Source organism: Populus alba, chromosome 4 (assembly GCF_005239225.2).
Source record: "Populus alba chromosome 4, ASM523922v2, whole genome shotgun sequence".
Taxonomy (NCBI): domain Eukaryota; kingdom Viridiplantae; phylum Streptophyta; class Magnoliopsida; order Malpighiales; family Salicaceae; genus Populus; species Populus alba.
In genome coordinates this window covers 15,009,246-15,077,874 of record NC_133287.1, presented here as the reverse complement: position 1 = coordinate 15,077,874, position 68,629 = coordinate 15,009,246, and the positions used below count along the sequence as shown (strand labels likewise).

At 33.7% G+C, this 68,629-nt stretch overlaps 12 protein-coding genes across 20 annotated transcripts; 6 read left to right on the top strand and 6 right to left on the bottom strand.

The window, feature by feature from the left end:
- Positions 1 to 2,681: 2,681 nt before the first annotated feature.
- LOC118050772 (4,5-DOPA dioxygenase extradiol) lies at positions 2,682 to 5,775 on the top strand. Its single transcript, XM_035061226.2, has 3 exons — positions 2,682 to 3,014; positions 4,119 to 4,489; positions 5,352 to 5,775. Exons 1-3 carry the CDS (start codon positions 2,790 to 2,792, stop codon positions 5,542 to 5,544), a joined length of 789 nt encoding a protein of 262 aa, XP_034917117.1. The 5' UTR covers positions 2,682 to 2,789; the 3' UTR covers positions 5,545 to 5,775.
- Positions 5,776 to 9,966: 4,191 nt separating this feature from the next.
- LOC118050770 (zinc-finger homeodomain protein 3) lies at positions 9,967 to 11,905 on the top strand. The gene has a single exon (XM_035061223.2). It carries the CDS (start codon positions 10,819 to 10,821, stop codon positions 11,623 to 11,625), a length of 807 nt encoding a protein of 268 aa, XP_034917114.1. The 5' UTR covers positions 9,967 to 10,818; the 3' UTR covers positions 11,626 to 11,905.
- Positions 11,906 to 14,401: 2,496 nt separating this feature from the next.
- Positions 14,402 to 18,610, bottom strand: LOC118050771 (uncharacterized). 2 transcript variants are annotated; one of them, XM_035061225.2, is made up of 6 exons: positions 18,343 to 18,608; positions 17,452 to 17,505; positions 16,660 to 16,733; positions 15,748 to 15,865; positions 15,572 to 15,630; positions 14,402 to 14,831 (listed from the first exon to the last, which is right to left on the bottom strand). In XM_035061225.2, exons 1-6 carry the CDS (start codon positions 18,490 to 18,492, stop codon positions 14,753 to 14,755), a joined length of 534 nt encoding a protein of 177 aa, XP_034917116.1. In that variant the 5' UTR covers positions 18,493 to 18,608; the 3' UTR covers positions 14,402 to 14,752. The 2 variants fall into 2 exon arrangements, with proteins under 2 accessions (XP_034917116.1, XP_073264931.1); XM_073408830.1 differs by lacking the exon at positions 17,452 to 17,505 and having other exon boundaries at positions 18,343 to 18,610.
- Positions 18,611 to 25,975: 7,365 nt separating this feature from the next.
- LOC118050825 (uncharacterized) lies at positions 25,976 to 26,955 on the top strand. The gene is made up of 2 exons (XM_073408911.1): positions 25,976 to 26,811; positions 26,943 to 26,955. Exons 1-2 carry the CDS (start codon positions 25,976 to 25,978, stop codon positions 26,953 to 26,955), a joined length of 849 nt encoding a protein of 282 aa, XP_073265012.1.
- Positions 26,956 to 27,715: 760 nt separating this feature from the next.
- On the top strand, positions 27,716 to 29,153 carry LOC140955541 (uncharacterized). The gene is made up of 3 exons (XM_073408910.1): positions 27,716 to 28,078; positions 28,165 to 28,293; positions 29,070 to 29,153. Exons 1-3 carry the CDS (start codon positions 27,716 to 27,718, stop codon positions 29,151 to 29,153), a joined length of 576 nt encoding a protein of 191 aa, XP_073265011.1.
- Positions 29,154 to 31,006: 1,853 nt separating this feature from the next.
- On the top strand, positions 31,007 to 32,806 carry LOC118050768 (putative F-box protein At4g17565). Its single transcript, XM_035061221.2, has one exon. It carries the CDS (start codon positions 31,007 to 31,009, stop codon positions 32,396 to 32,398), a length of 1,392 nt encoding a protein of 463 aa, XP_034917112.1. The 3' UTR covers positions 32,399 to 32,806.
- A 43-nt stretch (positions 32,807 to 32,849) lies between these two features.
- Positions 32,850 to 34,460, bottom strand: LOC118050769 (peroxidase 47). The gene is made up of 4 exons (XM_035061222.2): positions 34,136 to 34,460; positions 33,748 to 33,936; positions 33,478 to 33,640; positions 32,850 to 33,391 (listed from the first exon to the last, which is right to left on the bottom strand). Exons 1-4 carry the CDS (start codon positions 34,349 to 34,351, stop codon positions 33,009 to 33,011), a joined length of 951 nt encoding a protein of 316 aa, XP_034917113.1. The 5' UTR covers positions 34,352 to 34,460; the 3' UTR covers positions 32,850 to 33,008.
- Positions 34,461 to 36,331: 1,871 nt separating this feature from the next.
- On the bottom strand, positions 36,332 to 42,090 carry LOC118050767 (PHD finger protein At1g33420). 2 transcript variants are annotated; one of them, XM_035061219.2, is made up of 5 exons: positions 41,395 to 42,090; positions 40,126 to 40,252; positions 39,388 to 39,603; positions 37,854 to 38,471; positions 36,332 to 37,399 (listed from the first exon to the last, which is right to left on the bottom strand). In XM_035061219.2, the coding sequence occupies exons 1-5, from the start codon at positions 41,741 to 41,743 to the stop codon at positions 36,661 to 36,663; spliced, it is 2,049 nt and encodes a 682-aa protein (XP_034917110.1). In that variant the 5' UTR covers positions 41,744 to 42,090; the 3' UTR covers positions 36,332 to 36,660. The 2 variants fall into 2 exon arrangements, with proteins under 2 accessions (XP_034917110.1, XP_034917111.1); XM_035061220.2 differs by lacking the exon at positions 41,395 to 42,090 and adding an exon at positions 40,395 to 40,730.
- Positions 42,091 to 47,088: 4,998 nt separating this feature from the next.
- On the bottom strand, positions 47,089 to 53,539 carry LOC118050766 (uncharacterized). Its single transcript, XM_035061218.2, has 12 exons — positions 53,165 to 53,539; positions 51,290 to 51,436; positions 51,022 to 51,136; positions 50,821 to 50,912; positions 50,357 to 50,460; positions 50,033 to 50,070; positions 49,266 to 49,501; positions 48,723 to 48,816; positions 48,415 to 48,605; positions 47,782 to 48,001; positions 47,478 to 47,645; positions 47,089 to 47,383 (listed from the first exon to the last, which is right to left on the bottom strand). Exons 1-12 carry the CDS (start codon positions 53,387 to 53,389, stop codon positions 47,235 to 47,237), a joined length of 1,779 nt encoding a protein of 592 aa, XP_034917109.1. The 5' UTR covers positions 53,390 to 53,539; the 3' UTR covers positions 47,089 to 47,234.
- Positions 53,540 to 54,793: 1,254 nt separating this feature from the next.
- On the bottom strand, positions 54,794 to 57,969 carry LOC118050764 (E3 ubiquitin-protein ligase makorin). The gene is made up of 5 exons (XM_035061215.2): positions 57,803 to 57,969; positions 57,186 to 57,282; positions 56,428 to 57,071; positions 56,036 to 56,105; positions 54,794 to 55,433 (listed from the first exon to the last, which is right to left on the bottom strand). Exons 1-5 carry the CDS (start codon positions 57,811 to 57,813, stop codon positions 55,098 to 55,100), a joined length of 1,158 nt encoding a protein of 385 aa, XP_034917106.1. The 5' UTR covers positions 57,814 to 57,969; the 3' UTR covers positions 54,794 to 55,097.
- A 163-nt stretch (positions 57,970 to 58,132) lies between these two features.
- LOC118050763 (putative pentatricopeptide repeat-containing protein At5g08490) lies at positions 58,133 to 67,129 on the top strand. 7 transcript variants are annotated; one of them, XM_035061210.2, is made up of 7 exons: positions 58,133 to 61,294; positions 61,703 to 61,800; positions 63,510 to 63,563; positions 64,953 to 65,115; positions 65,212 to 65,381; positions 66,045 to 66,185; positions 66,644 to 67,129. In XM_035061210.2, exon 1 carries the CDS (start codon positions 58,466 to 58,468, stop codon positions 61,076 to 61,078), a length of 2,613 nt encoding a protein of 870 aa, XP_034917101.1. In that variant the 5' UTR covers positions 58,133 to 58,465; the 3' UTR covers positions 61,079 to 61,294; positions 61,703 to 61,800; positions 63,510 to 63,563; positions 64,953 to 65,115; positions 65,212 to 65,381; positions 66,045 to 66,185; positions 66,644 to 67,129. The 7 variants fall into 7 exon arrangements, with proteins under 7 accessions (XP_034917101.1, XP_034917104.1, XP_034917103.1 ...); XM_035061213.2 differs by having other exon boundaries at positions 65,212 to 65,566; XM_035061212.2 differs by having other exon boundaries at positions 65,212 to 65,609.
- LOC118050765 (VQ motif-containing protein 31) lies at positions 64,877 to 65,550 on the bottom strand. Its single transcript, XM_035061217.2, has one exon. The coding sequence runs from the start codon at positions 65,548 to 65,550 to the stop codon at positions 65,020 to 65,022; it is 531 nt and encodes a 176-aa protein (XP_034917108.1). The 3' UTR covers positions 64,877 to 65,019.
- Positions 67,130 to 68,629: the final 1,500 nt, after the last annotated feature.

The following is a 68,629-nucleotide window of genomic DNA, read 5'->3' as shown; positions in this document are numbered from 1 at the left end:
ATAAAATGTTTTTAACAAGTGTAATAGTCAACTTATTTCAACTTTTAAAGGCGAAGTGTGTACTTACCCCCCAACTATTATTTAATTCCAATTGGCCCTTCAAACAAAAAATAAATCTCCAATTAGGTCCCCATCCATTGGACATTACCCAATTAACCCTTGCCTTTAAACTTTATTACTGGAAAACAAAACACACCTATTTGTCTTAAAATGACCTTTTCTTCTGTGATTTTTCGTCGTAGGGCTTCAATGGGTAATGTTTGATGGATGAAAGTTTTAATTGGAGTTTGTTCATGACTCTTTCAGGAAAAAAAAAACATTTTATTTGTTTTAGTTTTCTTGAATAGATTGACATGAGCTACAAGTAGCAATTTGGAGGAAGTTGTGATAAGAGCAAACCACAATTTAATGCAATTTCACATCACGTTAACGATAAACTAAATTAAAACATTTCATGTGTAAAGTGCAATTGAAAGATCCTCTTTCGATTAAAACTAGATAATTATCTGTATTACGCTGTGGATTGACTTAAATTTTTGTTAAATATAAAACAAATATTCAAGTATTGTTAACATATTTTCTAGGAAAAAGAAAAACTATGTGGGGTTGACCCAATACAATTTAATCGACTTTTCTTGTTAAAAAAAAAACAACCTAAATTATTAGTTAAAAAGTAGTATGATTAAAAACAAAATCAAGATGATATTTTTAAAAAAACATTGAGACGTCAACATATTGAATCAGTTCGAATTTACTCGGATAAACTCAGGTTAACAACTTGTTAAATCCTTAACCTAGGTCATAGGACCCTAAAACCCTGTAAAAAGCAAATAAAAAGAATTATTAAGTCTAATTTTCAATAAGTTCGATGTTGAAGGATGAAATTGAAAACAAAATTCAATTCAAAAAATAATCTAAGTCAACTCGGGTTAACTTGTTAAACCTGAGTCATGAGATTAAGATAACCTCATAAACAAAAATCAAAACAAATTACGAAACTCAATTTCTAATCAACCCAATGTTACAAGATGAAATTGAAAAAAAAAAACAGAACACAAAAAACCACCTAAGTCAACCCGAGTTAACTATTAAACTTGTGACTCGAGTTATAAGGTCAGGATAACTTCATAAAAAACAAACCAAAACAAACTATAAAGCTTAATTCCTAATCAACACAATGTTAAAGGATAAGATTGAAAAAAAAAACATTCAATTAAAAAAAGAACAAAAGAAACCTAAGATAATCGAGTTAACCCATGACCCGAGTTATGAGACTGTGATGACCTCATAGAAAGAAAATAAAAATATAAAACTCAATTATCAATCAATCTAATTTTGAATGATAAAGTTGAGAAAAAATCCAATAAAAAAAAATAAGAAAATGATCAAAATCAAGTTGAGTTAACCTGTGAAACTTGGATCATGAAATTGAAATAACTCTTTAAAAAGTTAATCAAAATAAATTAATAAAGTCCACTACTAAAGAATGAGATGGAAGAATATAATCTTGAGGACAAATTAAAAAAGGAACAAAACATATCATTGTTAATTGTTATAGTTAAATTACAAGGGATTTAGTATAAATTAATTAATAATAAATTGAGTAAAACGATAAAAATAATTTATTTTAATAGAGAAGTATGCTCTCTCCCATCTAATTAAAATGCATTCCTTCCTTCATTCATAATACAAAAACACAGGAGAAACATTATTGGTAGGCAGAGAAAGCTTAAAATATTTATTTGACATAGGTTTAATTAAGCTTTATTTGTTTTTGTATTTTAAAAGTAATTTTTAAAAAAATTTAATTTTTATTTATTTTTTTACTTTAAATTAATATTTTTAGTAGTTTTAGATTATTTTGATGCGCTGATATTAACAATAATTTTTTTAAAAATAAAAAATATATTATTTTAATATATTTTTAAATAAAAAATATTTTAAAAATTAACTATAATTATAACTCCAAAGGACGCTCGAATGCTTTCTTCCCATTAGCAGCCCCATAAACACAAGCGGTCCAACGGGAGTAGCTGCCTCGTATAGTTTTTTTAGCTTTTAATTGTCCATGAGATATTGAGTTTCAACCTTTCTTGCAAAGGAAGCTTTTGCCTGCTTGAATGGTAGATTTTTTTTTTTAGGTGATGTTGGTTGTTTTTTTTTTTTTAATTTTTTTAATTTAAAAATATATTAAAATTATTATCTAATTTTAATATATTTGAAGACTATCAAATTCATCATTTGTTTCAGCATTTGGAGACTACTTCTTGCTTCTTAAATTATTATCATCATTTCTTCAACCTTTCCACACACCATAATCATAATATTAATTCACTATATGTATAGGATATTAAATGTTTTATTGTATAAACTTCAAGTGTCGATTTCGTAGTAAAGAATTTCGAGCTTTAAAATTAATATTTATTACCCCGAATTTATGTAAGAAACTACGTGATTTATCTTGAACATGGATCAAGATGATTACTCGTAAGCCATATCATCATGAACACACGGTAGTGTAGAGTTGTGATTGCCGGCCAGATGCCAAATTGACTACCGACCCACATATTAGAAAACACCAGATTGGAGACCAGATGTGAAATTGACTACTCAACAAAAACAACGTCAGCAAGGACATCATCCTCAAGGGCAAGGTCAAACCAAACTCGCTATATATATATATATATGCTCTGTAAGAAGAGAAGCTATTCTAGTCGTTGATTGGTTAGTTTCATTCATTGAATCAAAAAGACAACACTTTTCTTTTTTATTTTTGCAAGAAGGGTTTGATGGACACGGTCTATATCTCTCATGGATCCCCAATGATGGCGATCGATGAAAGCATACCAGCGAGGCAATTCTTGAAATCATGGCAACAAACTGTTCTTAGAGAAAGGCCCAAAGCCATTCTTGTTATCTCTGGACATTGGGACACCAAAGAACCAACAGTTAATGTTGTTAATATTAATGACACCATTTATGACTTCTATGGCTTCCCCAAACCCATGTACCAGGTACTTGATTCCTTAGAGTTTTCTGTTTTTTTTTTTTTTTCTCTTTCTTATGTGGGTTGCTGAGGTTTTAGTTTGATTGGTTTTTGAGTGCTTATGATCTGACATTAGATAGAAGAACGTCTTGATTGATTGTTTTTGAAGCAGAAAGTCATCGATAAGTCTATGATCAAACGTTTAACATACACCTACTAAAGTTTCGTGGTATTATCTGCTTGTTGTTTATCTGGGTTGGTGAGATTTAAGCTTGATTAATCTCTTAGAGTTTTTGATCAGATATTTAGGTAGAAGAATGTTCTCGATTGATTTGTGTGGGCCTATTGCTTCCTTTTCATGTTTGAAGCTAAAACTCATTGTCGTAACTATGGTCAGACGTTGTACATACCCATCAGAGTAGTAGTTTGTTTTATGCAGGTGCAGATTCTTTGAAAGTTTTTCTGCTTTTTGGTTCTTGAAGGTTTTTTTTCTCATCTGCGTTATTCAGACTTTGCCCTAGTTGTAGCTTGATTAACTTTTGAGAGTGATATGATCAGATATTTAGGAAAAAGAATATATTTTTTTATTTGTTTGTATGATCTAATTGTGTGATTTGGAGTCTGAAATTGAAATTGAATGTTGAAACTGTGATTAAAATGTTGAAGATGTAGAGTAGTATCTAAGAGTTTTAGACCGTAAGGCCGATGCTGTCTGTTGCTTTCTCCTGCGTTGGAAAGTTATTAATCTGTTGAAATATTCTTACCTCGAAGAATTACATCTAGGTGATGATTGAAAGGCAAACAAAGCATTCAATTATGAGTAAGATTATAAGAGTTGCAGATCTTTCTAGCCTATGAAGTGAAGAGGTCTTGAAAGTCCTTGGATTCTTATTTATGAAAGACTATTTCTATAGTGACTCGGATATATACACGTATAGAATTATATTAAATTTGAACAGAACATCTCACAGGAAGTTTGGCTACAAATAGGACTGGCATTGGAGAAAATAGATTTATGTAGTTGGCCCCAAACCAATTAGTTAGGATTTTTGGGTTGGAACTTTTCTCTCTCTTTTTCTTGGTTAACTGGATCTTTTTATTTATGTTTCCAATAATTTTCCCCTTCTACCAGCTCAAATATACACCACCAGGTGCGCCACAATTGGCAAAGAGGGTGAAGGAATTGCTCATGGAAAATGGCTTCAAGCATGTTCATGAAGATAAAAAACGAGGAGTTGACCATGGCACATGGGTTCCTCTGATGTTCATGTACCCCGAGGCTGACATTCCAGTGTGCCAGCTCTCAGTTCAGTCAGATAGAGATGGAACATACCATTATAACATGGGAAAGGCATTGGCCCCCCTCAAGGAGGAAGGTATCCTCGTCATGGGATCTGGAGCTACTACTCACAACTTGGGGGCCATGCATCCCGATGGCACTCCTGTTCCTTCATGGGCTTCGCAGTTTGATACTTGGCTTAAAAATGCTCTTCTTGAAGGAAGGTAATTTTTTCGTCGGAAAATTCTTTGCTTATAGTATACTCTAATACGTGCAGTTGAGGACAACATATATATATTCATCCTGTAATTGATGGAGTCTTTGTGGAATTGACGGAACACATGCATTCACATGGTAGGGGCTATGGATTAGGAGGCAGGGCTATGGTTTTTGCAACCATCACTTTCTCGATAATTTCTAGTTCTAAAAATATCTGTCGTGGGCATTTTCCAATCTGTAGTTCTTGAGATCTTTGGTGTTATATCATATCGTATCAGAGTGTGTGATTGATTAGGAAATTATGTGTGTGTTTGTTTCATTGAGTTGCTGCCATCCCGTGAATTCAAAACGATCACCTTTTGTCTTCTAAGCAACTCTACTTTTAATGATTGAAGTGATTAATTTGAGTAGCTGTCCTCCTGCGAGTTCAAAACGATGGCTTGTTTTCTTCTGGGCAACTCTACTCTTGATGATTGAAGCGATTGAATTCTCTTTTATTAGGATTTAGATGTGTCTTTCCAAGATTAACTCTACTCTTGATGATTGAAGCGATTGAATTCTCTTTTATTAGGATTTAGATGTGTCTTTCCAAGATTATGTTCGATTTTTTCTCCGCATACACCACATATTGCAGATAAAATCATCATTTGGGTAGCATTTTAAATTTGAGCTGTTGTTTCATAGAATAGGTGTTGAGAATTTCAATCCATGTTTAAAACGGGCTTAACATGATCAATTCTGTGGATTTTTCAATGTATTCTATTACTTGGGCATGAAAATGCTTCCCACTCTGTCATCTTAATCGAGGATACTATCAGCTTCCACAGGTTGATTTTCATCTAAGCAAGTTTTTTTCTTTTTGTGAAGATATGAAGATGTGAATCACTATGACTCAAGGGCACCGTATGGAAAGAAGGCTCATCCTTGGCCAGACCACTTTTACCCATTGCATGTAGCCATGGGAGCTGCAGGTGAAAACGCCAAGGCGGAACTATTGCACCATAGCTGGGGCAATGGTACTCTTTCTTATGCTTCTTACAAGTTTACAGCTGCTAAATAAACCGAACATTGTGAACGCGTTCCACTTTTACACCGGAAATAGGTATACACCGGAAATAGGTAGAGTGCGAAATCCAGTGTTGTATTGCATTTGTATTTGGGAGTGGCAGAGCAGAGCTACTGTATGGGAATTTAAGAAGTGCTTGTATTCATACACACATTTATGCATTAGAAGACTTGTTTGGATTTGTGCATAAGAAAATTCAAGAATGATGAAACCTGTGTTTTCCAACTCCTTTTTTTCTTCTTCATCTTGCCCTAAAAAAAAAAAAATACTAGGTTCTATTGCTGTGCCCTAACAACCTTCCATTTGCTATAGTTTCATCTTCTTTGGGTTTGTGAATCAAAGTGGGACTTGTCTCCTTCCAAGCCTGGCTCTGCATATCTCTGTTTTTTAACAAGAAGTTGGATATATGAGAAAATCCCTTACACAAGTGATATCAAAGGTTCAGGATCATCACCTGGGTTTGGGGATCACCATGCCTTCCATCTGTTTCCTTCTTTAACTAAAAAAGGTGAAAGATAGAAAGAAAGTTGAAAAACTTTGTTCCAAATCCCAATATTTTTAAGAAATTAGGGGATGGTTTTGAGAACATCAAAGACATTTTGGGTTAAAAGAAGGTTTTTATAATATTTTCTTAGGTTCTCATCAGATCTTTATTAGATTCTTGAATGATTCAAAAAACTTTATGATATGTGAGGAGGGGTGTTGTAATTTACCATTTGATGATGGATTTGGACTGCAATAATCAACCAAATTGGCTAGAGCAATGAAGGATCATCACATACAATACGAATATGAATTTTTACAAGTTCTAGAAGCAAGAAGACATCATTGTTTAAGGTAGGCAAATTGTTGCCTTTTTGACCTAAGACACCATTAATTAACTCCATAATAGAGTAGAAAGACAGTGATTAAAGTAGAGTAGGAGCTACCTCAGAGCTTCCTTTTTGTCCATTTCCTGCCTTGCAAGCAACATCTTACACCTTATTGTATGAAGAAGCCTAAGCATGTCTCTGTGTCGGCATGTCCTCTGTCTTGCCTTTTGCATTATTATAATATATGAGCAAAGAGACCATGACTTTAATATATATATTTTTTAGCTCCAAGAGGGATATGTTACTGTATTAATTTACTTGAGAACTATGTGAAACTAATTTCATAATAGTATATAGTAGTTTTTCTTTACTACCATGATTGTGAGATGTGTTCTAATTTGGCTTTCCAGAAACTATCACAACATTTCTAACCTTTGATAATTGTATGTCTCATGTTACTATATCTATACATATATGTTTTTTGTTTTTGTTTTTGTTTTTTTTTTTTTTTTTTTTTTATCAAAAACAACTTGTCGTGTTAAAAAACTAACCCACTTTTTATAGAATATAAGCTTTCAGTGGTCTAAAAATACTTATAATTTATTTAATAATACGAATTAATTTTTTTTAAAAAATACTTTTCAAACTATTTTATCTAGAAAGTATTAAATTAATGTTTTTCAAAAACATTAAGAGCAAGAACCAAGCCTATTTAGGTCTTATTACGTTATGTCTCAAGCATATTTAAATCCTGCTGCTAGGATCCAAAAATATTTTGGGTCTTGCCAAAGTCTAGCCCAACTTGCATCCAAGAGGAAGGAGACCAGGCGCCAGATGGTGCTAGTACCACCTGGCGCTTGGTCTAACTGCAACCAATATTCAATTCTATTTTGGGTTCTGCCTTGCCAGGCCCAAGGCTAGCCATGGGCCATGCTTGTGAGTGTCCAAGCCAAAGCGCACCTGGCACTTGAGCTGTAGCAAAGAGGAAGCAACCCAAGCGCCATGTGGTGTTTGGGTTGTTTGCCCTCAGGAAAGAATTCACCAACAATGCAGTCTATAGTAAAAGTATTCGCAATGCTTTCACAGTGCAACACAATGCAATTCACAATAAATTCATTTATAGTAAACAATAGCCCGCGCTACAGTGAAACAATGATCCTTTTTAGGTCCTGTTTGTTTGTTGGAAAGTAGTTTCCAATGTTTGGTAGTGTAATGAAAAATAAGTTGGAAAACACTTTCTAGTGTTTGATTATGTCATGAAAAATGAGCTGGAAAATAACTTATTAATATTTTATTTTTCTCAAATTTATTAAAATAACGAGGAACAAATCTTACAAATTAAAAAGTTGAATAAGAATAAAATTAAAAAAAAATATAATTTCATAAATTATCTCAAATAAAATAAATAATAATCAAAATAATAGAGATCAAATCTAAAAAATAAAAAAAATTAGAACATGAAGAAATTAAAACAATAATAATTAACATTTATAAATTATTTCAAATAAAATAAGTAACAATAAAAAGAATGAGGGCCAAATTTGATAGATAAAAAACTTTAATTAAAAAATGATAAGGAAAAATCAAATAGCAATTATAAAAATTAGGACCAAAGTTAATATAAAAAATAAATTCTAAGGAATGAAATTGAAAAACAAATATTCAAAACAAAATATATATAGCAATCAAAAGTTTGAGGATCAAATTTGATATAATCAGCAAATAATATGACATTTCTAAATTTTTCACAACTTCCAGAAAGTGTTTTACGCCCAAAATAAAAGGAAAACACTTTCTTGGAAATCAAAGCCAAATTTTTCTTTGACTTGAAAGTGTTTTCCGTTGACTGGAAAGTATTTTCTGTTGACTAACTTTTCTAATTACAAACAAACACATGAAAGTTTGGAAAGTGATTTCCCGAAATTCACTTTCCGGAAAATAAACACAGCTTTAGTTATAGGTAATATATATTCAAGATAGTTATTTATTATTATTAATTTATGATCAAATTGTTAGTACCAAACTGAAATTAAATGAAACAAAGACAGAATTTACTCTTACCAAATATATGAGTGGTTATCATTTACTCCAGTTCCCTACTCACTGGCTCAGCTCATCCTGCCTTCTTAAATGAGAACAACTACTTTAACCACTGCCATTTACTCTATAGTATTCACAAATATGTCTAAATATTCTTTAATTTTCCTTCTAAACACCTCAACAAACCTTACTCAATCCATTAAAGATCTCTTCCATTTTCTTTAAATTGTTACAAAACATGTAGATTCATTATTGTGTTTTTTTGGATAATGGAATCCAGTTAGGCAGGAAGCTGGAATCTTTAGCTGGCATTATTTACTTAGTATTTTATTTTAGTTATAATTTTAAAAGTGTTTGGTTAATCAATATATATCATATTTTTATATAGATTTTTTTGAAAACTTCTTTAGAGTATTAAAAAAATTATATATATATATATATATATATATATATATATATTTCAAACTACAATCATAACGATACCAAACACACACTTTCTCGAAGTCTCCCATTTCACCACTTGAGCTATATTGCCTCAGCAACTTATAAGGATACAAACCTACCTCTCTGTTTCATAAGTAAAAAAATGATACAATAGATAGATTAAATGGTGATTTTAGCCACTTCAACTCCATTTGCAAGGCTTGTAGTTCTATGATTATATAAATAAATGGTTAGTTCATTCAAACTTGAGATTGATTATGAACCCTAAGTTTGCTTATGTTAGCTCAAGTTGTTGAGCTATACTTGTTAGAGAGTCAATTGCTCAGTCTATGGCAGTAGAACCAGAGTGGTACTGAATCTTATTAATGGAGATGGAAACCACCTTTGCCAACTATCATTCATTAATTTCATTTCTACATGGTGCGAGACTTGGAGGTAAATTTAGCTAGCTAGCAGCTGGTTATGCATAAGCACCAATAAATATTCTATAAACACTACTGTTTGGATTTAATGACATTTTCAACTATTCAAAATACTGGTTTAAGAAAAAAACCTTGTTGCAGAAAAATTAATTCTCTTTTTCCACAGTTGTGATGTGAGGCCAGGTTAGTACTGTGACTTGAGAAATGGAGAACTCGACACAGGGAGAAAGGCAAGGAAGTTTTACTCATTCACGCTATATATATATATATATATATATATATATAGGCATCTAAGATTTTGTCAATATGATATGATGGAAGGGACAAGGACTCCTCTAAAGCTAAGAAAAAATGCACTAACTTTAAGATCTACCTCTCTAGATTATAATGATTACATGCATAATAGGAAGGCAAAAGGAAGCCAGCTCAATGCCAATTACTGGAATCTCAAGATTATTACACTAGCAGCTCATCTTTGATCATTAATTAAATTCACCGTAGTTCAGTTCATTAAACAAAGCTTAAATTCACCATAGTGATTGTATTTCTATCAGATTTACAAGATTTTCTTTAAGATAATACCTGAAATTTCGTGACAGGAAAAGGGTCTTTAATCTCATTAATTTCGTAGCTGTTGCTGAAACAACCACTTGCATGACATTTATATCAGCCTCTATATATCTGACCTGACACTTTCTGACAGGCACAGATCATGTCTTCCATTTCTTCTTGCTTGGTCTTTTCTTGCTTTACTATTTCCACCAAACAATTGAAGTGTGTTTCTGAGATTGGCCTGTCCATGCCCTAAAAGCTAATTGCTATATTGTTGACAGTGCAAGCAAAGAAAGCAAAACCATCCCAGTTTTTAATTCTATCCTTGCTGCTAACCTCTCTCATATTTGTCTTTCTCCCTCGGCTTTCTTCATAAATTAATCACTACCATATAGCCTAGAACTACTGTTAGTTCCTCTAGTTATATAAATAAATGTATATATAAGCTCTAGTTACAAGTTTCTTTGCTTCACTTGCAAATTTCATCACTAATTTCTTGTATTAATAAAAAGCATATAGTGGTGAATGTGTGTCATCCGTCCTTTTTGTCTGTCACCCTATCCTTTTCCCATCAGATACATTTAAGCTGAGCATATATTTCCAAGAGCATCCAATGTTTTTATAGGTTTTCTCAATCAGTGTTTGGCCCATCTTCATTGATCATGTTCACCTCATCAGCCCCATTCTGTCAGTTTCCCATGGCTTAGGCATTTACTCCCTTCACTGGCTTTTCTAAATGGGTCACTTGTTTTAGTTTCTTTCCATTTTCTTGGGAAATAAAATACAGAGAAAAATTTAGCATCTGTGTGTGAAGATTTCAAGTCTTGGCCGCCATAAGTATCATTATCTTTTTTTGTGTGCGTGTGACAAAGGAGAGAGAGAGAGAGAGGGAGCTGGTGAATGAGGTGACTAACTGCCAAAGTCTTAAAACCCAGAAAAGAGTACAATTTCCACTCAATTGCTTTGGTTGGAAGGAGCACCAAAAATAAGAATAAAAGATGGATGAATCTAGCCTACAAAAGGACATGCCAATCTCAAGAAATGGTAGTTATGCAGGTGGAAATGGCCACAGCCACACTGTCACTTCAGCAGCAGCAGCTCAAGTTCCCACCAATGGACATTCTTCCCCTTCAAGCCAGCAGGAGGACCAAAGGCCCTACAAGAAAGTGGTGAGGTACAAGGAATGCCTCAAAAACCATGCAGCCGCTATTGGTGGGAATGCAACAGATGGGTGTGGTGAGTTCATACCAGGAGGAGAAGAAGGCAGCCTTGAGGCCCTCAAGTGCTCAGCCTGCAATTGCCATAGGAACTTCCACAGGAAAGAGATAGATGGTGAATGTTCATATGACTGCCATCATCACTATCCTATCATGAGCAATATTGGGAGTGGTAGACTCATTTCGGGCCTTCATAATGGCATTATTGGATCACCACCACAAGGGTACCCTACAAGTTCCTTCATTTCCTCAAGGGCACCACCACCTCACCAAGTGGTAGTCTCCTTCAAAAATGGTGGAGCAAATGCAATCACTTCAGAATCCGATGAGAAGGAAGAAGATAATGGAGGTGGGATACTGACCACTAGACCAGTTGAGAAGCTGAGAAAGAGGTTTAGGACCAAGTTCACAGAAGAACAGAAACAAAAGATGTTGAACTTCGCAGAGAAAGCTGGGTGGAAAATGCAAAAGCTAGAAGAATCTGTTGTGCAAGGGCTTTGTCAAGAGTTGGGGATCAAGAGAAGAGTTCTCAAAGTGTGGATGCACAACAACAAACATAACTATGTCAAGAACTCAACTAGCAGCTAGAAGCATATTGCAGTCTATCAGAACTAGGCATTTGCTGTTGTTTTATGATTTATTATGCTTTTCTCCAGCTTTCAGCATTCATCCTATAACTTCTTCCACTATTATGAGCAAATACAAAGTAGTCTAGGTAGTTCTATGATCTAGGTATGTTCAAGATCATGCAGTCCAGGAGCCTGTTTCTTTTCTTCATCTTCATAGAAAATCAAATCCAGAAGGAAACTAAGTTTGTTATCATTACATCACATGATGTTGTACGAATACAATCTTACTTTGATGTTCCTGTGGCTATGCCTCTAGATATACCACCCCAGATTCATGCTAGATCATGAAATGTTTAGCAAACTAATGTTTTTCACGGGAATTATAATGCAAATACCACTATGCTGTCACATCTAACAAATTTATTTGATGGTAAGCATATTGAGGCTTCAACTACCCATTTCACAATCATATAATTGTCTCCATCTAACAGCATTTATATCTCAAAGTTTTCTAAGCTCAATATTTTGTTTGTTTCTAATTTAAAGAAGATGTGTGTTAATTAATCAAATACTTTTAAATATATGGTTAGAATAAAACACAAACCGCACCACCCCATATCACATATACAAACAAAACCTTATGTTTCATGCTATCAGAGTGAGATCTAAGTTTGAATTACAAGAAGGTAAGATGGGGTTAGAAATGGGAATGCAAATGAGTGAATAATTAAGTATTTGATTAAATCACAAGTAGGCATGTGCAGAAGGAATCGGAACTCTTTGACTGTTGAGGAAAGATTTTGAACTTGACAAAGGGTTATCAGGGCTAAGCTTAGGATACCTGATTAAGAAAAGTTAAGTGGCAGAATTAGGGGTATGATTATGATAAACATAGGCACTAATTGATGCTTCCATGATGCTAAGATTAATACTACAATAATAATTAAACAAGGACTCTTGCAATCAATTCCTATAATTTCTTTACCATATAATCATGATTTCTTTTCTTTGTTAATTTGCCTCGGTGATATTGATTCATGCAGAGAGACACAAAGTGTTCATTATTAGCACATGCTTTAGACCTAGCCATTTAGTAGTGATTTTGATTTTCTCTCTCTCCTTTTTAATGTATGCAACAGTGAGTAGAGAGAGGAAAAGAATTGCAAAATGCAAGCCTTCTACTAATCCACCATTTTACTAATCATTAGAGAGGGTGATGGTCAAGCAATTTGCAATTCTTGAAGGCATAAAGGATTGTAGTTGTCTGTGTTTGGATGTGTAAAAAGGGGAAAGGGTGAACAAATCTTCCCTTAATTGGAGTATGGTTGGTAAGCCATTAATTATCATGTGACGAGCAGACTTGTAACGTCACGCGATTAGATGTGTGGAGTCAGATGCTTCACTGCGGATTGTCCATAATATTAAGGTTCAGCAATGTGACTCAACTGAGACCGTCGTTGTTGATGTGGAAGCCGAGGCACTGTAAAAAGTGCAAGGTTTTTGGTCACAAATGTCATACTCAGGCTAGTAAGAAGGTAAAGGGTGATGCCTTGCCTGTAGCCTCGACCACTGCTGATCCTACCTTGACCACTTTGCCAGCACCTCAGGAGCCATCTATGCAAGCTCCTCAGGAGCCACAAGAGCCGGTTCGACAACCCAATCAGGGTGCGAATGTTGGCTTGGCCTTAACAACATCAAGAGAAGGGCATGTTGGGGAAAAACAACTAGCCCAAAAGGAACTGGTTCGGTGCACTACTAGTAAGCAAGGGTCATTTCCAAGCTCTTCCGAGGCTCAGGAATTTTCTGCAGCAACTCCTAATGCTTCATCCTTTACCTCGGATACATTGGATTCTGAGGGTGAGTTTATTCCTATTTCTAGATGGATAAAGAAGAAGAAAAAGGTTTTAAGGATCATGATTGAGTGTTATGGCACTGCCTTCTCCGGTTCAGTCTATTTTCCAGTTAATAGCATAACCGGTCGACTGGTTCTGGTTTTCTAGAAACTGATCGACTGGCTTCTTCTTGTGTGCACCAGTCAAGTTGTTTCTGGAATTTCTATAATTCGGTCACCGATTCCTTTTTTATTTTCTTAGCTTTTTGCCTTGACTTCTCTTTTCAATGTACTAGCTTTTTAATTTGTTTTTGTTGAACTTATAGTCTTGTTTATCCGAGTCTCAGACACATACGACTGAGTATGCCCCTCATATTTTGTATAATTTTTTTGATTTTATACAACTTAATCTTTTTCAAAAAGAGAGAGGTTAACACAGGATTGAGCTTGTAGGTTTATTCATAGTTGTAAAACCTAGCTTAGTTTAGCAAATTAATTTGATGATTTATTGATTTGAAAATGAAATACCACTAGGAGCCACTGCGTTTCTGCTGGCTCTTTTAATTGATGGGACACAGAATAGCGAGCTGCAGAGGATCTTGATTTTTGTAAACCTTGCTGAGATGGGGATTAGCATTGTGCTGTGCTTCGACCTAAGGCCATCATAAAACTATTTCTTGTTTTTTCTCCCTTGCGCTCACTTTCATGGAGATCTTGACTGCTCCCTCAGTATTGAATACAATACAAAGTAAGACTTCAATTAAAAGCCTAGCGATCTTTGCTGAGATTTTCAGTGCAGTTAGTCAAAACAAACCTTCCAACGCAATCAATACATGTGAGAAAGCAAGTGCAAGTGACCAGTTTGCAATAATGCGGCCACAAACAACAGAAAATGGAACAACACAAGGGACCAACTATAAAGAAAATGGTGTGAGGTTTCAGGGAAGAAAAGATACACCAAGTATGGGCAAAAAGGTGAGCTTATATTCATGCACAATAGTAGTAAACTTTGTAGGGTTTAGGGTTTCTAACATCACCCTGAAGTAAATACATACGAACTTAGCCAAGTTCATTCTCATCATAACCTAGAGCGGGGAAAAAAAAAGAAAGAAAAGAAAGCCTAGAAGAAAGCGGATGGTAAGGAAAAACAAACTGATTTTTTCAAGGCATCGTCATACATAAAAGGTTTGTAGTTGATCCATCTGAGGTCTACTAACCTCCCTCGATATACAGCCTCAGAAATGTCTCATCCACACATGCTGAATTGTCTTCTCCAATCAACGCCTCCAGAGTTCTTTACAGATTGTATATCAGCCTAAAATTCTGTGTCAAAGCAAGCTAACATGATCTTGGAGACCATGGCCCTTGCGAAAGGGATGTAGCTCAAGCTATACCTGTAAAAAGTCAAAAGGGAAAATTCACATGAATTGCAGCCATAATTAAACAGAGAGGGGGGGGGAAATGCCATTTTGATTATATAGTGCGTAGCCTTTGCACTTCTGCACAAGTGATAATGCACATACACGGATAACTTAAGCAATAACCAAATAAACCAAATATGAGCAGCAAACATAAAACATGGACTAGCTAAAATATAGCATTTAAGCAAATAAGGACTGCTTTCATGGTTAGCCCAACCAATGTGCTTTTTTCCTTCACAAAAAGGTTTGGATTCTTTTTGAAACCACTGGCTTATAACAAGAGCTGTGACTCAATAAAATTGTTTAAGACAAATCAAGTACGACACTATGTACAAAAAGTATAGATTACATGACTTCAGATTCGATATGCAGAGGACTTGACTGTAGCATGGTCTATCAATAGAAACATGTCTGAATGCACTTATTTTAGGTTGTTGCAATTTTACCTTCTTCCAAACACATTCAAAGGAAAACTATAAAAAATCTCAAGTTTCTCGTAATAACTTGGCCTTATTTCTGTCTCATGGTTAGCTTTGGTCAGGTTTTGATAGTGCCATACATTTGCCAGATAAGCCAGAGTTATAAAAAACAAACATAATGAGATAAATAAAATGGAGTCAACTTAGTCACTGCAATTCCATGGGAATCAACACTCATTGTAGTAGGAATGAGATAAATAGAATGTGCAAAACGATTAGAGTACTTAAGCATACCAAATTAGTGCACCAAACTCCAAAATGATTGCCAACAGTGTCAAAAGCTTGTTGTGAACCTGACCAGTGTATACAGTGGAAGATCATAAAATATGAGAACAAAATTATGGTTCTGTCTGAAGAAAATTACAGATAATGATCAAGAAGGAAGAAAAAAGGGCAAGAGCTTGGCTTACATATAGAGCACAGAGCAAAGCAATAATTATACTTGCAAGATACAGGGCAGTTGCATATATACGAACAGGATCAAGCATCATAGAAACTTGACGTTTTGGGCCAATCAAGAATGCTGTGCTGCAATAGAAAAGACAACAACTTAGTATCTGAAATTAAAAATAAAAAATAAAAAATAGCCACCAAATGAACTCATAAAAGATGTAAATGGATTTAGCTAATTAATGATTATCTCCATGATAAATTAAGCAGAACAGAATAACAAGTCAGTCAATAAAGGTAACTTGGCCACACACAAAAACTCAAAGACATTTGACAGTATAATTATAAACAAATTTCATCATAGCAAGGATGGAATCAGAAACTTTTAAATAATGTAAGATGTTTGAGCTTGCAGGGTACTCACAAGTTAGCACTTCCTAAAAATGAAGGTATAAAAATACCAAATATTAAGACAGCTTCATTATAAATCATATTCATCAATGTTTGCAACTGAAGCCAGATATGTCTTACTTCCAAGTAAAACTTGAAATAAGTTATCATAAACATGGTTTCAGTTACATTCTTCACCAAGAAACTTGTGTTGAAGATGCCTAACACACAAATCATGGAAGAAACTTGAGATGTTTTCTTTCTTGTTTTGCTCTTTCCATCATCTATTGTATAATATGCAGGCTAAGAAGAAAAGGCTCGAAATATATGGGATCATATACTAAAATGCGGATAAAAAATTGCACAATCAGATCACTGTAACACAATAGATTTAATTCACCTAAATCACAGGCTAATGGACCTACATGCAGTAAAAAGATGAGCAAAATAGAGCAGATATCCTGGCATATATGACCATATAAAATGTTTTAATTAGCCCACAGCAGCATGGAGCATAAAATACACAAATCCAAAACACAGACCTCCCAAGTGAAAGCAAATTGCCAAATGTGAAAGTAATTCCAAACTTGACTGGATTGAAAAACACCAGCATTGACTGCAACAACAGATCATGGAAGACAAAGCAAATCAGTAACTTCAAAAGACACAATTGTGTCAAGTGAAATCGTGTCATACAGAAATACTATGAGCAATATACGAACAAGATACTGGATAACGTTTCAATCTCCTCACTTCAAAATCTCAAAGATACAAATACTAAGGTTAGAATGATACAAAGGGCAGATAAACCATTTGTCCCAGCTGAGTTAACCTTTGTGATAGAATTGAATTCCTTTAAATTTTAATGCAAGTACAGACCATGTAACACTGAAGGAGCATAGAAAGCCTAAAATCTAACAGGTCCCTTTGTTGCTTTCACCCATCATAAAGTAAAGAACAAACAGGCTTACATAGCCTTGGGTGCGTAGTACGTGCTTGATCCTACTCAAAATTGTTGACCTGTTCTAGTATAAGCATTAATCTTTTAATTCACTATGTAGAACTCCATTTCTAAAACTAAATGGTAAGGGTATTACTTCGAAAGTCCCCTCCCCCAGGTCAAACAAGCAATGGTTATCTTGTTGCTTTGAGTACTTATATCAGGATCTTGCTTCTTGGACAAGAGACTAACCTAGTAATACTATTTAGTTGGTCACCAAAAGGGCAGTGTTCTGTCCAGAAAATGTCATTGCCAGATTTTGTTAGAGAAATGCTGGTAATAATAAGATACAGTAATGAAAGGGGAGCTAGAATTTGAAAGTGGTAAGACTTACCAAAAGGACACAAGCTAAGCCAGTAGAAAAGCATATGGCAAAACCATAAAACCTCTGTTTGAAAGAAAGAGAGAGAAAGCACACCATATTGAGATGTATTGGCAATAAAACATTCAATATAAATTCAAATAAAACAAATAAATAATCACATCAACATAGGAAAAACAGAATGCATGTCCAACCAATCTTAGTCAACAGCTGATGCTTGAATTCTGATTCCTCAATTTAGAACTAATTATCCTTTGCAATTTTAGCCAAATTTAAATGCAACATCCATATCCAAAAACGAGTTACAATCAGGGTTCTTCCCTACCCAATGTTCATATACATTGTTAAGAAAACATTTTATGACTTCAGTTGTCAATGTTTTTGTTGTCAGCGCAGGAAATTTAAGACCAAAAGTCAACGCAAACTCCAAAAACAGCCCCATTATGCCTGATGCAGGGGCGTTTGGAACTAAGGGGATACACTAACTCTTAATGCAGTTGAACCCTCCTTTCACAAACTCAAAATATCCTCTTTCTCATTTTCAATAGCATTAAATCTTTATCTTGAAAAATATAGCTCCCACAATAGCAAGTTTTGCATAAAAACAAAGCTGAATATTCACCGACCAATCATTAAAATATAAAACATGCACATCATAAATTGTGGTATTAGTTTTTCAATCATTATAAAAATCACTTATTTACAAGCCATGATGACAGCATTAAATTACACTACAAGGAATCTTATCAAATTTTTCATCCTTACAACGGATAAGGAGCCAAAGAAAAACCCCTTTAAAAGAAAAAAAAAACAAGATACCCTCCTAACATAAAATTGAATCATGAAACAAACCCGTCAAAGAGTCAATGTCATTAGATTAAAAACCAAAGACAAGATACAAACTTGTTTAGTGGAGAGGGTGCAGTCTCTATTGAAATCATCCATGAAAGTAAAGGAACTGCTTTCCACTGTTGCAACACCTTCTTCTTCATCTTCCACTTCCATTCCAACTAGCATCTTCACTTTCTCGAATGCTTGGTTCATCTTCTGCATTTTTTCTCGAGAAACAAACAGAACCCACTTCTGATCTCAATCTGGGTCTCACGGGTTTTCTTGGATCTCTGACCCCGAAGGATAATTATGTACTGTCATATGTGTTTTTGAGAGAGTAATTATTTTTGCTTCTATAATAAGAAAATACCAGTCTTGAAAGGGACAGGGTTCCTAAGCCCAGTTTAATTTGGCCCACTACAGAAACAAAGGAATCGTATTATTAAGGCTGTCGGAGGTAATATAGATATTGTTTTTTAAAATATATTTTATCGAAAATGTATTAAAATACAATTATTTTTATTTTTTAAAAATTATTTTTAATTTCAGCATATCAAAATAATTTGAAAAAAATAAAAAATATTAATTTAAAATAAATAAAAAATAAAAAATTAATTTTTTTTAAAATGATTTTTAAAACGCAAAAACAAACAGGTACTAAATTAACTCGAAGAGGTTGATCTGAGTAATACTTATTTTCGATAGACATATTAATTTAATTTCTAAGAAAAAAATTATATTGTTTTCAATATGTTTTTTTTTTATTAAATTATAGATTAATTCTAGTTTTTTATCATGCTATATCAACTTTCTTTATTTATTGTAAAACCTAGCACAAGCCAAGTCTGAGATGTACAGTTAAAAATATTAGTTTTAACAAAATCATGTTATTAAACTTTATAAAGTAATAAAAACTAAAGGGTATGAGGAAACCACTGTTTATCCACACCTATCACACCGTGGATTATAGTGTTTTTATTTTTCTTCTTCTTCTCTTTTTTTTGTTATTGAATTTTTCATATGATTTTTTTTCAAATTTATTTTTGTTGATTTTATCTTTTAATATAGGAGTGGTTGAGAATTTGGCTTTGTAATTAGTTTCTTTTTATTTTTTCTTTCTATAGGATTAATGTGGTTTGTGGGATTGCTAAGGTTTTGTTATCTATTTTTGTTATCATATAGTTAAATAAAAATAGTTTAAAAAATAAATTATAATCCCAGTAAAATTCATAACCCAATTTGGCTTCTAACTCGGGTTATCCGATTCACAGGTTTGACGAGTTTAACCACTAACCAAATATTTTTTTGGTTCTTTAGTTGTTTTAATTTTTTTTTATTGTGTTATTCAATATTGGATTGGTTGGGAAATAGACTACATGATTTATTTTTGTATGTTTTCTATAGGGTTATTACTATCTCAAATAAATATCTATTTTTAGGTTTGTGCTTAATTTTATGAACATTTATTTTTATCATATAATTCAATAAAAATAATTTATAAAAAAGCTATTAAATCCAATAGAGTCCATGACCCAGGTTGTGGGGGAATCGAGGTTGATCCAATCTATCATTGTCTTAATATATTTTTTTTTAAGTTGTCATCTTGAAATGTTTTTAAATGGTAAGTCATATTTTTACCGGTCATCAATGTTGCATTTGAACACATGAAATCAATCGATTTAAGTCAAGTTAACTACTACGTGATTTAATTTGAAACTCAAGTTAGGTAACAAGCTAAGTTAGGAGGTTTCAAGATTGAATCATTTGGTTTGGTTTAATAACATTGTCAAAAAATTATCCACGCTTTTTTTTTTTTTACATTTTAAAAACATTCGGTTCAGCTTGTAGTAGAGCACAAACCAATGGATTAGTTAGTATTTATTTTTAATTTGAATTCTTAATTTTTGCACTAAAATTTCTTTTTAGCTTTTAAGGCCTATGGTTAGGACTAGTAGTTTAGGTAAGAGTAATAGCAAACCCTCGATGAATTTTATTCCCAACATGAGTCTTTTCTTCATAAATTATATGTGTTTTTGTGATCATATGATAAATATAGTTAATTATATAATTGGAAATTAATAACTTGACTAACACAAGGAGAGAAAAAGAGTGGTGTATATTAACAAAAGCTAAAATATGAAGTGAAAACATTGTAGATTCTGAGTGAAAACATTGTTCACTGAAATAGTATTTTCACAGTTTTACCATTCCCACTAAAAAACTTAAAACTGATTATTGGGGGCATTGAAGTCTTTGTATAAGATCTATTAGTCATTACCAGATTTATCAAGGACAAATAAGTATTTTCTTATAAAACCTCGGTTAAAATTTTAAAAAATTATTAAAATATTAATCCAGAGATGTAATGAGTTAAATTAAATCAAGAATGTAGTTAAATGACAAGGGATGAAATTAAAAGAAACAAAAGAGTATACATCACTAGTTATTAGAAAAGAGAAAAGATGGGGATAAAAAATCAAATAACTAAGCTAATATGGTCAATATGTAATTACCAAAAGATCATACTATAAATACCCTAAAGTTTCTCTTAAGAAATGGGAAGCGTAAAGAAGAAAAGAGGGGGAGGATTTCCAAGCTTTCTTTCACCAAATATTGAGAGAAAATGCAACAAAATTAAAGGGGTTTGGGTAAGATTTAGACTAGATAGTGAGGGAACAACTTCTAGACTAGGATTAAAAGAGAATAAGTGAAAGAAATTGAGAAATTTGTGTGGTAAGGGGGCGGCTAAGAGAGGTAAAGAGGGAGTGTCGAAAATTTTTTTACTAGTTAAGGATCAAAGCTCATTTTATCATTAGGTAAGGAGTTTTAAACTACAAAAGTTAGATTGAATACGAATAAAAATTGATGTGTAAATTGCAAATTTGAAGTTAGGGCTCATGAGTAAAATTGGGAAAAATAAGAAATTGACTTTGTTTAATGTAAATGGGATGAAAATGGATGAAAAAAACTTTAAATAATGAACAATGAAAGAAAAAAGCCTAGGGTTTCGAAGAGTATTAGTGTGGGCCATAAAAGAACAAAATTGAAAAAAAAATTCAAACCAATACATAAATGTTGTTTGATTATAACTACTTTAGCATTTGTTAAATGTAAAGAATGGATGGAAAAGAAATAGGAGTTTCATGTTTTAAATTGTAATGGAAAGTTAGTTATACTTTGTGTTAGGTACATTTCAAGTTTGTTGGGAATTATAGAGATTTTTGTGTTATGTTGAGATATTATAAATGAAGGAATGTAGAGAAAGTAAATGTGTTTTTTTTTTTTTTGTAAGAAAAATTTTGGTTATTTTTAGAAGGAAGTGAGAAAAATTAGTTGATTATTAGGGTTATATGGTTAGTGATGTTATAAGTCACATAAAGAAGAAACAACTGCATTGAATGGCGAAAAAAACAAATGAAAATACTGCATTGTATGTTAAAAGAAAGAAATTGGAAAACTAGTCAGCTTCGTCATCCAACTTTTAACCAAGTTTAGGACTCAAAATTACAAAAAATAAAATAAGTTTCTTCATGAAAGTGGAAGTTAGGGATGATATCTTTCCAACAAAACTTACCCCATTTAAATCAGAGTTATAAAATTTCAAACACAGATTAAAAATCAAGTGAAGGTTGGACTAAATTTTGCTAAACAATTTTTAGATGTTGTAATAGGAGTATTTTTGGATGTGTCAATGGAAAACAAATGAGTTTTCTTCCTTTTAGTAAAATTGTAGCCTATACCTTAGCTTTCAAAAGAAAAAAACTATATACAAAACCAAAATTTTAGTTTTAGTTATGTTTCAAATAATGATTAACTTGAAAATATGGAATCGTACTAAGTCATTTTAAGTTAAGAATAAAATGATGGACTATTAAGTTGTGAAGTTAAGTTGTGAAGTAAGCCAATGATAGAGTACCAAATGGCATTGTTCTTATTGGTACATGAGAGACCACATGACCTATCCATCAGTAGGAGATCTATTCACGCATCCTGACATTAGGTAGGTGCTCGACACCTAAAAAATTAAAGTATTAGCTACCTGTCAATGTAAAATTCCTTAATTGTGTTTTAATATCATTTGATGAATGTTAAAGTATTGGAGAAACTAATTATCTTGGTAAATAAAACTAGTGCCCTGTTTAATGAGCAATTGAAGAAACTAGTTATCCTAATTAATGAGACTAATGCTTTGGTTAATGAGTAAAAGATGATAATAGTTCCCTAGTTAATAGGATAGTACCTTGATTAATGAGTAATTGAAGAAATTAGTTTTCAAGTTAATAAGACTAGTACCTTGGTTAATGATCAGTACAAAAAATCACTTGAAGTAATAATGAAGAAAATTTTCCATTATGGATTAGAGAGGATATGTGTATGCCATTAAACCAAGCAAATTACATTAAGAGGGAACATATGTGTACATAGAAGTAGTAATAATAATTAATCATTTTGAAAAAACTAATCATATTGGATATTATATAAATTTTCAGGCACCTCATACTGTCATGTCGAGTCCCAGGTTGTGCTTCTAGCTTTGTAAAATCAAAGGCATAGTTTGTTTGTAATATAATTTTGTATAAAAGAAAAAAGTATTTGAATTTAAATTATGTATGATGTATTTAAATTAGTTTTTTCTGAAAATTCATGACTATAATCATGTGTACTTGTTTTAGATTTATTTGACTTTTAAAAAAATAAAAATGAATATGTCTTGAATTATATTGAAATTACATTATTTGTCTTATTATTTATAGCATGTCTTGAGTGATAAAGTAATTGATTCATTTAGTAATGTTGAAGGAGAAGAAGAAGTTTACTCTTGGACTTGATATATATACATATAAGTAAGTCTCAAATAATGGGAAAATGTTGAAATTTATTTGCAGGTTGTGAAAAAATTGGATTGAGTCGTTAATTTAGTATTAAAATATTAAAGGAAACTCTATTGAAAATTTGGGAGAAAAAGAAAAAAAAAAGTGTTCTAAAAAATAATATAATGCATGTTCACGGTACATTGTGTAAAAAAATTTGGGTTATTATATTTTCATTTTAAAATCACAATGAAATGAACACAATACCTTTGAAAGAAAAAATAAAATAAAATTGATGTCAATTGGTTTTTTTGTATTTTTATAATGATTTTTTTTTATTATTATCAGGTCAATTAAGAAAAATTTAATATTTAACCAAATATAAAAAAAAGGCTCAGTGAGCTGACCAAAATGCCCCTAAAATAAAAATTTTAAAAGTGTGTCAATGAGCTTTTATGTCTTTTCATCATGATTATTTAATTGTTATCATGTCATCTTAGAGACAATTTGGTATTTTACAAAAAATATATAAAAAACAACAAAAAAACAAAAAGTTGTCTACGCAGTCACCAACATGTAGTTTACGCCTACCATACCCTTCAAACGGCGCGTGCAACACCTCCTAACTATTAAAACCACCTTTTATTGTGTCAATGAAAGCATTGTTGTGTGTTCTTCCTTTTAGGATGACACATGAGGTTGATGGTTGCATGGTTAGTCTTTTGCGATGTTTTCCCCCATCTTTTATCTCGCATCCTCTTGAAATTCATGCTGGTTATGCAAGATTTTAGAGTTATCCTCTAATTTATGAAAATTTCCACTTTGATGCTTATTTTTTTTTTATTTCTAATTTTTATTTGTGGCTATTTTGAAAAAAAAATTGATTTTTTTTTCTCAATTTCATCTTTTAGTCCCAATTTATGATATGTGGTTTTTTCTAATTTGGTTTTCATTCTTTTCATTGTTTTTTTAGCCTTTTGTTAAATTTATTTTTCTTTTCATTTCACCCTTTAATAAAAAAAAATATTTCAATTTTGATCCTTATTTTTTTAATTGTTTTTCTTTTTGTCCTTCTGTTAAATTGATTTGTCTTTTTAATCTCCCTTTCAATCAAAGATAAAATATATTTTGTGTTTCAATTTTTATTCTCGTTCTTTTAATTGCTATTTTTGTATACCTTTTGTATATTTGAGATTTTTCTTTTCAATCTCATTCTTTAACATTTGGTTAATTGAAAATTATGTTTCATAGTTTTTCTAGATATGTTGCTTCCAATCTAATAACTTGTGCTAAGTTTCAAAAGTTAACATGAGCTTATATTTGTTTTTTTTTTTCTAAGTGGACTTTGTGATTTTTTTTGTTTTCTTTTCTATTGGGTTAATGTGATATCATGACATAGGTTGCAGGTTTGATAGGATAACATAGGTCGCGAGTTTGGCAAGACAACTTGGGTTGCAGGTTTAATGGGATAACCCAGGTTGGCTCGCCATTGATTATTGGGGTTATAAGTTTGTTATGCTAACTCGAGTTGACTCGGACTGACTTTTTTAGGTTTTTTTTAATCCAATTTTGTTCTTCCGTATTTAATGTGCTAAGAATTAAGTTATATCGCTGTCCTTTTTTGGAAAACGATCAATTTTTTTATATATATAATTTAGTCCATTTATTAATTTTGTTGATTTGTATTTCTTTTTTGAAACTCGTTTACGACACTTAAGCATATTTTTTTATGAAAAAAAAAAATCAAACTCGCGATGTAGTGCATATTTACAACCAGTATAGTCTACTTGGCATTATGCAATAAATTGAATTTTATTGTTCAGAATCATATAATAATTTTGAAGTGGTAACCCCATATACAGCCATGAACTAAGGTTGTGGAAAATCAAAATTTATTGGTATTAACCTATCGATGTAGTCAGTGGCGGAGCCACAGTGGGTCAAAAGGGGGCAATTGCCCCCTTAGTTTTTTTTTTTCTTTTTTTAATGAATTATTGCTACAGCTACGGAAAACTAAGGAAAGTTACTGTTACGGGGGCTAATGTGATTGTTACAGTTACGGAAAGTCAAAAGTGTGTATATATATATATATATAATTACAGCTCCCAAATATTTATATATATATATAATTATAATTTACAGCTCACTAATTTTCTCTCTTTCACTTTTGTTTATTTATCTTCTCCTTCTCCTGTAGGGTTTTTTTTTCAGCCGCCGTTCCTACCTCTTCTAGTCTCCTGTATACAAATTTATCATCAATTAAGCTTTTTTGCCTTTTGCTTTATACTTTAGGTAAATTTTCTTCATCTTTTCTATTTATTTTATTGTCTAATTTTAGTTTTATTCTTTTATAATTAGTTATTAAAAATATTAGGGTTTATGATAATTTATGGGTTTTGTTATGAATATGTTCTCTATAAATATTTAAATCTGGTAATTTAATCAATTAAGTGTTTCTTTTCTTATTATAAAAAAATAAATTAATATTCATGCAAAACCACTATTCTTGACATCTCTTGCATTGATAGAGTAGTTTATTGAAATTTAATATTTTCACATGATTTATTTGTAAGTAAAATATCAAGTAGAAAACATGTTTTTCAAGTATTGTTCCTCTTACACATACACTAAGCATTGTTCCTTAATTAAATGTCTAGAAATAATTAAGTATAATTTAATCAACATACTTATTATATGCATTTATATACGAATCGAAATAGGTTTTGATTTTGATAAATTGACATGTATTTTGTTATTAATTTCATATGAAAGATTTAGAATTATTGTGTAATTCAATTGACTTTTGTTTAATAGTGAATTATTGTGTACTTGTGTTAATTATTATGTAGACACTAATGATGATAAAAAATCCAGCAGGTTCATATTAAATTAACATGTCACTGGACAAGTATTTCAAGCGTAAATCCCTTGAGGATGAGGAGTCAATCAAAGCTTCAAGTCATGTAACTCAATCAAGTTCAAAGAAAAGTCATATTGAAATCAACCCCGACACTCTTCTTGCTGACCCTGGCTTAAGAAGACCAATTTATGAGTACCATATAAATGATAGGGATGCAATCCGAAGAGCTTATCTACAAAAAGGTCCTTGTCAACCTTCACACTATGATTTTCCTCAAAAACAATTTGGGAATATATCAACACTACGACGCTTTAATCCGGCTTGGTTTGGTGCATACCCAACATGGTTAGAGTACAGTATAGCCAAAGATGCTGCTTTTTGCTTGTATTGTTACCTCTTCAAGTTAAAAGGGGGTGTTGATTCGTTTGTGGGTGATGGGTTTTCAAATTGGAAAAAAAGGGAAAGATTTGATCTTCATATTGGAAAGTCTAATAGTAGTCACAATGCAGCTCGGATAAAATGTGAGAATTTGATGAATGAAAAACAAAGTATCATGTCTTTGTTGTCTGAGCAGACAGTAAAGAGTCAAAGTGATTATCGAACTCGATTGAATGCTTCAATAGAGTGTGCTCGTTTTTTATTGCACCAAGGACTTCCATTTCGTGGCCATGATGAATGTGAATGTTCAAGCAACCAAGGAAATTATCTAGAGCTCTTGCATTTCCTTTCCAGAAACAATGAAGCTATTAAAAGAGTTACTTTCAGTGAAGCTCCTAAACATAACAAATTGACTTCTCCAGATATTCAAAAAGACATTACTCAAGCTGCTGCAGAGGAGATTACAAATGTGATTATCAAAGATCTAGGTGAGTCATTATTTTCAATTTTAATTGATGAGTCACGTGACATATCAATCAAGGAACAAATGGCAGTTGTTATACGATATGTAGACAACAATGGACATATAATTGAACGTTTTCTTGGCATTCAACATGTGTCAGATACAACTGCTAGTTCACTCAAGGCAGCTATTGAAGCTTTGTTTTCTAAGCATGGGTTAAGTATATCAAGATTGCGTGGTCAGGGATATGATGGAGCTAGTAACATGCGAGGTGAATTCAATGGCTTGAAAGCACTTATTCTAAATAACAATCCAAGTGCATATTATGTACATTGTTTTGCTCATAGACTTCAATTGACTCTTGTGGCTGTTACGAAGAAGCATAATGAAGTTGGAGATGTCTTCAATTTTATTTCTAGCATTATAAACATAGTTGGAGCATCATGTAAAAGGATGGAGGTGATTAGAGAAAAACAATATGCTAGAATTATTGAAGGACTTGAAAATGGGGAAATTTCTAGTGGACGAGGCTTGAATCAAGAAACTTCTCTTAGAAGGTATGGTGATACTCGTTGGGGCTCCCACTATATTACAATTATTCGTTTACTTGCAATGTTTTCATCAGTTCTTGATGTGCTTGAGATTATAAGGGAGGATGGGATGAACTCAGAACAGAGAACGGAAGCGATTGTTTTAATAGGTATTATGGAATCATTTAATTTTGTGTTCATGCTTCATTGTTTGAGAAGGATACTAGCAGTTACTAATGAGTTATCACAAGCATTACAAAGAAAAGATCAAGACATAGAAATTGCTATGAGTTTATTGAAAACATCAAAAGAACGATTCAAATTGATGAGAGAGAATGATTGGGAATCTTTACTGGAAGAAGTGTCATCTTTTTGCATCAAACATGATATTGATATTCTAAACATGGATGATGAGTACAAGCTTCGTGGGCGTTCAAGGCGAAAATCTCAAGGGATTACAAACTTACACCATTTTCGTTATGAATTGTTTAACAATATCATTGACATACAACTTACTGAATTGGATGATCGTTTTACCGAGACGAGTATGGAGTTACTTCTTTGTGTGGCATGTTTAAGCCCAAATGACTCTTTCTCTACTTTCAACAAAGAAAAGCTTATTCGTCTTGCTCTTTTTTATCCTAGTGAATTCTCTATAGTGGATCTTATGGTACTTGGTGACCAACTTGATACGTATATTATTGATCTACGTGGTGATGATGAGTTCTCTGGTATTGAAGGTATTGCTAGTCTTGCAGAGAAAATGGTAAAAAACAAAGAAGAATTTGATATTTCCATTGGTATATATGCTTATCAAATTGTCATTACTTCTACCAGTTGCAACTGCTACAGTGGAGAGAGTTTTTTTCTGCTATGCATATTGTCAAGAGTAGATTGCGGAACAAGATGGGAGATAAGTGGATGAATGATAGTTTGGTTGTATACATTGAGAAAGATATCTTCGATAAGATTGATAATGAAGCAATTATGAAGCGGTTTCAAAATATGAAAACTCGAAGAGAACAATTATAATTTAAGTTTTTTCATTTTAAAAGTATTTTTGTATTAATTTTACTTGATATGAATTAATATATATGTTTTGAATTGATATGAATTAATATATATGTTTTGAATTGATTTTTAATACATGTCTATATAATATAGTATTTGTTAATAATTTGCCCCCTCAATTAAAAATCTCTGGCTCCGCCACTGGATGTAGTTGTGAAAGAAAATTCAAGCTCTTCAGATTTTGTCAATGGTGTTGGGCAGTTAAAGTATAAGGCCTTCACTAGTCTTTACTACCACATAAAATACTTTTCGAGGTTTGAGTCATTTCTAATAGAGATTGTAACGAGTACTCACGAGTAAAATATTTTAATATTTATATTCTATTTATTATTTATTAGATAAAAAATTTAGATATTTATAGTTTTGAATATTTATATGAGTATTATTATCTGACAATTATTTATTATTTAATAAAAAAAATATTAATTAATATATGATAAAAAATATTTAATGTATTATATTAAAAAACAAATCTAAATATTCTACAAATATATTTATATAATATAAATATATGTTTCAGATTAGTTTCAGACATGTTTTAATTCGAGTTTGATAATATACATATTTTATTTATTACCCATTAAATAAGGTAAATATCCAGAACATTCTCATCTAAATAAGGTTAAGTCAGGTTGGTATTCCTGAAGTTCAAATTAAATTTTCATCTCTAATTCCTAACCATGCAGAATCTTGAGGACACATGCAGTATAGTTAGGCTTATTAAGCTGGAGCAGGGAATTTCTTCTACAATGTGCTCAGATGATTCTTGAAATACCTAATAATGGAGATAAGCAGATCTTAATTCTCTCCTATTACTGACATTGAAGTTTTTGATTGAAATAGGTGGTGGCGGTTTTAAAATTTATATTAAAATTTTATTTTTGTTCTTTTTTTTTTCTTAAATAACTATTTTTTTTAATTTTCAAAAATCTAATTTTGATATCAAACTTCAATTTTTTCTATTTTTTAATTTTTTTTGTGGGATGAGAGAGAAGGACTCGCTGAATTCCAATATAGAGAAAAAGTTGTTGTTGACCGCAATTCTAGCCACTAAAACAATCGACTTTTATATCAAATTTTTTAATATGATGAGAGGATTACGAACTCAGTGTTTTTTTTTTTTGTTTTTTTTTTTATTTTTTTTTATACTTGAAAGTTCCTAAGAAACATAGATATGAAATTTGAAAAGATTTTAGGTTTCGGATTTTGAGGCATTTTTTGTTGTTGCATTTTTTAAGGTCATAAATTAGTTTAACAAGGTTTCTATGGTGTTTTGGGTTGAAAATAAGTTTTTAATTTAAAAAACATGAATTCTGTTTTTTCAACCACCATAATGGCTGGAATCTAGGAATCCTGATGTCATGGCGTTTATTTTTTTTCAAAAGAAATTTGAGCAGACAATGTTGTTTGCCCCATTAACTTAACAAAAAAAAAATATATAAATGGCCTACACGAGGGTCATTTTTTGATGGGATAGATGCTTGGCCTGACTTACAATGCCAAGCAGTGTCTAACCTCTTTTTTTTTTTTTTTTTTTTTGTTCTTTTGATTTTTTTTTTAAATAATACTTTTTTTATATGTTATTTTTACATAATTTTAAGTTTTTGTTTAATTAATACTCATTCTCTGTGAAATTTTTGGCTTATTTAGTATTTTGTAAATGATGATAATTTTGAATTATATTTGGTGTATTTAATTTTTGAAGATGTTAGCATGATTCATCTATAATTGTTTTTTATATTGATTAAATTTATTTTTTTTACAATATTTTTAATATGTGCAACTTTGCATGATTTATTTTATTCAACAAATTTTATTTATTTGTTGATTTCTGTTAAAAAATAATTTTAATAAACAAACTCATTAAATATAATCGGACAAATGATCTGTGTTGTGATATTAAATATCATGATCTCTATTTATCTCTTAATTTTTTCAGTTTTGTTTTTATTTATCAATATTTTTTTTTATTGAATTATCTCGATCTAATGACATATAATTCACCATAGACATGTAATTTGAACATATCTTATTTTTAAGTCACGGGTTTCACATGTTAGCTGATCAATTTTGTCCTGGGCAATAATTTTTTATTTATTGTTGTTATCTTATTTTTTAAAATCTTATTATTAAACTAATTAAGATTTAACTAGGTTTTGAATTTCTCCTAATTTTTCAAAATATATAATCATTTTCTAATTTTTTCTTTGAAGTTAAAAATCCTTTTGGTCTGGTCCGCTGCTTCACACGGAACACCAATCTAGTCCCTAATCCAAGAAAGGAAGGGCCAAACTATCAAGCCTGAAGAGATTTTAAGCAACGCTCCGCGATAATTCCAATGGCTATCAAAAGAAAGAGAGGATCATCATTATAAAATCCAATCCTAATCCAAATTTAACAAGAACGGTTAAGATTATTATTATGTTATTTGCTTTTCTCTGCCTTTGTTTTTTAAGAAAAAATAATGTTTCAAGAAAAAAAAAATCCTGATAGCAACAGGATTGGTTAGGTTTCTGATATGAATTCAAATCCCATCAAGAATCCATGCAGGAAAGGGAAACTATCGATCGAACCTCTCTATTTATATCTGAACAGATTTAAGCAACGTTCCATAATAATTCCAATGGCTATCAAAAGAATGAGAGGATCACCATCACCGCCAAGCATTGCTAACACTGAAGCCAAAAGAAGATCATCATCAATGCCCAAATGGGGTCAGCTTGTTGGTGATGTTTTACTTCCAATTCTTAACCGTCTGTCCTTCGTCGATGTTCAACGAGCCAAAACTGTTTGTTTGCATTGGAATTCTGTAGCGAAACAACTTAAACTCTACACAAAGTTCCATCGAATTCCTTGGCTCTTGATTCCTCCTCAAGATGAAGAAAGTAGGGCGAGCAGCGACACCAGTACCAAGCTATTCAGTATTGAAGAAGGACAACTTTATAGTAGCAAGTATGGCGCGTCGAAGGAGATTTGTTATCAGGGTTTTTGTGTTGGATCATCTCATGGATATATGATCTCCATCAACTGTGAAAGAAACACCCTTTTTGTTTTCAACCCTCTAACCGAGAAACGAACAGAACTTCCTGCAATGGACACTTTCTTGGGGAGAATAAGTGAGGATATGGATAATGGAGGCGAATACCTTATTGAATTTGCTCCTGAAGCTGCCTCAGATTCAAGATTTTATAGGGGGTGGACGTGTTCAAGACAGCTGAGAGAGCACTTCATTCAAAAAGCTATTTTGTCATGCGACCCATGTCTTAACAAGAGCTACGGAGTGGTACTAATCTGCTGTCAAAACTCGAAAATCGCTTTCTGTCAGTGTGGAGACAGTGGGGCAATGTCATGGATGTATCTTGAAGGTATGGATGCCCCGTTCCATGATATTATGTGCCATGAAAATAAGCTATATGCACTCGCGAATTGTGGCAGTCTTGCTGTTTGGGACTTGGGATCTGATAGTTTTCCTGTAAGCACACAGACCATAACGAGTCTTTTCTGGAGTGCACCATTGCGGCAAACGCTGAATGTTTCGAGTGATCTTTACACCTCCAGACTTTACCTGGTGGAATCATCTGGTGGGGTTTTGCTCGTTGTGAGGCGCATAGGGGAATTTGTTGACGAGGAAGGTAGGGTTTTGCGCGAAGGAGACTTGCTTACTGACAAGGCTGCTGAACCTTTGGTTTGTGCATACAGGACATTGCTATTTGGCTTGTTTAGGATGGATTTTGACAAGGAAACATGGGTGAGCATGACATCGTTGGATGATCAAGCAGTATTCGTGGGTGGAAATCACTCCGCGTCAGTCTTAGCTTGCGATCTTCCGGGATGTGAAAAGAATTCTGTTTACTTTACTGATGATTACTGGGAGCGAATGAACGAGGATTATTTGTATGGTGGCCATGATATGGGTGTTTATAACTTGAAAGACAAAAGTGGCAAGCATTTTTATCAATTGGATGCACTGAAGATTCAACCTCCACCCTGTTGGTTCCTTCCAAATCCATGGTAGTAGATCCATATCAGGAGTTTCCATGATGGTAATTAGGCTCTGTTCTATCTGGATGTCACTTGTTTCTTGCTAGCTTTGTCTGATGGATTGCTTCTTGATATTTGTTGTGCTATCAACTTTCTGTAATGCATTCAACCACCGCCCTGTTGGATCCTTCCTAATCCATGGTAGAGATATACCAGGAGCTTTCTTGATTACTTTAAATAGTCTGTTTCTGCTGGCTTCTCTGCTTTCGATTTGCTGCTGTGAAGCTCTGCTTGCTGCTTCTCCTACCTTACCTCTGCCGCAGATGCTACTCAGGCTTCCAGCAGCTGGAAACAAGTTGCAGCTGTGCTCTATCTGACTCTAGCTTTAGCCTTTCCATTTCTTGTTTCTTGTCAGCATTATCAGATGATTTTCTTTAGGATTCGCTTGTGCTTCTTGAATAGAACTAAATCTTCAAGACAAACAAGAAATAGAACCACACTCTTTATTGATAATTTTATTGCATCTTTAAACAAAGTATACAAAAAGTACAAGGATAATCCATCACATATAAGACCGGAATCATCAATAATCTACTCAAAGGACAAGTCTCTTCTCTTAATCTACAAGAACCATCTCACAACATTTAGTTTACTTTACGGCAATCTGCTCTTACTTCTCCTTTTGATCCTTCCTTAACATCAAGCAAGCTCATTTTCACCATTGCCCGTTGAAAATCAAGGAAAAACATGGCCTGGTTCATAGCATAGTTATTGACAATTGCTTTGGTTTTTGGATTATTGTATAGGGTTTGGTCTGAAAACAGGACTCCAGCTTTCCTTTGCAATGCTTGGAAGTAGAAGCTATCAAAATTATTTCTTGTCACGTCAAAGGGTTGTTCTGCATTGTCCCCACCACTGCATGTTTTGGCCAATGCCTTTGAAAAGTCTGAGTCCATAGTTGGATCAACAGGGTCACTCAACCTAGTTTTGAACGATGAGCACCTTGCCACTCCCAGCGTATGTGCCCCTACATAAACCAAGTGATGACCACAGAACGACGATGAGAACCTTGACACGCCTAGTAATTTGATAGGTGAAGAAGATGATACTTACCAGACAAAGCAACCATGTCTTGGGCACTGAAACCACGTTGGCCGAAGACTCTAACGAGCTCGGAGGCATTAAAAGTGGGGAAAGGCAAATTGATAGTGTCTTCAATTTTAGACCTTCTCCCATCTTTTCTTCCTTTTGGTATGTCATACACTGGACCTCCTGACTGTGATTCCCGCCATCACCAGACAATTCATATATCAGTAGATGCTAAGCAGTGAAAGAAGAAGAAGAAGAAGAAGAAGAAACAGAATATTGAAAGAATTTTGTTACCCAAGAAACAGCCTCTCTAGCAGCCATTGCAATAATATCAGCACAGGAGACAACACCAGGGCATTGGTTTTCAAGTTGCTCCTTTACATCATCAATTAATTCAAAGCCTCTAACACTCAGATTTCCTGGAGAATCCTTCTCTGCTGTGTTATCCTTTGTTGAGTCCAGCAGGATAGACCCATCACATCCCTATTTCAAGTTATTTCAACAGTCAAACACAAAGAGAGATCATTGGACACTCTTGCTGGTATTTGTATCTATATATATTAACCCTAACACTTGACTTGTGGAACCTTTTAACAAAACTACACGTAAACTCCACATGAATGTGAGAGAGGTGTATGTGCAATGAGAGCGTAAACAGTAAAGAGAGAAGAGGGTTGATTACTTGTATCCAGCAATCATGAAAATGCATTCTAACAAGAGCAGCTGCTAAGGTAGGATCAGACTGCAAAGCACTTGTCACTGTGCTCCTCAAAATTGGCTCTGCTAACGGGCAATTGAAAACATAGTAGTTCATGCTCAGGCCGTCTGCTCCAAATCTAAAACCACCTGCTATTAACTCCATCAACAAGACCACGCCAAGAAAATTAGCAAAAACCATCTTTGATAGCTTCGAAGGGAACTCTGTATATGGCGAAGGCTAAGAATGCAATGGGAGAGATTTGGAAGCAGCTAGGTTGATTGAAGAGTGAAGAGGAAGTTAGCAATGTGTTTGTGTATATATAAACGCGAATGATTGGAGAAGGGTTGCCCCAAAGAGGTAATAGTAAATTTTGGACAATGCATGCAGGGTTAGAAGATAGTGGATCTATCATTTTCTCCACCCAATTACTATGGTCCAGGTAGCATGTTGTGATTAATATAAATTATAATAATCTTGCTTACTTTATGTTAATTATAGATTAAATAATGCGTGGTGATTAACACATTAATTTGCATGTAGATGTAGGGAGACACGTAACAAAGTCACAGCAATTAGTGTGCCTTGAATATTCGATCCTAGACAAACCATGCATGATGCCTGCTTTCAAACCATCATCATACATGCATATAGGAACATTGGATTCGAATGAAGGTGCAAGAGAATGGCGAGAGAGTTCATAAACCTTCTCTAGTCGACTGATTTTTAATCAATAGAGAGTTCAATTTGCATTCGTATCCTTGGATTTGATCATCATCTCCTGAGAAAGAGGTGTCAATTTCGAGTATCTTCTTTTTAATTTGAAAATAATTAAAACAAAAATAGAAAGTTTTTGTTAGCTAGTCTTTTAGAATAGAAGATAAAGAAACAATAATAATAATAGCAACAATGTGAGAGAATAATATAAATTATATCTTGGACCTTATCTAATAATTTAAGTTTTTGAGTTGAATTGGTTCATTGACATAATATCAAAACCAAGTGGTCACGAGTTTGAATCTTACTGTCCTTATTTATTTGATAAAAATTAAACACAAAATAATATGAGTCTGTATAAATTTCAAGCTACTTGAGAGGATATATTAAAAAATAATATAAATTATATCTTATGATCTCATTTGAAAAGCAGGACTAATTTGATATAACAAAAAATACACTATTTCTTTAACAACATACGGCTCAAATGTATTAGTAGTAAATTTGTGACTCTTCTTCTACTCAATTTTCTCATAATCCCACTTGTTTTTTTTCTTAACCATTGTTATTCTAGGACAATGACTTGTTTGGAAATGCATCTTATTCACGTTGATTAACTCCTTGACCAGCTACTAAATAGACTTGACTAATCTAGAAAAATCTCATCACAGCAAAACCTTGTTACTTGTCAACTCCCACTTGGAGGTAAACCTCCCCACTTATAACCTAACATAAGTATCCATGCTGAAGTAAAACCTTAAACTAGTTGATTAGAAGTTTGTGCAGGCAGGCTTGTTGACTTCGACTGGCAATTATCAAGACTTTTGAGTATAATCACCAAAAAAGATGTGGCACCTTGCAAGATTCAAACAATAGATTAATGAAAACACTGTGACACCAAGACTAGTGTGTGATGGAGGAGGGGGGAGGCAATGTTACCACGTAGATCAAGATTCAGTGGAGGCAATGTTAGCCCACGTAGATCAAGATTCAGTGGGGGGTGGCGGTGGCTAGCTGGTTTCCATTTGAGAGAAGAAACAATCACAATGGAGCATGAGGTGGAGGAAGCTTCATATGCAATCAAAAGCTTCTTTTTGGGCATGAGATTTCAACATGCTTTCTTGAGTGCATTGGACACATGTAGTGGTGGTGCCGTCTTCTCTCTCTGTTTTTATATTATCTTACTTCCATTTTCTTGTGAGTGCTTCCCACACTGTTTTTTCTTTTTCTTTTTTGGATTTATGTGATCGGTATCAATTTTCTTCCGAGCAATCTTGACATTTTAACTGAAGCTTTCTCTTACAATTCCTCGGCAGTTTCCGAATAAAACGTGTCATTTTTTTTTACCGAATAAAATTATATTTAGATAAGAACATGGATGGGGAGATTTAACAGAGAATTTATGAGGTTAAGAGATAAATGGATGGAGGCATTTGGAGGCTTATCGAGGCCAGACACAATCAGTCAAAAACTCCCCATCCATCACCTTCACAGCTAATCGCGGCATCAAGCAGGTAAATACGAATTCACAGTTGACATCCATGCTAATTCCTTCTTTTTTTTTTACTCGGTTAGGGTTTATGTACATAAAAGACAACACCAGACCAGACCAGTGCTGGAAATAGGGAGACCACAACTGCATTTGATGTGTGCATATTCTCACCCTAACATTGGAGGAAAAACTAACCTATGAAAACGATCGAAAAGAGAACATTTACAGCCTCTTGATTTTTGGAGGCATCCTCTTTCCACAGCTTCTGCCATTGCCACTGATGCGGTAAGTTATCGTCTCTTCAGAGGCTGGATCCTCTACATCTAAGACAGACAAACTTGGCAGGCACTGAATCAGAATCCGGAATGCCAGAACACCTGGTGTGTTGCCACACTCCACAGACATCACAAGCTAACATTCTCTCTCCATCATCGTCTTTTGCCCCGCAGCAGCAGTCCACAGTCCATCCCTCGGTTCCTCTTTCCATTCTAAATTTACCAAGACCATTTTTTCCGAGGCATCTCCCTCGGAGCTGAACAGATTCAGCCGACCCTATCAAGAGCTTGACCTGGGTGGAATCATCAACACCACTATAGCCGAGAAGCTCTTCAGCATGGAATCTTCTGAGCATCAGATACACATCTTGAAACACCCTGGATGCTTCTCGCTTGAGATCAATTACTGTAGCATTTGAAGGCAAGACTACTGTTTCTGGGGGGAGATTTGGGACATTTTCTTCCAACTGATCAACAATCTCCACCTCACATGACAGGAATATAGTATTTGGTACAGACGCCACCGTTGTTTCACACTTGTTGTAGTCCTTCATGAACTGCTTGCAGTCCAGAAGTTTCCTGGCTGAGATGATCCCAGCATCACTTGTGACCTCATGTCCAAAGCTCAACATTGTTTGAGGGAGTAGCATGTTTTCATAAAGGAATCTCAGGTCCTGTATAAGGTTTTCTTCAGAAGGGCAGGTAATGACAGAAGAGCCAATGGCGGCGGCAGTGCTATTTAAGGAAGGATTTCCAGGTTCCAGTCTGTATCAAATTGGAACACAAAGTTAATACAATAGCACTGCACTGAAAAATTGCACTACATAAAATTCAAAGCAAATGACAGGACCTCCCAAGGGAAAAAGGGGTTTAGATCTCAGCCCTAATAATTAACAATACCATCCAGCTCCATCATAACCCTGAACTCAAATTGTTTTTTTTCATGTATCAGTTTCCAGAACATAGTTTTCCCAGAAAAGTGAAATAATAAAAATTACTTTCAAAACCATTCATGTCTTTCCAAGATCCATTTCATGCACAAAGAAGATTGCTATGTTGACCATTAGTTTAATCATTGCCAAATTAGAATAAGAATAGGATATTGCAGTTAATATAATAAAACTAGAGGACTGCCGGACAGCCAGAAAACCTCTTCAGATTTTAAGTTGTTCTATTTATGCCAATCATGAATCAAGTAATGGATAGATTAACTGCTAACCTGTACTCAAAAGCACCTGAACTAGGATTGCAGCGAGAGCTGACAATCATTCCATCAGCTGCAAATTTCCCTCCAAGTTCTTTCAGGCAATGATCAAGGAGCTCTGGAGGAGCCACTTTGAAAACAGCGCCTCTAAGTGCACGCCAACTTACCCAGTTGGACCCAGACACCGCTCGTAGTACTCTAAACATGGCTTCTTCAACACGTTCAATATCACCCCGAGTCCATGAAGGAGAAATCCCTGGTGCATAAAAAGGACACTTCTTGCAACTAGAATCATCAACCCCTGAGGTAGACTTGTGAGCATCGTGGATCAAACTTGTCAAATAACAGAAAAGATCTCTAGTATTTACAAGCTCATGATCTGACAAAGATTGGTAGAACTTTATTGTATCCTGCAAGCGAGTGTGTGTTTTCTGTCCTTCGGAAAGAAAGATCGACAAAGGTAGGCTGGAGAGTGTTTCAACAGCTGACTTATAGGCATCAACTGTCAAACCAAAACTGCCAGCACCAAACTCATAGCCCCAGTCACCATACCACGAATGGCCTTTAGTGATAGCATGAAGTAGCCTGTACTCTATACCATACTTCTTTGATACATCCATCACACTGACCTTTCTGTTAATGCATGGAAAAAAGACAAAATAGTTGGTTTAATTCCCAGCTACAATTAGATGAAATCAGGAGGCTAACAGGATTCAGGCTACCATACAAGAAAACCAACATCCAACAAGATTAAGAGAGTATAAAATATCAACTGCGTTTTGATCTCCAGAATAATATGTACAAAACCCTTGATTTCAAGAGAAGCATAAAGCATTCTATCTACCAAATCACTAGACAAATTACAACTTCCAATAAATCCACACCAAAATGAATTAACAAAAATGAACATTTCAATGACCCAAAAGAACAGCCCCATAGATGGCTTCCACAAATTTCAGCCCTTCCACAGTTATGTTTGTCTTTTACAAGTAGCGGTACAAAACATCAACTACTTGTCTCAATCTTCCCGTATTCAAATTCTCCTAGATCATGAAATATCTTCCAAAGATAACATCTACTTGGAGGGTGTTTGAGAGTGTGGTAATAGTTGTTTTTTAAAGTATTTTTCACTTAGAAATAAATCAAAATAATATTTTTATTTTTAAAAAAATTACTTTTGATATCAACACATCAAAACGACCTGAAAAAAAAAAAATTAATTTTAAGTAAAAAAATAAAAAATAAACTTTTTTCAAAAGTGCTTTTGAAACACAAAAGCAAACGAGGTCTTAGAGAAACACACTGAATAGTTGAAGGTTTATGTAGAGAACTCCAATAAATATTTTGAGCTAGCAAATATTAGAAATCATCTTCAACTTAACAGAATAGTCTCACTAAGTAACAAGCATGAAACTGAGAGCTGAAGGTTTATGTAGAGAACTCCGACAAAAATTATGAGCTAGCAAATATTAGAAATTAATTTCAACTTAACAGAACACTCTCACGAAGTAACAAGCATGAAATTGAAGTGCAATAGAGAAATCCTAACCTGACTCCAAGACTTTTACATAACCGATCCCAAAAATCCATGATATGGCATCCAGAAAGGACCCTGGAGCCCCCTTCTTTGCCATTTACCCTAAGAAGGTGCCCGTAACCATTTGCATGGATGACCCCGTGTAAAAGATGAGTGGTGTCTTCCAACTGGTGATGGACCCACTCTTCTACATCATCTGCAGTTATTATATGGTCACATGCCTTGCACCTAAAATAGAAAATTCAGAAGATCATCAAAAGCCACAAAAATGATGCAGAAAAAGTATTAACTTCAAATCAACCAGGGTTATCAACAGGTAAGATATTAGCATTGATCCCAACATGAATCAAGTTCAATACACCAATGTATCAAAATTCAGTTCCATAAAGCAATTTGTAACAGCTATTAAAACAGATCTAGTAAATTGTATCTTCAAGCAAAACTATGTGGCAGATAAAGTGTACTCGTGAAATTGTTAAAGGACAGCCTATTTCCTTGGTCATGCTATCCCCAGACCACAAACATGCATTTTTTACATCAAAAAATCACAAGAAGAAAATTATAGTTTAACAAAGATCGACATAATGTATCAATACATAATTACTGTATATCATATTAAGTATGAACATTGCATTAATGGAATACAGTACTAAATTATGCCAAATAATAAAAGAACAAGATACCATGTCCAACATATTATCACAATCAATGCTAAACAAGGTGAAGCTGAGGATAACTAAGGGTTCTCACCTTGATTCAGACAAATGCAGGATGTCTCCGCAGTAAGTGCATGGCTTATGATACCCACCAATGGAGTTACCGTCAGCCTTAATGATAAAATGGTAACGCTTACTGCATACTGGATGTTCACTCCAACCTACCGCGCAGAGGAAAACAACAACAAATAAGTAACACAAGCAAAATCTAAACAATCACAATACTATTTTCTAACACAGAAAATTCGAAAAACATAACCAAGCAATGACAGTGTAAGTACAAAAAAAAAAAACACTTTTCACCTTCTAAGTCCATCAGATGACATTATGTTCAACTAAACACATCATAAGTTAATCTATCACCCACAATTTTTTCCTCAGAAAGCAATCAAACAGTCATACTCCAAAGTGGCCCCATGTTTAACCCCATAACTTCATCATTCTTTCATATTGAGTCCACTCTCATCCATCTTAAGAATACCAGTTTTATATTATGGGGAAAAAAAAAATCATCCCATGGCCAACATTACAAACTTCTAGACGCATCAAAAACATTCAAAAAAGGAAATTAAATTTGGTCAACTACCAAGCACCAACTAACCCAGTTGAGACCACAAAAAGAAATATCCTATTCAAAGACAACAGTACCGTCAACTCATTATCCACAACCAAGCATTATTGCCCAAGCAACTGGAATAGTCAAAGCACAACATGGATTTTACAACCAAAAACAAATTCATGATCCCCATCAAAAGAAGGCAACACAGGTGCATGCACGATACGGTCCCACCAAAACTAAACCAAAGGCTGGCCACCACAACAAGACAAGCAAGCATGCTGCATTAAATGCTGAGAATAGCTGTCACGCAACAGCACCCATCAATAAAAAAAATAAAACAACAAAAGCAGGGACCCAAAGCGCGCCACGTGTCAAAAAGACATTTCTATCCTAACTGAGATAACATTAATCGACACCAGATCATTTTGTTTTTTGTCATTATTGCTCTGGGCCCCACATTACCCGTCCATCCAGGTCACACAACACCGCCAATTTCTCACGATAAGTTACCATCTTCTCGTTCACTCATTCGATAGACACTCTCACGAGACGATCACGTGATATGGCGCGGTATTTTATTTTTTATTATTTTACAAAAAGTAAAAAAACACAAACTAGAGAGAGAGACACACACAGAACAAGAGAGCTCTCGAGGTTCCCGCCCCGACCAACAAATGGCAAGGGAAGAGAAAGCGTGAAGGAAAAATAACGCGTTTTTCAGTAACTCGAGCTGAGTTAACTCACCAACAACTCGACACTGATCACAGTAAACAGTTCTAGATCTAGCCACATCCTCCTCCACCACATCCAAAGAAACCACCGCCAACCCGGCCTCTCCACCACCAGACTCCACTAAGTCACCGACTCGAAACGAGATTTGCCACGTGAGCAGATGGGGGAAAAGCGAGGAGGGGGGAGGTAACAGCGCGTGTTCAGTTAAAAACGACCTGACGTTGGATCTGAAAGGACCGCGAGGTGGAGGAAGCGAAGATGAAGAGGAGGAGGAGGAGGAGGCAGGGAAAGTGAGGAAGTTATAGAGATCAGCTGTGACACTCCTCTTCATCCTCTTAATTGGTCTCCCGTTAACAACCATATCCGTTACGGCGGCGCTTGAAGGGAAGTCAGGAATGTTCTAGATCTGGTAGATCTGACGGTGGAGATTAAAAGATTAGAGAGACAGGAAGTGTTTTGGTGATTAAAATGAGATTGATAGAATAAGTGAGAGGGGGAAAACGAAACGTTTTGGGGGTGGGGGTGGGGGTGGGGAGAGTGGAGTGAGTGACTGTGATTTTGGATTTCAGAACAGCACGAGTTTGATTAGCATCATGTCCTTTTGATTTAGAGGAGAAATCCTAGCCGTTAAGAGTGCTGACTGGTTCTAGACGTTTACCAAATATCGAGGTCTTTTCATGGAGAGTTACTGTATTGCCCTTTATGGTGGGAACTAGAAAGTTTCGTAGATATTTTAGTGGGGTTTGGAAGCTAGGAAGTTTCGTTGATATTTTAGGTACTGTATATTTTAAAAAAGGTAAATTCTAAAAAGAATAAATTATTTTTTAATATTTGATAGTATAATGAAAAATAAATTGAAAAATATTTTTTAATATTTGGTTATATTATGGAAAATGAATTAAAAATAACTTATTAATGTTTATTTTTCTCAAGTTTATTAAAATAATAAGAAATAAATCTTACAAATTAAAAAGTTGAATGTGAATGAAATTGAAAAAAAATATAATTACATAAATTATCTCAAATAAAATAAAAATAATTAAAATAATAGAGATCAAATCTAAAAAATAAAATAAAATAAAAATTAAAAAAATTAAAATAATAATAATTAACATTTCATAAATTATTTCAAATAAAATAAGTAACAATCAAAAGAATGAGGACCAAATTTGATACATAAAAAATTTTAATAAAGAAATAATAAGGGAAAAGCAAATAATAATTATAAAAATAAGAACCAAAGTTAATATAAAAATTAAATTTTAAAATATAAAATTGAAAAATAAATATTCAAAAACATATATATATATATATATATAGAAATCAAAAGTTTCAGGATTAAATTTGATATAAACGGCAAATAATATGATATTTCTAAATTTTTTCACAACTTCTGGAAAGGTGTTTTCCGTCCAAATTTTCTAGGAAAACACATTCCTAAAAACCAAGCCAAATTTTTCTTTGACTAGAAAGTATTTTTCGTTGAACAACTTTTCTAATGACAAACAAACACAAAAAAGTTTGGATTTCAATAACAAGTGGTTTCTCGAAAAGTGAATTCCAAGAAACAAACATAGCCTTAGTGGGGTTTGAAAGTTTGGCGGCGATTATTTTTTAAAGTATTATTTTATTAAAAATATATTAAAATAATATATTTTTTTTATTTTTAAAAAGTTAATTTTAATATTAATATATTAAAATAATGATTTGAAAACTTTTTAAAATGAAAAAAAGTAAGAATATTTAAATTCTTTAAAAATATTTTTAAAATATAAAAAAATAAAAATTTTTAAAATTATTTTTATTTTTTATTTTAAATTAATTTTTTTATGTTTTAAAATCGTTTTGATTTATTAATGTTAAAAATAATTTTTAAAAAAATAAAAAATATATATTTTATATATTTTTGAGTGAAAATACTTTGAAAAATAAAAGTCACTATACTCTTAAACATCTCCTTAATCTCAATTAATTTATAAATTAATTCAAATAAACTTTTTATTATTAAAAAAAACAGATTATATTAATAATGACAATTTCATTGATGAGATAATCAATAAAATAGAATATTATTTTCAATGTTAATATATATATACACGTGGCAGTATTGCTAAGTTTATTTTTTAAGATGTTAATATGTTGATTTTAAAAAGAATATTGGAAAGATACCTGATTATTTACATGTAAAATAAATTGAAAATTTATTTATTACTTAATAAAACAAAATATTAGCCGGTATTGATTATATCATTTTAAAAAAATTTGTTGACATAAAATATCTGAATAATTTTTGTAATCAATGTTAAAAAATTGGATTTCAATTCTCCATCCAAGTGACCGTGCTTGGGGAATCTTAATTGAACAATGATAACACTTTAATAAAATCAATATAAGATGATCATCAAACAACAATTTTATTTGTATAAAATTTATCAGTGTGTTACAGAAAAACTTATACTGGTTTGGCCAGGCTTGTTTACGGTTATTTTTTAAAATATTTTTTATTTAACAATGTATTAAAATAATATTTTTTTTATTTTTTTAAAAAATTTATTTTTAATATCAGCATGTTAAAATGATTTGAAAATACTAAAAAAAATATTAATTTGAAGTAAAAAAAATAAATTTTAATTTTTTTTAAAAAATGCTTTAAAATGCAAAAATCTTCACAAAAAAACTTAATGAAAAAATTGATCTAACACTGTATAATTATATTAAAAACTCGAGTTAATTTAATTAAAGATAATTAAAAAGTTTTTTTTAATTAGAAAATGATGTTCAAATTGAGTTAACTCTTCTTAATTTTTACTTTATTTTTTTTTAACGAATTTAATAATTATGATGTCATTGTAATTGTTTGGGAAAATAAACAACATGACGTAATAGAGCATAAAAACATCTAGCTAACTAGCTTGTAAAGGAAAAACAAATCAAATTAAAAGATAATAAGAACGTGGTTCATGCTCAAAAGCAAAACCGTTTCTAACTTTTTCTACAAAAGAAATTAGGTACGTGGTGGATGGATGATAATCTCTTATACATTAACTCAGATGCATCCTGAAAAGAGAAACAAGAATGTTTAAATTTGTAAAAATATATTTTATAAGTTAAATGTTTTTTTTTATAAAAATATATACACCGCTTTATTAATTACATATTAATGCTAAACACTTACAATCTATGTATTTCAATAAAATGTCTCGTTGTTTCTTTGACGAGGATTGTTTCTAAAATGTTTAGATCGATGACTTGAAATAGATAGTTCTTGATTTTTAAGTTTTTTAGAATCTAATCCTCCATCGTTTTTCTCTAAGCGACTATTAGCCACGAGTCATCAGCTTCTGGTATTATATTTCTTTTTTTTTAACAAGACTCTAAAATTCCTTCAAACGAAGGAAATTTTCCATTAACATTATCCAATGATTATAATGACCATCAAACTTGGAAATGACTCGTTGAACAAAACTTCCTTTGGCAACCATGTCTTACTCTTTCACTTTCTTGTTTGTCTCCTCTCTCTAATACTCACAATCAAGCCCGATTAGGAGCTTTGATATCAAATTGTTAGAACAAATTAATAGACTCTAAATCAAAGAGCTTTAAAGTTCTCTGAAGTTTATCTGTTGTAGATCGAATGAAAGTGAATTGACCTGTAAAGCCATTACAAATAATTGAATAGCAAAATAGCAGCCCATGTCTTTAACAACCCTAAGATGGTGGTAAACAACTAGGAAGCAGTTGAACACTAACTTGAAAAACAAAATGAGCTCCTAAACACTAGGAGTTATTGACAGATTCAAACTAGAGACCTAACACGTCATAAACTCTAGACATCTAACGTCTCTAACACCATGTACACTTTGATATTGCCCTATACGCTGCCATGCACGTGAAATATTGCTTCTTCTCTCGTAGATTTTGCAGGGGAGTTGCTTGGCCTGCCTCCTCTTCCGGCCCCCGCAGTCACTTTCTCAACAGCAGAAAGCGTTCTGAGGGAAGTAAATTGTGTTTCAGCAGCAGAAGGGATTCTTGATGAGTCATGCAAAAACCTCTGGTAATTAATATTTACCTAACTAATCTTATAAAGTCTTGCCTTCCTAAAATGGTACAAGGAGATAGGTATACCTTAAGCCAACATGTGCAAAATCTGGAGAGTGCCTTGAGCCAATCGAAGAGGATAATGTATGGCAAGCAATTGAAGCAGTTCTTGGCAAAGTCACCAGCCATGGTAGCGATGACTATATCAATAATTACCTCTCGCCTCTTATACACTCTACCAGTTATATACACTTGCAGGCTTACAGCCCCAAAAACTTGGCTCATCTTCTCACAAGCAACAACATTTCACAAATATTGGTATGATAATTTATTCATTTCTTGTTGAAGTCAAGCAAAAGAATGCTATTAGGGGTTGGGCCAGGGCTAGAATAATCCAACCAACACAATTTTTGTGTATGGCAATGCTTTTGGAGCATTCACTCAAATAATAAAAAATCCTGAATCTTATGGTAAGGACCTTCAATGTTTATGTAAGTATATTATACATCAAAGAACATTAACTTAATTTTTATTAGTTAAATGTATTTTAATAAAAATATATACACCGCGTTATTAATTACATATTAATGCTATACACTACAATCTATGTATTTCAACAAAATAAAATAAAATTGCAGGGTTTGGTGTTACTGATAGAGGGTGCTGTGGAGTGGGGAGGGATAGAAGTTTAATAACTTGCCTTCCAATGATAATACCATGGTGAGACGGAGATGAATACATCTTCTGCTGGTGAAGTGTTCGGAAAATGGAAAGGATTGATGGTTGTGAACCAAATCAGGCAAATGGCTGAGGACAACCAGCAACTCTTATACTTGAAGAACAAGGTTGTCGAAGAACAACTTGAAGAATTTTCTGGGATAGTGAATGAGAAGCTGCGGAAGACAGAGGAAGAAAACCGTATTGTGAGGCTGAGAACCCAAATGCATCATGAACAGAACAAGGAAGAGGTACTGCTATTAACTGGATATAATTTTGCCTATCATAGAAATGATTGTACACCTGAAAACTGATGTTGGCTACTTGATGCTGCTGCGTGCATGTTATGGACTTCTAATAAAACCTATACACTACAACATTGCTATGCATTTGGGTGAGAGGGATGCCTTGATTGAAGAACATGCTGAGAAGCTGACTGCAATGAAGCGCAGGAAGCTTGAAATAGAGAGCTTGTTGCTCGACGAGCCAGCCTTGTGAAGAAGTACACTCGAAACCAGTCAGATGGCACTAGCAATGCCTGAAGTTCCAAGGTGAGACTTGGAAGAAACGGCTATAGAAATAGAGCAGTGGTGTGAACTCTTAATCACAAAGCACCGAGAAACTTTTGAGGCATTTTCATGTTTCTCTCTTGTGAATACACAACTTGCAAAGAATAGACTGTTTTATCACCCAGGGATAGGAAATACGTGCCAAAAAAGAGAGGATGTGGGGTGCTTTTCATCAGTTACTGGAAGACTCTTTTTATGGGGTTTTTTTGCGGCAATGGATGGTTGCATATTTCGTTTTATGTGGTCAGCAGGCTATTTCTTCTTTCATGCATTAGCCAACCGTGCAGTAATTTACCTGTCTGAAGGTTCATTTGTTGCAGGTAACTCCAAATCTACGAACACAGAGCAATATGTGGGAACCGGCAGAACATAACCCAGGAAGGGGTCTCAAAATCACTTTTGCAATCAAATACGAACAAAATCTCTGGATAAACATTATATGATAATTAATGAAATGAAAACAAAGGTTCAAAACATCCTATCTGAACTTTAGCTATGTGCTATAGTTTCGAAGGATTTGACAACAGTTCAGTTAGTTTTCTTCTCTTCCTCATTTGCAGCAGTTACTTCACCAGCCGATGCCTGATCATCTTCACCACCAAAACCAAATTCATTAACACGTGATTTGTCCACCGGATAAACCCACCTCTGGTATATGTATATCAGAAATATAAGATCTGCAACGTAAACAAAACTAATATTGTCAGCAGTGCACAATTGGACCATCTTACATATGACTGTCATGACCATGGAATGTTGACTATATCTCACCATCACGGAAGACAGAAAGCCGATGCAATGTTGGCATTTTGATGACAAATGCAAAGAGATCGTCAATGATGGTGTTAAGGAACTTGTATGTCATCTGCCTCCATGGAAGATGTGCCACAGACTGCAGCTTGTAATTTATAAACAACTGAGGGCACATCATGATGAAACCTGTAATAACAAATTAATTATAGAAAAAAACATAATTCAAATTTCTGCTCCATATAACAAAAACTCTCAATTTGTTGAGAAGGTTTTAAGAAAAAATACAGAATAAGTGAAGGGATGGAAGGAAACGGTGGCTTACCAAACATGTAAACACAGCTTGTGAGTGAAGAGAGAATCCATGAATACCAGCTCTTGTGGCGCTCATACATTAGTGAGTAAACAGAAGAGCATGCAACAAGGAGGAACAGCACATAGGACAAATACTTCATTGCAAGGTCATCATATTCCTTTGTCTTATTCCCTGCATATGACTCGCGATCTCGGAACCTTAACATAGGTATTCTTCCACTTCTATCGATCTGGAGACAAGAGAACAATTCATGAAAATAATATTAGCAAACATTTATACAACTAGCTGAAGGAATGGATGCAATATCAGCAAATGTAAAACATGCAGAATTCAAAAATCAGAAGACGAGTAAAGAGAATTTGCTCATAGTGTGCTACAGGGACATGCGAGCAGATAAAGATAGAAGCAAAAACGTATGCACTAATGTTAATGCTGTGAATGAAGGATATAGATGTCATAACGAGAGATGTAACAAATGCAACATTAATAAGCCACAGTGTAAAAATATATTTACGTGTGAAAACCTACTATTTTTTTTGTCTACAAAAAAATAGCAACGACATTAAATCTTTGCCAGCTGTGTGGAGTTACATCCACACAGAAGGACTAACAAATCTCAGTAAATATGAGCAGGAATGATACCTCTATGTGCATGGCTTTCCCTATCTTCCAAAACTCAATGCAGCAGCCAACTCCAGAACTTGCGAGAATCATCCATGAAGTGTCATTGTCAAGCAGATAAAGAAAGACAATGAGCTGAGAAATAAAGCTCACAACAACAGACTTTGCAGACAGCCCTTCCATAGACTTATTTTTGTTCCAAAATTGGATATCTGCAGAGAAAAAAAAAAGGAGAAGTTAAGCTCCATATACATCCTACAAAAAGCATCAGCAGAGACAACAAATCCTAAAGTTAAATAGGAATCTTATTGTAGTAGGACATAATTCACCATTCTTGAACGCCAAGAAGTCAAACACTGAATGAAGCATTGAAACAACCATGGTAATCACCAGGAGGTAAGGATTTCCTTCCAAGAACACCCTCTGAAAAGATTATCAACTAATCAGTACATGGAAAACAAGAAAACACAGATAATTCCTAACTTTCATTTGGCTTTAAAGAGTAGCAAGGAAACAATCAGCAGAAGAAGTTAGCTTCTGAACCTAGGGTATAGCTTCAGGGAGCAATTAATTATGCTTTTATCCATCTAAGAAAAGATTATAAAGTAATTTATGTATTATCATGGCTCAGGTATCCAAGTCCACTAGTTAGAAACCAACTTGAACTAAACAATGGAGTTATTTCACAATTCAGCAACTCCAAGTTAATGTCTCTAATCTAAGACAATTTGAAGTGAAAATGAAAGTGAGAGTATATGTAACTAAGTGGACTTTGAATTAAAAGGTTTAAGTTATGTATCACATTCACAACTAAATCTAGACTCTCCAGCCACCCAATTTCATACTATGATTTGAATATAGATAAGTGGTACCTTCAGTTCATCAGCCTCGCCTTCAAGCATGCTTCCATAACTACGATGAACCTGGAATGACTGATCAATCTGCATGAATAGCTGCCATTTTGTCATGCTTATTGGACCCACCTCCAAATTAAGTGTCAATTCTGTCACTGTCTCATTAAGTGCGATCAATTTATCTCGCAGCAGCCAGAATTCATTGAAGAATATGGTGGGGAAGTAATTCCCTGAAGTAGGCTCAACATTCAAGTCTGCAAATCTGAAGTCAAGAACTCAAAGCCAAAATGACAACTTGATAATTTCTATTTTGACACATACTGTAGCAAGCTTCAGAGCCACATAAGAAGCACATCACTAAATTTTTTGCAAGCCTACCTCTTTGGTATTCTTATACATCTATGTCATCTACAGTAAAGTGCCAGTGCACTAGATAGTGTGTAATTGTATAACGACTCATTTATGTTTGCATGTAAACATAGAGATATAATTAATTGTATCGCAGTCAAATTAAACACTTGCCACAATGACAGCAATGTGGCTGTCCATTGACATTAGAAAATTGTCGCTTTTATTCCTCCTGTTGGTAAATTTCTCTACAGCTCCTAGTGGGAAAAGTTTCTAGGTGTAGAATTGACAATGGAGGGGGCTCAACTTTGCCAGGTTAGGTGTTTGAACCATTTCAGAATGGTACCCAACAAACTTCTTTCAAAATCTCTAGGAAATGGAAAAAGAAATCATATAAATAAATTTATACTTGAAGAAATACAAGAATGTAAGGATACAAGGAGCAATATTTGGCGGTACAGCATTATGGGGGTATCTGCACAGGAAAAAAAGGGACAAAAAATTAGCATAATTACCAGCAAAGCAGAGCATAACCATCATTAGAAAAAGAAATGCATGTATTAGCATATACAGGCTTTTATATTCTCAATGATAAAAGGATTATAACTAAAATGAAAAAAAGTAAAAGAAAATCCCCATCTGCATTTTAGTCCTCCAAACCATATCAGATGAGATGATCAGTAAGTTCCTATTTTCAACTTATTTGTTTTTGCTGATAGAAGCAAAATCTTATAGAACCTTGACAATGAGAGGAAACATACTTTGTGAAATCATCAACCAGATTAATTGTAACATTAGGTTTCCAATATGAAATCCATTCTACAGGGCCATCATCTTTAGAATCAGCTTGACTATCATCAACCACCTGAAGCAATTAACATAAATTTGTATTAAGACTGTAAATGCAGGACAATACAATGAGAAAAAGTGTCACAAAGAAGAAAGGCAAATGATGGAAACAGCAAGTTTCTGAATGCTAAGATACCAAAATTCTGAGAACCATTCAGGATTGAAGTCTGAACGGAAAACAATGGTGCCCCCCAAATCTAGGACAAGACTTGGTTTTTCAAAGGATTCAGCAGGTAAGATTGCTAAAACAGTTATCATATTCATGCATATCAAATAACATTAACAATAAGAAATATTGAAATTCTTTTGATAGAACTCATCAATGAAAAATTCATCTTCAAGTAACTTTACAAATGACAAATAGCCAAGAAGAGACCTGAGAAACCACTTCACCCTCGGAGTCTTTGGAATCACCCAACAGGCTCTTCCTTTTATCTGTTTTTGACTTGGGCAAATATGCAACAACAGCTGGAATTGTTGAAAAGGAAGAGATACTAACATCAGGATTTGTATCAACCAAGATGTCATCAAATAATGAAAAGAAAGATAAATCTGATGTGCATGGACAAAATCTTACGGTGTGTCCTTCCAAAAGCAGCAAGAGGCTGGTACTCAGGATCACTTGGGTCTGGTGGATATCCAGAACGTGCAAAGAAAGCATGTGCATAAAGAGTGCCATTGTGCTTCAATGCCTGGGAGAGAAAAATGCCTTCATGTTTATTGGTAGTTTATAGGGGAAAAGGAATATAACTGACTTAATACTGTCTTTCAGAATATAATCGTAATGAATTTTGCTTGAAAATAGGACATAAGAAGTTGGATTGTGTGCTTGCAGCCTGTGGTACCTCAGATGGATAGTATTTCAAAGAAAGAGACCTTGTGCTCTCTGGTCCCCAAATGGCATAAGGTATATTTGTTTCATGCCAAATAAGCGCACCTTCATTATTGAAGTCATTAAACCTTTCCTGCTCAGAGAGATAGAACCACATATCCTGAAAGCAGATGAAGTTCAATTAGAATAAAACTGCTAACAAAAAAGATCACAAGCAAAAGGAAATTGTCAGCATCATTAAAATATATATGACAAGGAAAAAGGCAATTCAAAAGAGTTATTAAATCCAATATTTTTAAACATGTGAATCTTTATTATATTTTATCTTGTGATGCTTCATTCTAAATCATTAGCTACATATATCCATGTCTTTTCTGATGTCTGTAAGAAGATGAAAAGTTAGAAGCCTTCTTGGGTTGATTTTACCAAAATTACAACATTCAGATGAATTTCTTACATATTTTAAATGTGAATAATTTGCTGCTTTCCAGCAACATACCATAGCCAATTACACGTTATCCTTGTATAAGAAGTACTAGACTGCTGATTCACTACACAATTTTTATTATCTTTGTAATCAGTATCATGCTTAAAGCGTTGGAAGGAAACTCGGCTAGCAAACACTCCTATCTCCCACTTCACCGCTTATAGCAGGGACTAATGACCAGGTGTTAACATAGAATCCAAAATTTAAAAGAATACAAGGAAAACAAGCATAAGGTTCCCAAGTTGAAAATCCAGGCCCCAATTAAAACGTTCCAAAAGAAAACCAAATGTGGTTAACTGAACCAGGCTAAAGAACCAGTCTTTCATTATATTGAAAAACAGCATGCTGAAAAACTAGAACTTAGATATTCAAGACCTTTTGTCATACATCACTGAAAATAGAGGACTGCCTCGACGGGAAAAGATTGACCTCCTGTTTTGTGTCAGGAACAGTCATACGGCTCTAGCGCTACACTTTCTGACTCCTAAGATCCTGAAGTAGCATTTTAATCTAGCTACCTCTTCAACGCTACTTGACATAACCTAATCTCCTTTGATCCGAGATTCAATTCTTCAAATTGGAAGTAGGTCAGCAGGGCAGGTGGTCCAAGAAGCCTTCTAACTGCTTGATAGCTTCTTGCTCTCTAGTAGAATTGTCTATAGAGTAAGTACGTCCCTCCCTTTTATGCCACTATATAGGCATAAACACTTGAGTTCAATTGAGTGTGGTGTGGCCGCTTCTGCTTGCCATTGAAAAGTATAACTCCTCACCTTTTAAATGGACTCACTCGGAGGCTTTTCTCATTCTACTGGCCGGGGCCCTCTCTTTTTCATTCCTACCTAATTCTAGGTATGCCTATGCCCCTTATTCAGCAGTATCTATTCACCAAATCAACTCATCATATATGACTACATGATAGAATTTTGCAAATAAAACTGTGAGAACCCGAGCACACAGGACTGCACGCTAGCAGTAGTCACTACCACTTCGAACCATTACGAGGCACCGGCTTGCAAATGCTTCTAAATCCTACTTCATAGCTTACACTGTCAGTGATGACCATGTAAAGGTAAATTCCACGTCACAAGGTCATGATGCATAAAATTCCAAAACTGTGACCTTACTCACGAATTCTCAAACAGAATCAGTCTTCTCATAATACACATGCTTAAAAATATAAATAGCATGTTCAAAACAACTTCCTCAGGTGGTGATCTCTAAAGTTTGATCTGTCTTTACAAATTTAACAACAACCCAATAACACCAGTAGCAAAAAACACCAATCCATGATCAACCCAGCAACAAAGATCAAAACTTTTTCAAAAAAAGAGAAAAATCAGAGTAAAAAAAGAAAAGTCAGATCGCAAAACAGCAATAATAAAAAAAACCCTTAAAACATACCAAAGAATCTCCTTTTTGGAAGAGATTGGAGATGAGGATGGAGGGGTCCGTGGGGGCTTTTTTGGGAGAGATGAATTTAGATATGAAGTACCAAAAAACAGCCATCCTTATTATCCCTGTTATTGTTTGCCCCATCCCTCCTTGCTGCTGTCGTTGCTGTCCCTGTCCCTGTTGCCCTCCTCCAGCAGCAACAGCACCTCCTCCTGGTACTGCAGGTGGCGCCATCTTATCCTTCCTCTCTTACAGCAATGGATGCAGATTCGTTCGTTACTCTCGCTTCAGAGAATGAGAGAGAAGAGAGGTGATGGATTCGAAGTTGGGAACAGTTAATGGATATATTTTTATTTTTATATTGTAGAGGATGACTAGGAGAAGGAGTTGTGTTGTGCTAGAGATATTTTAAGAATCTCTTTTTAATCAAGTGGGTCTCTTGTCGCTAGTTGTTACTTAGATCATGGTGCTTTTTTTAAAAAAATTAATAATCTAGTCCCTCTAGTTCAACAAACTCTATATTTCAATCCTTATGTCTTCACATTAAATTATAGTTTTGTCCTTCCATTGGTTCGTGGTGAACCGTCACCTTTTTTTTGTGTTTTTCTAAAAGTGTTTTTTAATTAAAAATATATTTAAATGATATTCTTTATAATTTTATTATTTTTTATTTCAACACATAAAAATCACTACCTAAAAATTATAAATTTAATATTTTTCATATAAAACTACTTTAAAAAACAGTGAAAAATAAAGCTGTTTTCAAAACCCTAATATATAATAGGTTCAATTAAAGATAATGTCAAAGAGCTTTAATCTCTTTCACATTATAATTCCTTATTATATTGTTAAGAGAAGGATAAACCAATATATTGATAGGAAAAAAAAATCGAGTAAAGAAAAGAAGAAATCATACGATATGAACAAGATCTAAATTGATCAATGAAGATGAAAAAGGCTAATGTTCGATAATTTCTTTTTAACAAGGAATCGATCCATTAATAATAAGTAAAGAATTAGCTTAAGATTGATCATGAGGGCTAATTTATTAGGGTTTTAGCTCATAGGGACTAAGCTATAATTTCTGTTGTCACGTCTACAAGTATAACCTAAAAGGAGAAGAGAGTGTATTTTTGTTCCAGAAAAACAAATGGCCTGTCTGAGGGTTATATTCAAGAATCAAAGTAGGAGTAAGATTAAATTAAGAAAATTAAAAAAATAATAATAAAAAAGCCAAACCATAAAAATAACCTAATTAAACTAATTAAAATTTTAAAAAAATCAAACCAAAATTAAATTGAAAAAAAAAAAACTAAACTAAAAAAACTAAGTCAAACTAATTTGAACTGATTTTTATCCTAAAAAATTAAACTACACCAAAACCAGTAAAAACCAATTAATTTAAACTGATTTTAATTTTATTTTTTAATATAAATTAAACCAAACTAAAAATAATCACATTTAAATTTAAAACACAGCCTGTTTTCCTTTCACTCAACATGTCAGAATCTCCTCATCCTGGTTTCTTGTACATAAGCTTTTTTTTTTTAAAAATGTTCTTGTGGAATGATGATCAAAATGCGAAAAATAAACACACTTTTCATGAAAATTGAACCTCCTAAAATTATAATACCAGTGTTGATAAGAACAAAAATAAAAACCGATGACATTGCAAATTCCTACTATCTTTATCCAATATGTTGCCGTGACATATAAATAGAGGCAATCAAAATCCTGGCAGCCGTACTACTACAATGCAATCAGAACATACAGTTCTTGACACAACCCCTGCAACACAACCTTATATAGTTAACAGACCACGAACTTCATCTTCTAAAAGATGCTTTGCTTATGAGGAGAAGGATACTAAATCCCAGAAAGCAAAATGACTTGTGATGTCATTTTCAAACTGTTTGCAACGAAGGATAAAAAGCTATATAAATTAATAGAAATCATCCTCATCACTAGAGATGTCACTTGCTCCTCCACAATCCATCCCTGCAAGTAATAAAGCCATGTCAAAAGGAGAAAGCCGTTCTTCATCGAAATAATCCTCATAATCAAAGATGTCCAGTTGATATTCTTCATGAAAGGGATCGCAGTAATTATCATAATCAAGATAATCATCATCAAACATGTCTAGTAAATCTTCCATTGTTGGCCCAAAATAATCAAATGATGAATCCACATGCCCTGCATTGGATCTGCGACGAGGTGGTGGCCTCCTTGGAGGGGGCTTGTGATGTTTCCATGTATATGAGCCCGGCATGACAGTGTGCTAGAACACAACACAACAAGATATTCATTAGGAGGAGTAATAAGCTAATGATAAATGAACATAAAGGAAGCACTCTTCCAATGATAAAGAATGATTTATCTCCTGGTTCTTAAATCTGTTTTTTTCTTTTTTTACCATTTGTGGAAAAAGAGCCACAACATTCAACTATGCCTCCAAAAAACAATCCTAAAAATACATGCATGTGAGAAAATTTACAGACAGAAAAAGAGACATTCAAGTCCCAGAGAGAGAGATTCAATACACCCAAATTTAAAAAGTTACAGCTTCAAAAGAGGGCAGCCAGCGAAGGCATGAGGCTAGCACATTGGCAATGGGGGTGTGAAGAGTAGAGAAGTTATTGTCTAACAACACATGTTCAGACGATCAGACAAAAAAAGGTCCAGGTAAGTGCAGTTAAGAATAAAACATAGCTTTATAGCTTTGGTAGCCTTCAATTATCACTAAATGTCTGTGGGTAAATTGAGCGCCTGTGAAAAACATTTTGAGATAAAAAATAGAATCTTCACATGATACTCCAACAGTGCGACAGACAAAGAAGCAATATATAATTGAAATTGCATATTCAAATTGACTAATCTTACCTTGTAAAAACAATTGATGCCAAATGGGCAGTTCCCATTCCCGAAGTTGAAGTGCTTGCAATCTATTTGCCTGCAAAAACAGAAAATAAAAAATGAATATAATTGCAGGTTTGCAGTTATTTCACAACAGAAATCTACAGCACAAATTAAGGAATATCAAGTTCTCTTAGGTCCATATTCAGTATCTAGCTTGCTTGTCGATGCTTAAACCGATAATTTTATATCTCCTTCTTCTACTACATCAAGAAGTAGAACAGGGATATCTTAACAAGTGTCCAACTACAATAGGCATGTGTTTGAAATTATTTCTGAATCTATCCAAGATTAGATTGATGATCAAACAAATCAGGTTGCAAGAAAAGCAGAGATATACAGAGTTTCAAAAAGATCACCTGAGCCTGGCCTTGTACGTATCAATAATTTCTTGCTTTTCTTCTTTAGAGGAATACCAAATAAGACTTGGGATGACAAAGTGTGATGTTTTACGACATATTGGGCAGGCTCTCAATGCCATCCCAGAGGCTGGGGAACCATTACGCCAATTTCTGATACAAGATATGCAGAATGGATGATTACATTCAGGTAGGACTGCAAACTTTCGTTCAGCTGCTGTGGGCTTTGAAAGTACACGATCCAAGCATACACTGCACTCAATTTCTTCACTTCGTTTCACTGCCACAAGAAACTTTTGGTTCTTCTCACATGACTTCAAATGCTCCTCTCTCTCATCTGCCTGGAAGGGATGCAAGGAATGTTTTCCACAAGTAGGGCACAAATCACCATGAACAAAAGAACATTTATCTCCATGGGGGCAATCACCAGCAACATCAAATGAACAGAGAGGACGATCTTCTTTTTTGCCATCCCTACTTGATCCAACACTTGCAGGAACAGAACTTAAGATTACAGATTGATGAGGACTCGATGAAGATGATGCCCCGGCAACACCACCAGAAGCTACCCAGGAAGTTTTGACATGTTCATATTTGCATCGACTTCCATAAGTGCAATTTCCTTTTTGATAAAAAGTACAAACCTGCATCGATAAATAAGTAATATAAAACCAACAAACAATAAGAGAACTAATCAAATCCTGACTCAACCAAAACAAATCATCATAAAAAAACTAATAAACACAAAATATCATTACATTTCTTGACAGAGGTTGAGGCTCTTTCCTTTCGTGCACAAACTTACAATGATCCCCTCGCCAGCATGCTCCTTGAGCAAAATACTTGCAAGGTTTCCTAAATACATCAAAAAGAAACCCGCACAAGAATCAAAGGGAGTTGAAAAATCACCGTAAACACTTTGATTTCTTATTCATATCAATTAACTAATGCATACATCAAAGTGAACAACAACAACAACAACAACATATTCCGCAACGAAAAAATAAATTCTCCTTCATCTCTTACAGTATTAATTATCAAATTAATGTCCCTTTGATTACATCATAATCACAATAAACAAAGTTTCCCATTCACATCAATTCAACTAATCCAAACATAAAAAACGATAAGTAAATTCTCCTCAATCACCAAGTCAGAGACCATTTGATTGTCCCATCCATTCACATCAATTTCATTAGCCAAACATCAATTTCTTTTTTTAAAAAAAAATAGCCCACAATCAAAGTTTCAATCTTTAATCTATTAAAATGTTAATCGTCATATAAAACCCAAAAAAAAAAAAATACTCGAACCATTTGAAATTTGAATTAAATTAAAAAAAAAAAAAAAAAACTGTAGAGATTAAAGATCGAACCTTTGAGACATAGAAACCTTCAGAACTTTGTCTTCTGTGTTCTTGAAGAAGGAGGGAGATACAGGGACCGAAACCCTATTTAAATTTATTTATTTTTCTCTGATTGATTTGATTATAATTGACCTGCCAATTAATTGATAATAATAATCCACTGAGAGGGAAAGAGGGAAAGTGGGTGGGGTTGCTCTTGTTCGAGGTAATTTCGGGCCTTTCGGTTTATACTTGGAATTCCCAAACTACCCTTCATTGGAGAACGTATGCGGGAGGACAGGAAAGCCATTTCCTTGATGTAATAAACTAAAAATTGCATTGGGCAATACCTGAGAAAGTGAAGTGACCAATATAATGGTGGTCCTTACCATTGAAAGTTTCAAAATTCTTCAAAGGAGGATCGGACCCAATTTCAGTTGACCAATGAAGTAGGTGCCTTCTTTGAAAAAATGGAACATGAATCTTCAAGGAATTGGTGGGTTTGAGCTCAATTGGATCTTGCTCTTATGCTTTTATAGGGTTGATCTTTTGCATGCAAACTATTTGTTGAAATTTCCATGTGAAGAAAAAAGGTCTCATTTTTTTTTTTCATTTATAGCTGAAAACAACAACAAAAAGTTGTTTTTTTAACTCGGGTTGTCGAGAAAAACTAGAGTGGTGCTGTTTAGTAAGATGGTTGAGCCATATGTAAAAGCATGGAATACCATGATAAGTGACTGTAATGGAGATTTTAGACAAGATTATCAGGCTGTTGCATCGATTCTCAAGTCTTGCGCTGGACTTTCAGCTATAAAATGGGGGAGAGCTCTTCATGGGAGTATTGTTAGAATAGGTCATTTTTCTTGCCATGCTGTGTCTAAGGCCCTGCTTAATATGTATGCCAAATGTAGAGCTCTAGATGAAAGCAAGAAACTTTTTGGTGAAATTGGTAGTTGTAATGATCGTGATCCTATTTTTTGGAACATTCTCTTATCTGGGTATGCTGGGTCCAGAGTTTATGATGCTGAGACTTTGAGGTTATTCAGGGAAATGCATGGTGCTAATTATCCGAAGCCTAGTTCTGTTACTGCTGCTATTGTTCTTCCTGTTTGTGCTCGCTTGGGGGATGTGTATATGGGTAGGAGTGTGAATTGCTATGCTATTAAATCTGGATTGGATACACATACACTTGCTGGGAATGCATTGGTGTCGATGTATGCAAAATGTGGACTAGTATGCCAAGATGCTTATGCTGCTTTTGATAATATTGATGAAAAAGATGTTGTTTCATGGAATGCGATTATTTCAGGGTTTGCAGAGAATAATTTGATGGAGGATGCATTTAGATTGTTTAGTTCGATGCTAAAAGGTCAAATAAAGCCAAATTATACTACCTTAGCTAATATTCTGCCTGTTTGTGCATCTTTTGACGAGTATATTGCTTACTGGTTTGGGAAAGAGATTCACGGTTATGTGCTCCGGCATAACGAGTTTTTAGCGGATGTTTTTGTCTGGAATGCTTTGGTAAGTTTCTATTTAAGAGTTGGACGGGTAGAAGAAGCAGAATTGCTGTTTCGAAGAATGGAATTGAGAGATTTGGTTTCATGGAATGCTATTATTGCAGGATATGCATCAAATGGTGAATGGTCAAAAGCTTTGGAATTGTTTCATGAATTACTTACTCTAGACATGATTGAGCCAGATTCTGTCACCCTTCTCTGCATTATTCCTGCCTGTGCACAGTCTAGAAACTTGCACGTTGGTAAAATGATTCATGGCTATGTCCTTCGGCATCCTTTATTATGTGAGGATACATCTGTCAGGAATGCTCTAGTTACTTTTTATGCCAAGTGTGATGACATAGAAGGAGCATACGAGACATTTTTTATGATTTCTCGGAGGGACCTGATATCATGGAATTCTATGCTTGATGCCCTTGTTGAGAGTGGGTATAATACCTGGTTTCTGGAATTATTACGGTGGATGCTTAGTGAAGGAACTACACCTGATTCTGTTACAATCTTAAGTGTTGTTCACTTTTGTGTTAATGTTTTGAAAGAAGACAAGGTTAAAGAGGCCCATAGCTACTCAATTAGGCATGGTCTTTTAGCATCAAAATTTGATGTTGAACCTACCATTGGAAATGCAATACTTGATGCATATGCTAAATGTGGTAACATTGAGTACGCATCTAAAGTTTTCCAGAGTTTATCAGAGAACAGGAATTTGGTCACTTTCAAAGCAATGATCTCAGGTTACATCAATTGCGGGTTACTTGATGAAGCGTATATAACTTTTAACAGGATGCCTTCCTCAGATCTCTCCGTTTGGAATCTAATGGTTAGATTATATGCTGAAAATGATTGTTCTAGTCAAGCTCTTGGTCTTTTCCATGAGCTACAAGCTCACGGAATAAAACCTGATGCAGTGACTATCATGAGCCTCCTTCCAGCATGTGCTGAAATGGCTTCTGTGCAATTGATAAAGCAGTGCCACGGATATGCGATCAGGTCTTGTTTTGGTGATCTCCACTTGGATGGAGCTCTGCAAGATGTATATGCAAAATGCGGCAGCATAGGCTATGCTTTTAAACTTTTTCAATTAATTCCAAATAAGGATCTGATTATATTCACTGCCATGATTAGAGGATATGCCATGCATGGAATGGGAAAGGAAGCTCTTGGGACTTTCTTTCATATGATTGAATTGGGTATAAAGCCAGATCATGTTATCATCACCACTGTTTTATCTGCATGCAGTCATGCTGGCCTTGTAGATGAAGGATTAAATATCTTTTATTCTATAGAGAAGGTCTATGGAATGAAGCTAACCATGGAACAATATTCTTGTGTGGTGGATCTTCTTGCTCGGGGAGGTAGAATTGATGATGCATTTTCTATGGTGACTGGAATGCCCATTCAAGCTAATGCAAATATATGGGGGACGCTGTTAGGTGCCTGCAGGACCCATCATGAAGTGGAATTGGGTCGTTTTGTTGCGGACCGTTTATTTAAAATTGAAGCAGAGAATATTGGTAACTATGTAGTTTTGTCAAACCTGTATGCAGCAGATGCTAGATGGGATGGAGTCATGGAAATAAGGAAACTGATGAGGACAAGAGATCTTAAAAAGCCAGCAGGATGCAGTTGGATTGAAGTGGAGAGGAGAAAAAATGTCTTTGTGGCTGGAGATACTTCTCATCCTCATAGAATTGATATTTACAGAATATTAAGTACCTTAAATGACCAAATCAAAGAGCCATTTCAATTAAATCAACTGTTAAACTTACAGCTTTCTGAATGTTAGATGTGAAAGCAAGTGGAGTTGCCTTCCAAAAGATGTTACTATAATCAGATATAAATTTTCTAAGGCATAGTTCTGCTGCATTGATGTGTAGACACAATCTCTCTACTTCATGTTGATTCAGTTGTTAAACATGATCCACTTCAAGTTAATCGATTGGATGCAATGTTTCCGAACTTCTGTGTCAGGATCATGGAATGAGTTTCTGCTACAGTTTTGGTATGTTTCCAACTTCAAATTAATGTTTTTATCTTATTGCTTCTATAGAAACTTCAAAATACGGGATAAAATCTATTGCATCTAAATGACAAATTGTAAAAGTGTGGATTTCATTAGACCCCTTGTTTGGCCTTAATCTGTACAAACTCATCAAAATGAGTCACTCCACAGTCCTTTGGAAGGCCTCAATGTGTCAAACAATTCCTTCTGCTTGCTTCATCTGTTTTGGTGGCATACCTTAGTGAGTTGTGGGCATTGAGATTAGATATTTTCATAATTATAAGAGACTGAGGTTTTCATAGCTGTATTTACACTTGTTCATTTATCTCTAACATGTCACCATTTTGTTTAATATTTGTTTGCCACCTGGTTTATGATCAACTTAAGAGGATTTTTTTTTTTTGGCAGATTTCTGTTCAACACAGTTTCTATATAGTTGAGCATCAAGGTTCAATGCCTTTCTAACTCACATCCATCTGCCCTCAAGTATCCATATTCCTGGAGAGGCAAGTCCCAACCATAGAACTTTTGACATCATAAAATTCTACATAACCTCTAGTAGATAGCATCTGAAAGTTATTCGTTAACAACTTAATTGGACAATTTCTTTTAGTGACCTGGTATTGTTTCATATGTTATTTTGAAAGACTAGTATGACTGTCTCCCAACTGCTGGGAAACTCCAACAGATAAAACGGATGCGCCTTAAACTTTGTAACTTGTTCTTATTTAAGTTCTTGAATTGAAGTGATTATTGCCGTGCTTAATGGAACTTTACCTCACATGAATATAATTGAATAGTAAAGATAAGCAAACATGTCAGATATGACTAGAGAAAGTACTATGCAAGATATATTGTTTATAAACTCCTGGTTTTTAGCTTTCTAAACAATAGTTTTGTGTTCGTATGCAAAGAATTCCTAATAATGCACCTGTGAAAACCCGATAAATTATAATCCGAACAAAATAAATAAAACACTGGATAGATTAAATAAAAGGATTTCAGGTATTGTGAAGAGATACAATAGAATAAAAGAGAAGGTGTTATGGTGTAAATTAAGTAAAAAAGAGAATTGTGGGACAAAAATAGAAAGAAGAAGTAATGAGAGCCAATGTGTAAATACAAGAAAAATTAGACTATAAATGCCTCATTTTTCTCTCTTGGCCGACGGTTTAAAACAAAGAGAGGGAGAGGTTTTGTGTGATTTTTCTACTTGAATTCTTGTTGATTTCATCAATAAAAGTGTATAATTGGAGTGATTAACTTAGTTAAACAAATTTAGAGGGGTGATTTTAGTGTTATGAGTATTTTGGAAGAAGAAATTCAAGCTAGGGTTTGAAGAGGGAGGACAAGACAACTTGATTTTTTTTTTTTTGCATTCTTTCCTTGAATCCTTATCAAAGTAAAGTAAAGAACATGCTCCAAGTGATTAATTTCTCAAATTTTATGTTTTGATGAAGGAATTGAATTATTGTGATTATGTGAAATTATGGGTTTATGATATTAATTATGAGAATAATGGAAATTATGATTGAACCATATTAGAAAGCATGGATTATGATTGGGTAAGTGTTTAATTTTAAATAGAAGAAACAAAATCCCTTTCCCCTTTTTATTAGAGGTTTCAGCCAAAGAGAAAGATTTGAAAGATCTAAGGTTTTAATGCAATTGTTTGGAAATTATGGGAAAATATAGGTTTATAAATGTTAATAGATGAAATAAGTAAGGATTTTTCAAAGAGAGAAGAAAAATCCTCACTTTCTTCTTTTAAATGAATTTCGGCTATGAAAAAGAAAATTGGGACAATTGAGTTTTAATAAAATTGTTTAGAAATCTTATCAAATTGTAGATAATTGATGTTGATAAGTTAATTGAATAATGATGTTTGTAAGAATGGAGAAAAAATCTCACCTTCTTTCCTTATTGAAGTTCGGCAATAACACATAACAAAAAAAGAGAGAGAAAAGAGAAAAAAGTTTTGATTTGGACTTCATTAATTTAGGAGGGTGGTTTTAGACAAATCGAGTAAATCGTCGGAGAATTCGGGGACTTGTATCAATAAAAAAACTAAAAAGGTGATTTTATCCCTTTTGATTTAAAAGTTTAATTAAACTTATGTAAGGGTGTTGGATTTAATCAAAAAATATGTAATTAGTATTATAATTTTACCAGTTCAAATGAATGAGCAATGAAATGGTAAATTGTGTTGGTACAGATGAGGCCGTAGGATCTAATCTACAAGGGACCTCGTCGCGCACACAAGCACCAGGTAGGTGTTCAACACTTTAAAGTAACTTAATAGCTTATTTGAAATTATTGTATAAGGAATTTTCTTAGATAGTAATTTTAGTATAAAGCTATGAAATAAAGAGGTAGTTTAATACCCTATTGAATAGGCGAATTTGAAAAATTATTTTTTGGTTAATGGAAATAATGCCCAGATAAATGGGTACATGAAGATAATGATTTTCTAGTTAAGGGAAATAGTATCCTGACGAATGGGTAAGTTAAGAGAATTTAACTCCCTGGTTGATGAGATAAATACTCGGTATAATGGATAATTGTTGGATTTAATTGATTTAAATTAAAGTTAAATATATGGATTTGTTAGAGATATTCTTGTTATTTTCATAAATTTATTTCTATTCGGAAATCATATTAAGAATTGATGAAATTATTGAATAACTAAAGATAAGATATTTCATTTAATGATGTTGGAATTACATTAATGCACATAAATAAGTAGTCCTTAAGTATTTGTTTATCGTAATGTATAATTTTAATCATGCTTAATATGATTATGTTTTTAGGTACCCTCAAATTGAAAAGTAGATGTATGGATGGATAATTTTGTTAAGTAATTGATGTTATTGGAAGAACCAATATTTTGTTGTAATACACTTTTGTGTTTAAGAATTATAATATATAACTTAATTACTTATATATGATGTAATGCATGCTATGGATTAATTGACTTTAAATAATTGTTTTATAGAATATGGAAATGAGAATTTGATATTATGGTTGAGTTTTAAAGGTTCAGATGATGGGATGATTATTTTGATTGATGTTTACAGGTTGAGAATATTGAGTCAATAGCTTGGTATAAAAAAAAAATATAAAAAAACTTTGTTGAAATTTCGGTTATATATATATATATATATTCAACTATTACACTACAATTTTTTAGTTATAGTCTAGATTTCAGTGTGTCAATCCTTTCGTTTAGAAATATTTACCTGTAAACACACTTTTCAAAGAGTTCAGATTTCTTCTGTCATTTTTGTTAGATGGTTGCAATCCTTCAGCAATTAGACCACAGATGACATTCAACAAAAAGGTCAGGAAAATGAGAGTAAAATGGACACTGATTGTATAGCAAAAAATAACCTATGGGCAGACTACAGCGATATCCTGAAAAGTTAACCATGCATGCTTCAAGAAGATATGATGAAGGCTTCCAATGGCACCTAATCCCCTATACTTTTTCTCATTCATTATATTAAAAATGGAAACCTTAGTCGTCATTTCTGCACTCGCATGAGTCACCGCGCATGCTTATTTGTGATGAAAAATGATCTCTTGAGAATTATAAGAACAATACCATTACAGTACTTGGTGCTTTTTCAAAAACAATAACATCTGTTTATGGTAACAGTTAACACAACGTCCTTTACTTTGCATGGAAAAAAGTTATTCCAGTGGGAGGATATGCACTGTCAAAATTAGTGTTTGTCACTTGCTTGGGGGGATGTTAAAGGAAACAAGGCGAGCAACTCTGGTTCAGTGTAACCAGGTTTAGACCGTGGTGATGGATGCAGGTAAAATCGCCTCTCTTTAATGGCTTTCTCTTCTTCCTCGTTATTTAAGTCAGATTTTGCTGACTCTCCTCTGCTCCCCTGCTCTTGGATTGACAGTTTTGATAAAATGGTGGAAGGGGAGAACATGAACGAAGGGGTTCCTGCAGGACTTGGAAGAAGACTGTGATTACCCGATGTTGTTGGCGATGTACTAGGTTTGAAGATAAGAGGGGGCTTCACTATCTCTAGCTTGGGCCTTAGGTTCTGCCTTCTTTCATGGAGTTTAGGTGTTGATCTCTTTATGCCTGCAATCTTTGTTGCTGTTCCTTCTGCTGCATCACCCTCTGATGAGCCTGTTAACCGCTGAACAACATCACGAAAGGCCTTTGTGTCTGTTTGCACAAATGTAGTAATAGGTTTACCACCGACTGTGCTCTGGCTTGGCAGCTTCTCCATTGATGCTTATCTCAATGTACAAGTTTGCTCCCAACTCATTTAGGCTACGACCTGAAAAGGTTCAAATTTGTGAGCTGGAAGCCTCTCATTTATGGAACAAACATGCATACGGTTAGGCAGAATTCATGCATCTAAAGAATGACATCTATTACATCAAAGCGTGTACATAAATATATATTAGTGAAAGTGCCCATGAAATGTTTGGCAGCACCTTGGCTTGCCTAACTCCTTCCATTTTAGAGCAGTCAAAAGTATAAACTTTAACTAAAAGACGAAGGTAGGCTTTCATTGCAGTGAGATAGGAATTATATATACCATGCTTGAGTTACAATCCATAGACATGGAGCCATATTTTGGACGTGGCAATCACATTTGCCAATAACAAGTAGCAATGCCTTTTGCATGGTGTGTTTGAGTGTCTTGAGACACATTGTTATGGGTTCTGGCTTGGCTTTAGGCTTACCTATTTTCTTTTGACTCTTGAATGGTTACAGGCAAGTGTTAATCTCTCTCCCTTCCCAATTTCTATTGCTTCCTATCAGTCTCAGAACCATGATTTTGACCAGCATAATTCAAATTGAGTTCCTGTTTTATCCGGCCCAGGACCTAATGCAGAAGATGGGTCAGATTCTAAGGTAATTTGCTCCTTTATCTATAAAATTCTATTGAATTTAATGTAAGGAATTCACCCTTATAAGTGTTTTTTTTTTTTTTAAAGAAGATATATTGTTAACTGGGGTTTGCAGTGATGTTTCCCTCAACAGATTATGTAAATTTCCTTAAGGTTTTTCATATTCTGACCAGGAATAGGAGCATATAGGAAGAACAAAACTCATCTGTCGTAATCTGGCTGGCATAGTCTTGTTTTTCCTGCATGGTGCCTAATATTGTTCTAATATCTATTTTCTGATGAAGCTTGACTCTCCTGCGCAAAATTATCAAATATAATAGCTAAGAAAAAGAGAGCGTGTTTGCTCTGCCAAAACATGAACTGTTAGTTTATACGGTATTTAGATTGTCTATCAATGCAGCCATGAGATGCCATATCAAGAAATACTCAAATTCCAGTAACATGAATTTGGCATTTGAGCAGGTAAAAAGAAACCATACCTCATAGAACAGGCCTCTGATTCTTCAGTGACGCAAAGGCGGTGAAAATCCAGCTACTTTCAGCAAGCAACCTTGGAGGAACAGGATTGAGGAATGGAAGAAGAGGCTGTATGTATAAAGTGATGGAAGGGAAGGAGAGAAGCTGAAGGAGATTAAATACAAATGTACAAACAAAAAAAGAAGCCAAGGCTGTTTGTTTGACTCACACTCGACAATCCAGTTAGGACAAACAAAGGGTAGCCTCAAAATACTTGCTAGGAATGGATTTGTTCTTCACAGCTTCCTAAAAAAACTCACTGTTTTTTAGAGAAATGGTAATGGCATTGACTGATAACTTGGAAACATTGACTTTTCGTTTCCTTTTTATAGTTAGGCGTTACGTGGATAGTTGACTACACCTTTTGTTGGATAATTTTTCCTATTCTTGCAAGATTATCAAGACTTGAGTTCTAGAGGTTTGATGGATTAATTTGTTGAAACATCATTCACTAATTACTATTGGGATTAGATGGATAAATCATCATGATCTGTCCTAACATCTATTTTTGAAAATAATGTCGCGATAAACATGAAATGATAGGTTGGACCTCCAATTTTTATGGAACAGTCAACAAAAAAGCCTCCCACCATTCCCCCCACTAACATTTTGAAATTACGTGACAGCTTTTTTTTTTTTTTTTTTAAAGTGTATTTTAATTAAAAAAATATTAATTTAATATTTTTTTAGTGTTTTTTTTTATATAATTTTGATATTTTAATGTTAACAATAAAAAAATTATTTTTATATATTTTTAAATAAAAAATACTTTTAAAAATCATAATCTTATATCACAATAGAAAACACACATGCATTTATTAACATGGCTTTCATTTTTAATCTTGTTTTTCAAGTCTTTAAATTTCTTCGAATCTTGAATTTTAAGTGTTCAAGTTTTTTTCAAACACAAAGTATTCAAATATTTAAATTTAGGACTTTTCTAAACACACAAATGATGTTTCAAATATCCAATATGTTCAAGAATAAGATTTTTTATTGTTAAAATAATGGACAATCACACGTTTATTTTGATATTCTCTTCTCCATGGTTGGTGATAGAAGACCTGATACCTGTAAAACAATCTATTTTGATAGGATTTAGGAATTCATTTGATGATAAAATTAATAACTTTTAATAAGGAAATGCAATAAATGAAAAAATAAACTTTTAATTCTAAAAAAATTCCTAATTATGTATCATAAATGCTCTGAAAATAAAAGCATGAATATTTTAAATAATAGAAAAGGTATGAGTCATTTACTTTAGTGGTTCAGGTGGTATATATAGCCTTTAAACTTTGTCACGTTGCTTAAATAAAAGGGTTGAAAATGTCATCTTCTCATGATTGCATTAATGAAATATAAATATTCCTTACACAATATTAATGAAAGATATATATCTCTTATACAATATTAAAATTGATGAAAATATGGTAAGTCGTTAGGAGACTTTTATACATCTAAGGATTTAAAACGAAGATCATTATTTATTTTTAATATTTTATGTTAAAAGACACAAGAATAAATAAATAAATCTTTATGACCCAACATGAGACTTAAAAAAGACTATCAACTCTATATGTATTTGGACTTGAAATGATTTCAGACCTAATGATGTTGGTTATTGAACCTTGCTATACCATGCATTTGGGCTCAACGCATAGTTGAGCCCAAGAATATTGGATGCTAGACCCACATGCACTTGAGTATAGTTATGTAGTTGAATCTAAAGATGTTTGGCATGACACCTTACTAGACCCACATGTATTTGGGCTCAGCATGTAACTAAACTTACTGATATTAGGTCTTGCACCTTACCAACCCATATCACTTGAACTCAGCATGTAGTTGAACTTAAGAACGTTGAGCCTGTAAATAAGCTAGATCCACATCATCTTGTGTTGTTACCATGCATTCACACACACATATAAA

Bases quoted from the DNA above. Each gene is read 5' to 3' on its own strand.
- LOC118050772 (XM_035061226.2), top strand. From the start codon at position 2,790: ATGGACACGGTCTATATCTCTCATGGATCCCCAATGATGGCGATCGAT. The intron at 3,015-4,118 runs GTACTTGATTCC...CCCTTCTACCAG, and splicing joins TCCCCAAACCCATGTACCAG to CTCAAATATACACCACCAGG. The intron at 4,490-5,351 runs GTAATTTTTTCG...CTTTTTGTGAAG, and splicing joins AATGCTCTTCTTGAAGGAAG to ATATGAAGATGTGAATCACT.
- LOC118050770 (XM_035061223.2), top strand. From the start codon at position 10,819: ATGGATGAATCTAGCCTACAAAAGGACATGCCAATCTCAAGAAATGGT.
- LOC118050771 (XM_035061225.2), bottom strand. From the start codon at position 18,492: ATGCAGAAGATGAACCAAGCATTCGAGAAAGTGAAGATGCTAGTTGGA. The intron at 16,734-17,451 runs GTAAGTCTTACC...CTGTTGTTGCAG, and splicing joins GCTTAGCTTGTGTCCTTTTG to TCAATGCTGGTGTTTTTCAA. The intron at 14,832-15,571 runs GTATGCTTAAGT...GACTTTTTACAG, and splicing joins GAGTTTGGTGCACTAATTTG to GTATAGCTTGAGCTACATCC.
- LOC118050825 (XM_073408911.1), top strand. From the start codon at position 25,976: ATGTCACTGGACAAGTATTTCAAGCGTAAATCCCTTGAGGATGAGGAG.
- LOC140955541 (XM_073408910.1), top strand. From the start codon at position 27,716: ATGGATGATGAGTACAAGCTTCGTGGGCGTTCAAGGCGAAAATCTCAA. The intron at 28,079-28,164 runs GTAAAAAACAAA...CAACTGCTACAG, and splicing joins CTAGTCTTGCAGAGAAAATG to TGGAGAGAGTTTTTTTCTGC. The intron at 28,294-29,069 runs GCAATTATGAAG...CTAACCATGCAG, and splicing joins TCGATAAGATTGATAATGAA to AATCTTGAGGACACATGCAG.
- LOC118050768 (XM_035061221.2), top strand. From the start codon at position 31,007: ATGGCTATCAAAAGAATGAGAGGATCACCATCACCGCCAAGCATTGCT.
- LOC118050769 (XM_035061222.2), bottom strand. From the start codon at position 34,351: ATGGTTTTTGCTAATTTTCTTGGCGTGGTCTTGTTGATGGAGTTAATA. The intron at 33,937-34,135 runs GTAATCAACCCT...AACTTGAAATAG, and splicing joins TTCATGATTGCTGGATACAA to GGATGTGATGGGTCTATCCT. The intron at 33,392-33,477 runs GTAAGTATCATC...TGGTTTATGTAG, and splicing joins AGACATGGTTGCTTTGTCTG to GGGCACATACGCTGGGAGTG.
- LOC118050767 (XM_035061219.2), bottom strand. From the start codon at position 41,743: ATGGTTGTTAACGGGAGACCAATTAAGAGGATGAAGAGGAGTGTCACA. The intron at 39,604-40,125 runs GTGAGAACCCTT...TTTCTATTTTAG, and splicing joins CTGCATTTGTCTGAATCAAG to GTGCAAGGCATGTGACCATA. The intron at 37,400-37,853 runs GTTAGCAGTTAA...AATTTGATACAG, and splicing joins TCAGGTGCTTTTGAGTACAG to ACTGGAACCTGGAAATCCTT.
- LOC118050766 (XM_035061218.2), bottom strand. From the start codon at position 53,389: ATGGCGCCACCTGCAGTACCAGGAGGAGGTGCTGTTGCTGCTGGAGGA. The intron at 50,913-51,021 runs GTAAGATTTTGT...CAACAATTCCAG, and splicing joins TGCTTTTGGAAGGACACACC to CTGTTGTTGCATATTTGCCC. The intron at 47,646-47,781 runs GTAAGCCACCGT...TTGTTATTACAG, and splicing joins AAGCTGTGTTTACATGTTTG to GTTTCATCATGATGTGCCCT.
- LOC118050764 (XM_035061215.2), bottom strand. The intron at 57,072-57,185 runs GTAATGATATTT...TTATCGATGCAG, and splicing joins CTCAACCTCTGTCAAGAAAT to GTTTGTACTTTTTATCAAAA. The intron at 55,434-56,035 runs GTAAGATTAGTC...GTTGTGTTCTAG, and splicing joins GCATCAATTGTTTTTACAAG to CACACTGTCATGCCGGGCTC.
- LOC118050763 (XM_073408603.1), top strand. From the start codon at position 58,466: ATGGTTGAGCCATATGTAAAAGCATGGAATACCATGATAAGTGACTGT.
- LOC118050765 (XM_035061217.2), bottom strand. From the start codon at position 65,550: ATGGAGAAGCTGCCAAGCCAGAGCACAGTCGGTGGTAAACCTATTACT.